The 72,089-nt window shown below is 45.0% G+C and overlaps 7 non-coding genes across 7 annotated transcripts; 5 read left to right on the top strand and 2 right to left on the bottom strand.

The window, feature by feature from the left end:
• The first annotated feature begins 19,414 nt into the window (after nucleotides 1-19,414).
• On the top strand, nucleotides 19,415-19,487 carry trnam-cau (transfer RNA methionine (anticodon CAU)). The gene has a single exon. It is a non-coding gene; the product is annotated as a tRNA-Met (tRNA).
• A 16,869-nt stretch (nucleotides 19,488-36,356) lies between these two features.
• On the top strand, nucleotides 36,357-36,429 carry trnak-cuu (transfer RNA lysine (anticodon CUU)). The gene has a single exon. It is a non-coding gene; the product is annotated as a tRNA-Lys (tRNA).
• Nucleotides 36,430-38,374: 1,945 nt separating this feature from the next.
• Nucleotides 38,375-38,448, top strand: trnan-guu (transfer RNA asparagine (anticodon GUU)). Its single transcript has one exon. It is a non-coding gene; the product is annotated as a tRNA-Asn (tRNA).
• Nucleotides 38,449-38,890: 442 nt separating this feature from the next.
• trnav-aac (transfer RNA valine (anticodon AAC)) lies at nucleotides 38,891-38,963 on the top strand. The gene has a single exon. It is a non-coding gene; the product is annotated as a tRNA-Val (tRNA).
• Nucleotides 38,964-46,666: 7,703 nt separating this feature from the next.
• On the top strand, nucleotides 46,667-46,738 carry trnaw-cca (transfer RNA tryptophan (anticodon CCA)). The gene has a single exon. It is a non-coding gene; the product is annotated as a tRNA-Trp (tRNA).
• A 672-nt stretch (nucleotides 46,739-47,410) lies between these two features.
• Nucleotides 47,411-47,483, bottom strand: trnag-ucc (transfer RNA glycine (anticodon UCC)). Its single transcript has one exon. It is a non-coding gene; the product is annotated as a tRNA-Gly (tRNA).
• Nucleotides 47,484-48,289: 806 nt separating this feature from the next.
• trnai-uau (transfer RNA isoleucine (anticodon UAU)) lies at nucleotides 48,290-48,362 on the bottom strand. Its single transcript has one exon. It is a non-coding gene; the product is annotated as a tRNA-Ile (tRNA).
• Between the last annotated feature and the right edge of the window lie 23,727 nt (nucleotides 48,363-72,089).

Here is a 72,089-nt window from a genome sequence, read left to right as displayed (position 1 = left end):
GAGTATTCCATCACACTCCTGACTTGTGCCTTGTAGATGGTGGAAAGGCTTTGGGGAGTCAGGAGGTGAGTCACTCGCCGCAGAATACCCAGCCTCTGACCTGCTCTCGTAGCCACAGTATTTATATGGCTGGTCCAGTTAAGTTTCTGGTCAATGGTGACCCCCAGGATGTTGATGGTGGGGGATTCGGCGATGGTAATGCCGTTGAATGTCAAGGGGAGGTGGTTAGACTCTCTCTTGTTGGAGATAGTCATTGCCTGGCACTTATCTGGCGCGAATGTTACTTGCCACTTATCAGCCCAAGCCTGGATGTTGTCCAGGTCTTGCTGCATGCAGGCTCGGACTGCTTCATTATCTGAGGGGTTGCGAATGGAACTGAACACTGTGCAGTCATCAGCGAACATCCCCATTTCTGACCTTATGATGGAGGGAAGGTCATTGATGAAGCAGCTGAAGAAGGTTGGGCCTAGGACACTGCCCTGAGGAACTCCTGCAGCAATGCCCTGGGGCTGAGATGATTGGCCTCCAACAACCACTACCATCTTCCTTTTGTGCTAGGTATGACTCCAGCCACTGGAGAGTTTTCCCCCTGATTCCCATTGACTTCAATTTTACAAGGGCTCCTTGGTGCCACACTCCGTCAAATGCTGCCTTGATGTCAAGGGCAGTCACTCTCACCTCACCTCTGGAATTCAGCTCTTTTGTCAATGTTTGGACCAAGGCTGCAATGAGGTCTGGAGCCGAGTGGTCCTGGCGGAACCCAAACTGAGCATCGGTGAGCAGGTTATTGGTGAATAAGTGCCGCTTGATAGCACTGTCGACGACACCTTGCATCACTTTGCTGATGATTGAGAGTAGACTGATGGGGCGGTAATTGGCCGGATTGGATTTGTCCTGCTTTTTGTGGACAGGACATACCTGGGCAATTTTCCACATTGTCGGGTGGATGCCAGTGTTGTAGCTGTACTGGAACAGCTTGGCTAGAGGCGCAGCTAGTTCTGGAGCACAAGTCTTCAGCACTACAGATGGGATGATGTCAGGGCCCATAGCCTTTGCTGTATCCAGTGCACTCAGCCGTTTCTTGATATCACGTGGAGTGGTATGTTTCAACAGCACACAGGGGACTGTCCCAGTGGGTAAAAGCCGGTGCACATGGTATGTAGATTTAGATGATTGCACCAAACCACTGCCTCAACCAGAGTGGGGAGGGGCAGAGGTTAATACATCTGTGTGTTTGGGTAATAGAACCAGACCGGGGTGCCCTACAAACCGGTCGTGGGGTTCGCGGAAACAAACTTGTCGGGAACAGCAAGGAAAAGGAGAAGGGGAAGGGCTGAAGGACGTCTTCGGGGGTACCACGTATAATGGTACGTATTTCATATGCGGCCATAAGGCATTCCCATGGTTGCCTCAAAACTGGATCGGGTCCTGTTGTTTAGGATATGTAGCGCCATATGTCCATCACTTGCCTTCCCCAGCGGATCATCACCATTATAGGCCTAAAAGGACAATTACAGAAACGGAGCGATATTTCGCTATTTTGTTCCCAGGGTATGTGGTAGCCAGAGCAATCAAGGAAATTCCGCAGATGGCTTCGGTATTAGAGGAGGTAGCCAATGAGACTGCAGTTGCACTAACGGAGGCCAGTGCAGAGATGATAGCCATTCGGATAGTGGCCTTGCAGAATCGCATGGCCCTAGATTACCTTTTGGCCGCAAAAGGCGGCACGTGTGCACTGATAGGGTCGGAGTGCTGCACCTACATACCGGATAGCTGAGAAAACATAACTAATCTGGCTGAGCATATACAGAAAGCCGTAACAAAATTACACCAAACCCCGGGAGCAGGTTGGTTAGACTGGCTCCTTGGTGGCTCATGGGGATCGTATTTGATGCACGGATTAATTATTCTAATTGTAGCAATACTTACCTTTGCCCTGATTATTGCCTGCATCAAAATTTGCTGTAAGGTAGCAATGGAACAAATCCGAGTATGAGGCTATGCCCATGCTGATTGGGCAAGGATTAGGTATCATGAAATGATAAAAGGGGGGAATGAGAATCTATACGCAGTGCCCCTTTAATGAAAATGCCTACATGGTCAGTTTCAGAAGAGGGTAGGATTGCTTATGTGGCAAAGTAGAAGAAGTAGTGATGTGATTAAGCAGGGGTTACTTCGAAGCCAGCCTACTGTGGGTTAGGACAATGGGCCCCTTCAAGGCTGATAGTTATATGCTGAGCTTGTTAGATATAGAGGTCTGTTTATGCTCATCATGGAAGAGACCTGACAGGATTAGGGAGTCTCTGGTGTGAGTGTCTTGGTACAGCCGGTTAATCAATAAAAGCAATAAGCTGATCAAGGCCAGAAACATTCCAAGCTAGTAGATAAGAGTGGAGGATGAACAAGAAGGCATTCCAAACTGGGAGATAAGAATACATCCATCTGTTTCTGTCACTGTTGCCTGATCAGGCCCCTGTACTAACTGTGATTGGCCGGTAATTATGTAACCTTATATGGCCTACCAATGCCCCGCTGATGATTGGTGTGGACCCTTGCTGTTCAGGTGCCCACCTCCGCTGATAAATGTATAAATGTGTGAACTCCTGTATGTAACTTCGTCTTGCTCTGTTAGGATCGACAAGGCTCTGTCCGGAGTCAAAATCGATGCAATAGACCAAGCCCCGCGGCAAATAAAATTGTGTTGATCTTTAAAGGCGTATTCGACTCAGTTTTTGCTGAACCAGACTGAGGGGAAAGAATCCAGTTCGTCAGACTCAGTCCATATCTTATATTACATTCTGTATAATACAAGGTGAGGTGGACTGAGTGCATACCTCATATTACATTGCGTACAATGCAAGGTGGGGTGGACTCACTCCATATCTTATATTACATTCTGTATAATACAAGGTGGTGTGGACTCAGTGCATATCTCATATTACATTCTGTACAATGCAAGGTGGGGTGGACTCAGTCCATATCTTATATTACATTCTGTATAATACAAGGTGGGGTGGACTCAGTGCATATCTCATATTACATTGCGTGCAATGCAAGATGGGGTGGACTCAGTCCATATCTTATATTACATTCTGTACAATACCAGGTGGGGTGGACTCAGAGAGACGGAATATGACACAGAGGGGAATATTACACAGAGGGGAATATTACATAGAGGGGAATATTGCATAGAGAGGGAATATTACAGAGATGGGATATTACACAGAGGGGAATATTACACAGAGAGAGAATATTACAGAGAGGGGGAATATTACACGGAGAGGGGGAGAGATTGAAAAGGGAGGGGGAAAGATTGAATAGGGAGGGGCGAGCTTCTAATTCAAACAAGAGAAAACAGTTGAGGGAAAAGCTGTTGACCTTTCGCTGAGAGCAACTGACAGAACAAAATTTGCAACAATGTCCAGAGCAGGTGTGTGCGGGGCCCAGGGACAGAAGAGAAAACAAACCCAGGGGAGGGTTGGATACTGCAGCAAACACTGAGCAGCTCAGACAGGCAGTGCGGCACCAGTTAGGAGCATTCAGAGGAAAGGCAGGGGAGAAACATGCTGCAGACTTGGATTAGGGAGAGATTCTGTGCAACTGGGGGAGTGTGGGAGAGAGGGGGGAGAGGGGGAGAGAGAGGGAGAGAGAGTGAGAGGGAGAGGGAGAGAGGGGGAGAGAGAGAGAGTGAGAGGGGGAGAGTGAGAGAGGGGGAGAGAAAGAGTGAGAGGGAGAGGGAGGGAGAGAGAGAGAGAGAGGGAGAGGGAGGGAGAGAGAGATAGATTGAGAGGTAGGGAGAGGGAGGGAGAGAGAGAGGAGGGAGAGGGAGGGAGTTCTGGGCTCTTGCTGTGCCTTTTTAATCCCTTGCGTTTGTATTTTAATCAATTCCCTCTCTCTCTCTCTCCTCAGGAATCTTTTTGATGAAATGCTGCAAGGAGATGATCCAGAAAGAGACATTTTGTGAGGAGGAGGAGGAGTGGGAGAAATCCTGGGCCAAGAATTGTTCTCTCCGCTGGGGACGGACTGACTGAGACCTTCACCGCAGCCTGGACCCGATGGGGGGCTCGTGAGTAATGTCTGGGTTACTCTGGGGTCACTGGGTGCACACTGGAATCACTGGGATATTCAGGGGATACTGGGGCGGGGGTCACTGGGACATTCAGGGGACACTGAGTGGGGGGGGGGTCACGGGGACATTGTTGTGGTAGTTCTTGTTGTTGTGGTGGTGGTCTGAACATCAAGACCGCCACTCTGGCATCACTCTGGGCTGACTGGGTGCACCCTGGCATCATTCTGGGTTCACTGCCGGATCACCGGCGACACTCTGTTGGCTACTTGCCGCCATCTGACCAAGATGGCGGCAGCGGCGCAGCCGCCATTTTTCCAAAAGGTTGGCCGCGCTGTGCTCCATTTTGTCCAAGGTGTCCGTCCCCTAATATCACCCACAGTCATTTCTAGGCTGCAATCCTCAACCTGCCCTTTAACTGTCCTCGTCTCAGAAACTCACAATTCATATTATAACTGGGAAACTGCAGGAACAGAGTGAAACGGGTCTGCTTGTGTCCCTGGATTCAGTGCACACTGCGGAGATATCTGTCCAAATTATAAATGAATCACCAGGAGTGAACATGGTCAATATAGTTATATAGAAGCTGTTAATGAAGCCGTTTATTATTGTTGGATCAGTCCTGTATGAGAACAGATTTAAACTTTATTCCTGAGAGAGGTCTGATTAAGTAATATCGTGGACTTTGAGATGTTTGTGTTTTATTCACCACATTATTTGCAGCGGAGTCAAAGCTGCAGATGCAATGTGTTTGTTAAACTGACTGTAACTAATAGCAATGGTCAGGGGTATAACCGTGTCATTGGAGACTTCTCCCCTGTATAAATCAGGGCTTGTTGGAATGGATCCTCTCAGAGTGCCTGCCGGAGCTGTGGTTTCCAGGCCAACAGAAGTCAGTGCTTCTCACAGGAATGGGATATCCAGTAATCTATCAGATTGAAGACATTTATTATCCTGTTCTTGCAGCAATTGGAGTTCCAGGTAAGCCATTATCCCAACTGTTAATGGTGTAAATCGGTGTTAACTCTGCTGCTGTAATGGCAAATTGTTTTTTGTCCCTGCATATTTTACACAGTCACTGTTCTGTTGTATTGGTTGAATGATGGAATGTGTTAAGTCTCTGCTCTTTCGGTATTGAGGCGCTGCATTATATCTGTCATGAATTTGTCTATCCAACACTGGCATTGTTACTGGATTATTCTCTGTACTGAATGTATTGGAATCAGGTGTCTGGGCTAAGAGTTGGTATCAGACTATCAGGAGCTGTTAAGGGTTTCTTGTTGTGGAACTAACCTGTCCTGGAATATGTTTTCATCAATGTGTTTTCAATGATTGATAATGAGACAGCTCACGGTCTCAGTGTTTACAAGGAGGCAGCGGAATGTCCTCCCTCCCCAATAACATGCTTCAATTCAACTGAGATTTCAATGTATTTATTGGTGATCACTGTTATGAAATATTATTTCATTATATGTGTATCTGACGCCGCTTCAGATGTCTGGTTACTGAACTGAGTTTTCTGCTGACTCTTTCACATCTCCTTCTCTGCTTCACTGTGGATGAATTCACTGACTGTCACTGGACTTTAATGTAAAATGAAATGTTTTGATGTTTTGTGGTCTCAATTTGCACCGTATCCGTTAGAATCAGGAGTCCTTCTATGTACCTGTAGGATATAAGTATGATGTTGGCGTTTTGTAAATTGATCAATCCCGCCATCTATCCCAATACCCTATAATTACTGGAGAAGGAATCTCAATTATTGTGAGATCTGCCTGGGAGAGGGATTCGATTCTGTTCATTCCATGATTTGTAGATGAAGTGAACAGTGTCGGTGAACAGGTGGAGACTTGGATGATCTGTAGAAATATTAAACTATCCCACAGAGGCTTCACTATTTAACAAACTAACATTGAGAATAGGATCGGTGAAACACGGGGCTGGTGAACAGAATGCAGGCACAGGATGATAGGATTTAATCGAATATAAAAATGTACTTGAGAAAGAGAGTAGAGTGAGTGATGGAGAGGGCGACTGAGAGGGAAAGCGAGAGGCTGTGGTGTGAATAATTCATCAGAATGAACTGTTGAAAATTCCAGTGCAATTAAACATTGAAAATGTGATTTGAAGGTGTTATTATGATGTGGTCAGATTGGGTGAGTTTTTATTGTGGGACTCGCTCCTCGTGTTTATATCCCTGTCAGGTCCTCAGTCTGTTTTTGTGACTGTTCCTTGTTTTCCAACTTAACACTAAATATAATTAAAATTTGCTGAAAAAAATATAATCAGAAATGTCTTGATCGTAATGAATTGTTCGGATACAGTACGTTAAAGTTAAGTGAATTCAATAAACAACGAAGTTGATTTAATTAATACTTTTAAATTTAATTTCAAGTGAATTACAAAGTAAATTTATTGTACACATTTTATAACTACACAGGTTCCCTGACATCAATAACCACAGAAATGAACTATTGAATGTATTAGTTGGATTGTTTTAGTGGGACCGATAGATTAGATTTCCTCTCACACTCTGCTGCAGTCTCTCCCTGTGAATCCCAGACTCTCCTCTCACTGCATTGAATCCTCTGTCTCCTCATCCGTTCCTTCAATTTGTCCACTTTCCCAATCCATCTGCTGCTGACACCTCTCCAGCTCCTACATGTCATTTACCTGTCTCCCTCCCAATCTCTCTCACTGGCTCGGTCTCCAGCTGACTTTCCGGTTTCGTGCCAGCCCCTGTCGGCTCACTTAACACAGAAAAATAAACCAGCTGAACCTCCCCCTGTCCCCTCACATTCCTCACCCTTCCCCCTCTTTCCCCGTCAGTCTGGAGCCCAAATCCGGCTTTAATCCGCTGGATTCCCGGTGTGTCAAACCCCTTCTCCCTTCCCCACCGGCACTGCGCCCTCACTCAGCCCTTCCAGTGGATCCGGTGCTCACTTTATTCACTTTCTGTATCCATCTCCCAATTCATTATTCATCCTTGTGTTTAAAAACATCTCTCTGCCCGAAAGCGCTGCCCAGGTGAATCAATCACTTTCCACCATTCGATGCAACAACGAAACTGGAAATTTCACCCCAGATCCTCTCAAACTGCTGCTTTGGCACCAGGTCTGATCAGTAATTTCTCTGATTCCTTTTCTCTCTCTTACAGTTAACTTGGTGGCGATTGTGATCCTGTCCCGAGGAAAGTGCGGTCTCTCCAAATGTATCAGTGCCTACATGGTGGGAATGGCAGTGTCCGATCTCATGGTCGTTATCGCTGATCCAATATTGACGGTGATTAATGAGATATATCTCCCACTGTCATTCCTGGACATTACTCCCGTGTGTAGTTTTATTATCTTTTTGAGTAATGCAGCCACGGTTGTTTCTGTTTGGTTCACAGTCGCTTTCACCTTTGATCGATTTGTGGCCATTTGTTGTGTGAAGCTGAAAACTAAATATTGCACCGAGAGAACGGCGGCTGTGGTTCTGGGAACAGTGAGTGTGCTGGGCTGTTTGGAGAGTCTCCCCTGGTATTTTATATATAAACCTGACGATATAATTGATAATGTTCCCAGGTTTTGTGTTGTTAAACAGAGCTTCCGTACTTCCCCCGCATGGGCCGCATTTGACATGTTGCACCTCATTTTAACCCCTTGTGTCCCGTTCTGTCTGATTTTGCTTCTCAATATTCTGACGGTCAGGCGTATTTTAGTGTCCAGTCGAGTCCGCAGGGGACTCCGGGGCCGCAGCAATGGAGAGAATCAGAGTGATCCAGAGATGGAGAACCGAAAGAAATCCATCATTTTACTCTTCAGTATATCGGGCAGTTTTATACTGTTGTGGCTGACATGGGTTGTCTTTTACATTTATGTGCGAATTGCAGACATTCCGTTTTATTACTCCGCCTCTGACCCTGTTTATCTCACAGAACGCACAGCAATAATGCTGCAGCTCCTCAGTTCCTGCACAAACACGTGTATTTATGTCCTGACCCAGACTAAATTCAGAGAGGAGCTGAAGAACGCGGTTAAATACCCACTCAATCTAATTGTTAAATTAGTGAAATCATAGAAAGAGCTGAAGTGTTTCAAGCACTGGAACTAAATCCCATTTCATACTCCATCCCCTACACTTCCCGGGGGATGGAAAGTAAATTTTATATTAACAGCACAGAATCCTGAAATGATCTTAAATCTGATTCTGATATATTTTATTGACAATCTTTCCTATTGAGGCAGGATTTACTGTGCAGACGACACGTGAATTGTTGCTCGATATGGCGGCTCGAAAGAGCTCAGCTGGTCTTCAACCAATCGGCTGCCGGGCAAGTTTTGAAAAGCTGGTAATAAAAGTATCTGCTGTGGGCCTGATCAGAATTGATGCAGTCGTCATAAATGGAAAAGGAGAGAGCGAGGGAGGGTGAGGGAGAGAGAAAGAGAGATGATGATAGAGAGTTAGAGAAAGAGGGAGAAAGAGACAGAGATAGGGGGAGAGGAAGAGAGGGTGAGGGAGAGCGAGACACGGGAGGGAGAGAGAGAGTGAGAGAGACAGCGGGATAAAGAAACAGAGATGAGTGGAAAAAGAGAGAGAGATTTAGACAGATGGGGAGAGTACACATGGACAAAAGAAATATAATGATTAAAAAAGCGCAGAAAATTTGAGACAGATTCACATGAAAGCGAGGGTGTGTATGTGTGTGTGTGTGTGTGTGTGAGAGAGAGAGAGACAGAGAGAGAGAGAAACAAAGAGGGAGAAAGACAGAGCTACTCGGAGAAGGAGAGAAATAAAGACAGTTTGTAAGAAAGGAGAGAAAAACAAAGAGAGAAAGAAAGAGTGAAAGAAAGCATCTATGTATATAATGAGAGAGAGCAAGCAGACATGGATGGAACGACAGAGAGACACTGACAAAAAGTTACAAAGCGATGGAAGTAAAAGTGGAAAGAACAAGATCGAAAAACACACAGAAAATAAATAGAGACAAACGACATAAACAGAGAACAGATACAATGAAAGACGGACAAACACATAAAGAGATAGGAGAGTCGAGACAGGAGTGAGAATAGAACACAGAAAGCATGAAATAACCAAACAAAATGTGTAATCAGCCTGGAGTGTGTGAAAGTGCTGACCAGCAGAACAGCAGCAGATGAAGCAGGTCAAACAGTTCATGTTTGTTCTGGGGTAACACTCTTGTGGATTTAATTTTGACATTTCTGAAGGTGATGCCTGGAGGCTGCACAATAAAGTCACTCAGCCTTGTGTACCTGACCCTGACCATTACTTACTGCAGGAGTTTCCCAGCTGTTCTGTGCAGTAAACATTCATCTGATAAGCGAAAGCCTGAGAATAAATCGGCTTCAGCATGTCTGAAGGAAAAGGACTGTTAAAAGGTGGAAGGGTTGTTAAAATAATTGTTATTGACACATTGTAAAAGATCACACAACAGAGGATAGATCACCATAGCAACAAGAACGATTCCAGGAGGGCGAGAGGTGGTTTGAAAATCTGCCCAATTAACTCGGTTACGTTGTGGACACTGAGAGAAAACAAGTGAAGTGTCAATCAATCGTGGGTTGTATTTGCAGAAACCTATTGTTGAGAAGCCACCGTCCCAGAGGTGTGATTGTTTTGTTAAAAATCTCTTCAAAAGCTGGGCAGAAGTTGAGTGGGGAGAGACACAGATCCACCACGACTGCTCCAACCTCACCTTTCGCTTCCTGGTAGCACCACCTCACCTGGAATTTTCCTGACTGCTCGGCAACTCCCATCTTGATGCCTCGATGCAGGTTTACAGATTGCCTGTGAAGCAGATGACCTGGATACAAGAGAAAGCCACGCTACACGACAACATTATCCATCACAATACCTGGAATCCGGCCCCAGGTTTGAGCCAACCACAAGGATATCAATTTCGTTATGGACTTAGTCTAAGATCGACATTGGATTTCCAAACGGTTACGTATTTTGGGAATTCAGAGTGTGTTGTTTTATTGTTGTTAAAGCAATTTTAAATCGGGCATAAACCCAAGGTGTTGTTTAAATTATAATCTCAATTTTTCTAGTTTATTAATATTAATAAATGATTGTTTTCTTCATAAAGCCATGGTTTGTGCCTGACGTTTCTTCAGGATAAAGAGCCCGTTATTTAAATATAAACCTTGTGGAGATAAAAGGCATTGCCCCAAATTAAAGTGTAAAATCACTTTGCACCTTTTTGCTCCTCCATCTGTACCATGTGTAACTTTCCCAGTAAGCTGCTGGATTCTGTAATAAATCACAATGTACTCTTACCCCTTCTGCTGTGTTTCTAAACCGGACAGGGTGCTGCAGCACTCACCTGCTCTTTTACTGTTACAAATATTGTTATTGTTTCAGATTAAAGAAAATTATGAATAATGGAGAAATTAACCAAATCCCAGATCAGAACTACATTTAGATTGAATCCAATTTTACTCTGATTTATTTAGTAGAAGCTACAATTGCAAACTCTATTCAAAATGGCTCATTTGACCTTTCCTCTGAATGTCTGGTCTCTCCTTCTCTGTAAGAATTAAGTCCAAATAACCAAATGTTAATCCTTTTTTTTGCAGAAGTTCACATTTTGGTCTTTATTTCCCTCACTGCGCCACTGTATTTGTGTTAAACAGCAGCTAGTGCCAGTCTCACACAATTTGTATCTTTAACTATTGTGCAACAATGATTTAACAGGAACACCAAATGAACCCTCTCCGTGTCTCTCACCGGAACAAGCTGCTCCTCAGTGAGATGGATGCCTTATTAACGGCCATTATGTTTCAAGATCAGGACGGCCATTTTGTTTAAGCTTCATTCCGGTCAATTTGTTCCTGATCACCATATTGCCCCCATTAAGTTCGCCACCTTGCGCCTCAGTTAAATGGCAGCCTTGCCCCTCAGTAAGATGTCCAGCTTGCCCCTCAGTACGATGGCTGCCTCACTGGTGTCCATTTTGTTCCAGTTTCATGGCATTGAAGTTGTTGTTCATAGATTCATGGTTTCATGGCGACTATGGCAGAAGAGGAGGCCATTCGGCCCACTGTGCGTGTGCCGACTCTTCAAAAGGGCTGTCGAATTTGTCCAATTTCCCCCTCTGCTCTTTCCCCACATGCTTTATGGAGGCTTTATCATAGTAGTTGTATAATCGAAATACATGTGTACGTATAGATGCAAATTGATGTTGTAATAGTTGCTGTAATATAGAAATAAAAGTTGTTGTTGTCGATAAAGATTGTCTCTCAATCTTTTACTCTTTAGATTCTTCTCCTTTATAAACTGGGCTTTGTTTCTGTGTCAATGAATGTTGCTGAGAGATTGTCCCTGTAACTGAGTGAGGGATCATGCTGTTTATTAGGTTTCTAAAAAAACTTTTTTGCTTTCGCTGTTTTAAACGTCATGAATTTGTTGGAACTCTTTGGCTAATTGGAAAAATCAACAAACTGTAAGTTGCCCACAAACTGCAGGCTTTTTGTCCACTGCTAATTAAAGTAAGAGAAAAGAGCAAAGGCAAAGTTCGTTCACCTTTGCAAACTACAACAAAACGGGTGAAGCAGCAAAAAATGCCCGGGCTTTTTTCGGCTGCTCCAGGAACAGAAGATCAAATGAGCACAGGGGTAATTTGGACCCTGCAGCAAACACTAACCAGGACAGACAGACAGACCAGCACCTTTCAGGGGACGGTTGGGGGATGGTGAGTGAGTGAGTGAGGGAATGAGTGGTAAAGCAGGAGAGAACACGCAGCAAACTTGTATTAGAGAGAGAGAGAAGCAACTTGTGCTCTTCACTCTGCCCTGAGTGTCTTTCTCTCTCTCTCTCTCTCTCTCCCAGCTTTTCTCTCTTTTCTTTAGATTCTCTGCTTTGTAACTGGGGATTTTGTTTGTCAGTGGTGTTTGCTGAGAGATTGCCTGCTTGTGTAATGGGATGAGTGAATGACTGAGTGTGAATATGTGTGAGTGAGTGAGTGTGGGGGAGCTCTGGGCTCTTGCTGTGCCTTTTTAATCACTTGCTTTGTTTACAATCAATAACTTTTCACAATCTCTCTCTCCAGAGGAATTTGTTTGTGGAAATGCTGTAACATAAAGATGTGGAATGAGAATGTTTTGGAGGAGGAGTATTCCTTGTACAAGAACCCTATCACCGTTATCGCTGATGTTTCTAAAGGTTCAATCCTTGGCTCCCTCCTCTTCCTCATCCACATGCTGCCCCTTGGTGACACAGTCCGCAGACATGGACCAGCTTTCAGATGGGCGCTGTCCAAACCACCGCCTCGCTTGACCCTTCCAATCTCTGTGTGTTGTCAGACCCACATTCTGTTTTAGATGAGCCACAATTCCCTCCAGTTAAAAATTGCGCAGTCATGACCTTTGCCCCCAAAATCTCCACATCCTGGCCACAGAATCCATCCCCACCGCTGTTTTTTTGATTGGTGAGTTGCTCACCAATCACCAAAGCCCTTTCTGACCTGCACTTGATCCCAGTATCCTTAGCCTGTAGTTTATTTTTATTCTTTCTTACACTTCAATCAATCAGGGCCTCACCCCTCCCTATCTCTGTAACCTCCTCCATTCTGACACCCCCTCCCAAACACTTTGCTCCTCCACCTGTGGTCGCTTGTGTATCCGTAGTCCATTTGCCCTACTTTTGACAGCCGTGCCTTCAGCCATATCCACGTTCCAGAAAGCACAACCTGAGCCCCTCCATCTCCCTCTCCCACTTTGAGGTTTCAGACGTGGCTCAATGATAGCAGTCTCGCCTCTGAGTGAGAAGGTTGTGAATTCAAGTCTAACTCCAGAGACTGAACACATAATCCGGGCAGATAACACAGTGCAATTCTGAGGGAGCTCTGTACTGTCGGAGGGTCAGTACTGAGGGAGTGCTGCACTGTCGGAGGGGCAGTACTGATGGAGTGCTGGACTGAGGGAACACAGTACCGATGGAGGATCAGTAATGAGGGAGCGCAGTACTGTCGGAGGCTCAGTACTGAGTGAGTGTTGCACTGTTGCAGGGTCAGTACAAAGGGAGGGCTGCATTGTCGGAGGGGCTGTATGGACGGAGTGCTGCACTGTCAGAGTGGCAGTACTGCAGGAGTGCGACACTGTCATAGGGTCAGTAGTGAGGGAGTGCTGCACTGCCGCAGGGGCAGTACTTAGGCAACGCTGCACTGTCAGAGGGTCAGTGCTGAGGGAGCACTGCACTGTCCGAGGATCAGTACGCAAGGATCGCTGAACTGTCGAAGGGGCAGGATTGAGGATGTGCTGCACTGTCGGACGGACAGTGCTGAGGGAGTGCTGCACTGTCGGTGGGGCAGTACTGAGGCAAAGCAGCACTGTCAGATGGTCAGTACTGAGGGAGCGCTGCACTGTCGAAGGGACAGTATCGAGGAAGTGCTTCACTGCCGGAGGGTCAGTAGTGAAGGAACGCTGTACTGTCGAAGGGGTAACATTGAGGAAGTGCTGCACTGTTGTGGATGCCGCCTTGCAGACGAGACGTTAAACCGAAGCCCCATCTGCCTTCCCAGGTAGATGTAAAAGATCCCACGGCATTATTCGAGAAAGTGCAAGCGAGTTCTCCCCGGTGTCATGGGCAATATTTATCCCTCAACGAACATCACTAAGACCGACTTTCTGGTCATTCATCTCATTGCAGTATGTGGGGCCTTGCTGTGTACAAATTGGCTGCAGCATTTACTACATTACCACAGTGACTACACTTCAAAATCAGAGAATCATAGAATGGTTACAGCCCAGGAGGAGGCCATTCGGCCTATCGAGCACGTGCTGGCTTTATGTAAGAGCAATCCAGTTAGTCCCAATCCCCCGCTCTACCCCGTAGCCCTGCAAAATTTTTCACTTCAAGTATTTCTCCAATTCCTTTTTGAAGGCCACGATTGAATCTGCTTCCACCAACCTTTCAGGCAGCGCATTCCAGATTATAAAAAATTGCTGCGTAAAAAAAGTTTTTCCTCATGTCGCCGTTTGTTATTTTGCCAATCACTGAAATGATTTTGAACGCTTTTATCAAATCACCTCTTAACCTTCTCTGCTCTAAGGAGAACAATCTCAGCTACTCCAGACTCTCCACGCAACTGAAGCCCCTCATCCCTGGTACCATTGTAGTAAATCTTTTCTACACCCTCTCTATCTACTTCACATCCTTCCTAAAGTGTGGTGCCCAGAATTGGACACAATACTCCAGTTGTGGTCGAACCAGTGTTTTATAAAGGTTCCACATAACTTCCTTGCTTTTGTACTCCATGTCTGTATTTGTAAAGCCCTTGACGCCACATGCTTTTTTAACCGATTTCTCAAACTATCCTGCCACCTTCAAAGATTGGTGCACATATACCCCCAGGTCTCAGTGTTCCTGCATCCCCTTTAGAATTGTACCATTTAGTTTGTATTGCTTTTCCTCTTTCTTCCTGCCACAATCGATCACTTCACACTTCTCTGCGTTAAATGTCATCTGCCACGTGTCCGCCCATTCCACCAGCCTGTCTATGTCTTCTTGAAATCTATCACTGTCCTCATCACTGATCACTACATTTCCTATTTTTGAGCCATCTGCAAATTTTGAAATTGTGCACTGTACACCAATTCTAATTCATTAATCTATACCAAGAAAAACAGTGGTCCCAGCACCGACCCCCGGGGAACACTTCCTCCAGTCAGAAAAACAGCCGCTCACTATTACTCTCTGTTTACTGTCACTTAGCCAATTTTAAATCGATGCTCCCACTGCACCTTTAATTCCATGGGCTTCAATTCTGCTGACTAGCCGATTATGTGGAACATGATAAAGCAACTTTTAAAAGTATATATACACATCAACTGCATTGCCCTCATCAACCCTCTGTTATCTCATCAAAAAACTCAATCAAGTTAGTTAAACACGATTTGCCTTTACAAATTCATGCTGGCTTTCCTTCATTAATCAACACTTGTCCAAGTGTCTGTTAATGTTTTCCCGGATTATCGTTTCTAAAAGCTTCCCCAACACCGAGGTTAAACTGACTGGCCAGTAGTTGCCGGGTTTATCCTTACAACCTTCTTTGAACAAGGGTATAACATTTGCAATTCTCCGGCCCTCGGGCACCACCCCCATATCTAAGGATGATTGGAAGATTATGGCCAGAACCTCTGAAATTTCCACCCTTACTTCCCTCAGCAATCTTGGATGCATCCCAGCCGGACCGGGTGACTTATTTATTTAAATACAGCCAGCCTTTCCAGTAGTTCCTCTATCAATTTTTAGCCTATCCAGTATCTCAACTACCTCTTTTTTTCTGTGACTTGGCAGCATCTTCTTCCTTGGTAGCGACAGATGCAAATAACTCATTTAATACCTCAGCTAGGATGCGGGGACATAGCCTAACAATGAGAGCCAGGGCTTGCAGGATTGAAGTTAGGAAATGCTTCTACGCACAAATGGTGGGTTAAGTTTGGAACGCTCTTCTGCAAATGGCAGTTGATGTTAGCTCAATCGAGAATTCTAAATCTGAGATTGATGGATTTCTGTCAACCAAGGGTACTAAGGGATGTGGGGCTAAGGCGGATATATGGAGTTAGGTCACAGGTCCACCCTGATCTGATCGAATGGTGGAAAAGGCTCGAGGGGCAAAATGCCACCGCCACTTGCTGCCTCCTGATATGTGCCAGCTTCTCCTGCAAGAAAGCGCCATGTTTGTCTGGGTGATGTTCCTATCATGTTTGAATAGCTGCCAGTGTGTGTGGCCTGTGAGTTGTGGGTGGGCGGCTTGCAACGGTGGTAGTGGGTAAGGGTGAGAAGGTTGAGTACTGATGGAAATAGTTTGTTGGTATGTGGGTGATGGGGTGTGTCGTGCGTGGAGCAATGGGTGCAGCTATATGTTTAGTTGGTAGGAGACGCCACTTGACAGTTGACCTCACTCATCTTGACCACTCATGTCAAAGCATTTAACTTCTTCCTGTACTGCATCCATGCTCATGATGCTGTGCGCCTGACATTGACCTCATCCTCTACTGCCTCCCACTACCTTTTGGATGTATGTCTGGAGGATATCTTGCCCTCCGCTGATATAGGATGTCCCTCCTTCAGTCCACCTCTTGCACCAAGGCCTCTGGTGAATCAGCAGAGAACCTTGGTGCACGGACTCTCAGACCGGCGGATTGGTGAGGTCTGGCCTGCAGATTTGGAGGATGTGGGATTTAGTGGTGCACAACCTTTATTCAACATTTTAAATTAACTCATCAGTATGTAAAAATAGGGATTGGACCTGCATCTGTGCTTTACATGTGCGATGTCTGATCTCTGTTCAGACTCTGTGCAGATATATTTGGCATAAGCTGCACAGAGAGACCTCTGGTGATCAGCAGCCTGAAGGAGGAAGAGGTCTCGGTGCTGTCTTCACAGACCGAAATACTGAGGATCAGCAAGTCCTTTCATGCTGGGCTGTATGACGCGAAGCCCAGAGACAACACGGCCTCCCAATCCTTCCTGTCCTCTCTCTCTTGGAGGAGAGCGAGCGGGAGAGCCTAGATTGGTCACTTACCTTGGACGAGCTGACAAAGGCCGTCTGGTCCTTCGAGAAGATTAGATCTCCCAGGAGCGATGGTTTACCGGTTGACTTGTACTCGGCTCTGTGGAACTGGATAGACTCACACCTACTGGAAGTGTACGGGGTATACTTCTGGCAGGCAGAATGTCAGAATCCACGAGGAAAGGCATCATCACCCTCATCTACAAGCGGAAGGGGGAGAGGAAATAAATCAGAAATTGGCGACCCATTTCCTTGCTAAATGCTGACTACAAGATTCTGTCGAAGGCCATCGCCAACAGACTCGAATCTGTTCTGGAGCGGGTGATCCACCCGGATCAGACCTGTAACTGTACCCGGCAGGAAGATCTCTGATAGCCTTGCGCTGCCCAGGATTACGATCGCCTACGTGCAGGACAGAGGGGTGAACACCTGCCTCTTCACCCTGGACCAGGAGAATGCCTTCGACAGAATATCCCACGCATACATGATTGACGTGCTATCCAAAATGTGGTTTGGTTCAGCGATTGGATCCGACTGCTCTACATGGACATCCATTGCGCAGTCCTAATCAATGGGCGGGAGTCGGAGAGTTTTCCGATCAGATCTGGAGTCAGACTGGGTTGTCCTCTCTCTGCGGTCTTGTTTATGTGTTGTGCCGAGCTATTTGCTGCGTCCATCAGAAAGGACACAGTAATTCGGTAGCGTGAAGATCCCGGGCAACGGAGGCTCTCAGGTTCAGGCCTCCCTGTAAATGGATGACGTCACTGTATTTTGCTCCGATCAGCAGTCGATCCACAGACTGATGGACATCTGCGATCGTTTCGAGCTGGCCTCGGGGTCCAGAGTGAACTGCAGTAAGAGTGAGGCCATGTTCTATGGCAGGTGGGAGACCCGATCCTTTGATCCCTTCACCGTCAGGTCCGACGACCTGATGGTGTTGGGGATCGGGTTCGGGGGCCCCAGGACTCCACCAATAAATGGGAAGAGCGCGTCGCCATGGCCAAACAGAAGCTTGGTATGGTGGGGGGACGATCCCTCTCCATAACCAACAGGAACCTGGTGATAAGGTGTGAGGTACTCGCGGTGTTGCTCTACGTGGCCCAGGTCTGGTCCATTCACCACAGCTCCGTCACCACAGACACCCGAGCTTTCTTCCACTTTTTCTGGATGTCCTAAGTCGAACGCGTCCACAGGGACACCATGTACAATACACTGAGAAAACTGGTTCTAGCCAACCGAGCAGACGCAGGAGGTCCCGTTCAGCTGGACTGTCCCCCCCACCCACCTGTCACAGGTGTAGAAGTTCCTGAGTTGGAACCACTTCGACCACAAGGCCGTCAGACAGTGGAACGTTCAGGGGGCTCTGCAGGAAAAGGAGAGGGTGGATCCGATCGACCAGTTCACCGACCAGATGGTTGATGCCATTTGGCAGAACGTCTCGTTGCCAGAACTGAGCAACGGGCACCAGGATGTGGCCTGGATGGTGGTGAGAAAGGCCCTCTCAGTGTGGTCCTTCCAACGCGCATGGAATCTCAGCATCACCTCGAGCTGCCTTCAAGGCTGCGGGAATGGGACCGTCGTCTGATTCCTGGTGGACTGGACCTTCATGCAGAATGTGTGGGGAGAGATGCGTTGGTATCTGTCCCAGTTCATCCCCAACACCTCAGTAACACAGGACGCTGTGCTCTATGGACTGTTCCCCAGGAGGCACACCGAGACAGATATCAACTGCTACTGGAAGACCATCAACTCGTTGAAGGAGGCCCTTTGGCCCGCCCGAAACCTGCTGGTCTTCCAGCTGAAGGAGCTGTCCACGACCGAGTGTTGCCGACTGGCACACTCCAAGGTCCAGGAGAACGTGCTGCGGGATACACTGAGGCGCGTTGCGGCCTACGCAAGGGCCCTATGGGGAAAGAGCACCGTGTAAAGCCATCCCACCTTTTATTATACGGAATGTATTATAAGATATGTCCTGTACTTTGTATACACTGTGTATTGTATTGAAATAACGGGATCATAGTGAGTGCGATCTGTTTTGTATTGTTTTGAATTGAAATTGCGATTCTTACCCTGAACTGCAGGTATCATTAAATATTATGAAATAAAGTATATTTTGAAAATAAAATTGCCGCTCAACCGCACTCCTTTGAGCAGCGAGAGACCTGTCCGAAAGTCTGACAGAATTCTTTTTTGCCTGAAAGTGAGTCCGGTTTGACGTGTTGTTGCACAAAGGCGCTCCCTGCTGGTGAGCAGAGGCAAATGCTCGAGCAAAACAGCCGTGTTCGGACAGACACAGAACGCGTTCAGGTTTGAGAAAGGACAAATGCCAACATTTGAAGCAGTAAGCAGTCTGTAAAGTTAAGAAAGCGGCCTTGAGCTCAATACCGCTTACTCCAAAAGCACGTTTATTATTTTGAGCCAGAATTAAACCAACGATTTAAGAGTGATTTTGCTTTCAAGTTTTAATCTCCACAAGTTATCCACACGACCAGCTGAGCTATCGAAGGGAAGCAGCAAATGTCCCTCTCTTTGGTGATTGTTCGCCGTGCGCCTTCTGACACTCCCGGACTCGTGGAGTCGCGTGGGCATGACCGAGACTGACTCGGTACCTGCTCATACCGCAGCGCTGTGAGCGTGTGAGCTCCGACTTACTCGACACACCTTTGGCCAGTCGAGCAATGGGGAAAGTGTCTGACCAAAATTCAGAAGATTGTTGGTTCGATTTCCACCTGGATGGAGAGTTTTTGCAAACTGCCGATTAGTTTATGATTTTACACCTTGCAAACTGTCCTACTTGATAGAGCTGCCTGGAGATTTATGCATCAAGTGCCTTCTTAGCGCAGCAGGCAGCGCGTCAGTCTCATAATCTGAAGGTCCTGAGTTCAATCCTCAGAGAAGGCATCGTTATGCTTTTTATTTCCATCTTTGCTCAAGACCAAAATCAATAATTTTTGCTTCCTGCAGCATATAAAAAGATTTGCTGCCCCTTGACCTCTCTGTACCGTAGCACGCAGTGAAGCTTAAGAAGTACATGGACCATGGGCTCGCTGAAAACTGACGCCACTTTTGTTTCTGGACAATTGACCCAAGTCAAAAGGTGAGTGGAGAATGCAACAATCGATCCTGCTATCTCTCACATGCTCAGCGAGCGCTCGACTTGAATCGTGGAAAGATTACAGCATGGAAGGAGGCCATTCGGCCCATCGAGACCACACCAGCTCTATGTAAGAGCAATCCATCGAGTCCCACTTTACCGCCTCATCGTTTTTCCTCTTGTCGTCTTTGGTGCTTTTGCCAATCACCTTAAATCTATGTCCTCTGGTCCTTCACCCTTCTGCAAATGGGAACGATTTCTCTCCATATACTCTGTCTAAACCCTTCATGGTTTTGAAAATCTCTATCAAATCTCCAGCTTCTCCAATCTATCCACGTAACTAAAGTCTCTCATCCCTGCAATCATTCTAGTTTACCTATTCTGCACCCTCTTTAACGCCTATCATATCCTTCCTAAAGTGCGACGCCCAGAAGTGGACATCATACTCCAGTTGTGGCTGAACCAGTGTTTTATAAAGGTTCATAATGACTTCCATACTTTTGTACTCTATGCCTCTATTTATGAAGCCCAGGAACCCGTATGCTTTTTTAACCACTTTCTCAACCTGCCCTGCCACTTTCAATGACATGTGCACATGTACCCCCAGATCTCTCTGTTCCTGTATCACTGTTAGAGTTGTGGCCTCTTGTTTATATTGCATCTCCTCGTTCTTCCTACCGAAATGCATCAATTCGCATTTTTCTTCGTTAAATTTCATTTTGCCATGTGTCCGCCCATGCAACCAGTCTGTATATATTCTCTTCAATTCTATCACTATCCTCTTCACTGTTCATAACCCTTCCAAGTTTGGTGTTCTCTGCAAATTTGGAAATTTTGCCCTGTACACCCAAGTTCAAGTCATTAATATATATCAAGGAAAGCAGTGTTCACAGCACCGAACCGTGGGGAACACCACTGTCCACCTCCCTCCAGTCCGAAAAACAACCGTTCACCACTACTCCGTTTCCTGTCCTTCAGCCGATTCTGTATCCATGTTGCTACTGCCCCCTTTATTCAATGCCCTTCACAGTGGTTGTTTGCACTCGCCTCCAAGCAGCTCCACGATCAGCAGAGAAATCTCGCCTTGGGTTGGCCCCCTCCCTGAATATATTCAATACTTTGCTCCAATTGGCGATATCGTGCATTAGCAAGTGAGCAACAGCTGAACGGGAAGCCACAGTAATCGTGAATGATGCTGAGAAGAGCCCGAGCCTGCGGAAGGCTGACGAAATCATAGGAAAGGAACAGCGGCCCCGAGCTTGAGGGAGCAGCGAGAGCCCTATCTGTCTGTCTGACTGACTGACAGAAGACTTTTTTGCCTGAAAGCGGTTTGACGTATTATTGCTCAAAGGCACTCCCTGCTGGTGAGCAGAGGCAAATGCTCGAACAAAACAGCCGTGTTCTGACAGACACAGAAAGCTTTCAGGCTTGACAAAGGAAAAGTGGTCTCCTGTGCCTCAGCGCCAACATGTTAAGCTGTCGGCTGCCTGTAAAGTTAAGAGAATGGCCTTGAGCTACTTACTCCAAAAGCACGTTTATTACTTCGAACCAGCAACCTTTGATCTGTTAATTGTACTAAAGTCCTCTGCTCTACAAGCTGAGCGATCGAAAGGAAGCAGTTTATGTCTCTCTCTTTGGTGATTGTTCAGCGTGCAAATTTTGACACGCCCGGACTCGTGGAATCGCGTGGGCATGACCGAGACTGACTCGGTAACTATTCATTCTCCAGCGCTGTGGGAGTGTGAGTTACTGCATGGTTTTTGAAAACGAGGCCAGTGGAGCAATGGATAACGTGTGGAGGTTTGATTCCCGTTTGATTCGAAAGTTTCTGCGAATTTTTGTATTATAAAACATACATTACTGCATAAAATTTAAGAATACACAGAGTTAAAACTAAATTTCACAATTTCGAAGCAATACAGTACAATACAGACCGTATCTCACGGTATGAACCGTCCAGTTAAAGGGGCCTCATGCTGTGATCTCACGGTGTGAACCGTCCAGTTCAGGGGGCCTCATCCTGTGATCTCATGCTGTGAACCGTCCAGTTCAAGGGGCCTCACCTTGTGATCTCACGGTGTGATCCATCCAGTTAAAGGGGCCTCAAAGATTATCTTTCACTCCAGAGTCCGCTCCGTGGAGCAGGACGAGAAGTGCTCGCGCTTCTTCTTCCAGAAGCTGCTCAGGGAGACTTCTGTGATCAGCAGCCTGAAGAAGGAAGAGGGCTCGGTGACGTCTTCACAGACCAACATACTGAGTCCACCCCACCTTGTAATTTGCTAATTTACCTCATGCTCATGCTTTAATATTGCATTTTTTTGATAAAGATTAGAAAGTTATTTGATAAACTTGAGTAATGAAGGAGGAGAGACAGAAAGCGATATAGAAACAACAACAGAGGAATAAACAGGTGGAGGGAGAAACAGATATAGAGACATAGGGAGATAAAGGTAAACAGATAGATAGCTATATAGATAGATAGATGGACAGATAGAGATCGATAGATAGGTAAGTAGATATATAGATAGATGGCTAGAGAGATGTATAGATAGAGAGAGTTGGATAGAGAGATATATAGATAGATGGATGGATAGATAGATGGAGAGAGAGATATATAGATAGATAGATGGATGGATAGATAGATGGATAGAGAGATATATAGATAGATAGATGGATGGATAGATAGATGGATAGAGAGATATATAGATAGATAGATAGATAGATAGATAGATAGATAGATAGATAGATAGATAGATAGATAGATAGATAGATAGATAGATAGTTAAATAGATGGATGGATAGACAGAGAGATATATAGATAGAAAGATAGATAGACAGTGAGATAGATGAATAGATTGATGGATGGATAGATAGATAGATGGATAGATAGATTGATAGAGAGATAGATAGGTAGATAGTTAAATAGATGGATGGATAGATAGATGGGTAGAGAGATATATAGATAGAGAGATAGATAGATAGGCAGATGGATAGAGAGATAGATGGATAGAGAGATATATAGATAGAAAGATAGATAGATAGGCAGATGGATAGAGAGATAGATGGATAGAGAGATATATAGATAGAGAGATAGATGAATGGAGAGGTAGATGGATAGAAAGATAGATAGACAGAAAAAATACATTTAAAGCAGTGGAGAGACAACGATACATTCGAATCGGTCGAAGGAGATTGATATTGATTTTTAATAAGTTCAAAATAACAATGGATAAAGTTGAAAGAGATAAAGAACATAAAATTAATAGAAAGAGAGCACGATGGACAGATTTATAATTAGAGACAGAGTTAGAGATTGGTAGAAGCAGCGATGGAGAAATGGAGTAAGTTGGAACATTGGTGGTGGCGGGGGGGGGGGAGTGGATGCAGGAATAGCCCGTCTTTTTGTGATAGTTTAATTGAAATGTATTGTGTCAATTGAAGATCAATTAGCAATGGACAGCTACAAATTGCCCGGTACAAACTCAAATACCCCTCGCCCCAATAAAGCTATGCTGGGAAAGAAACAACTCAATTCAAACCCAAACTGAACTGCAACAAATCAGCAAAGGTTACTTGAAAGGCATCTGGTGATGAGCTTCAGACGAAATGGACTGGGGATGTTGTACTGAATTAGGCCGACCATGGAAGGTCCTGCGGTGATATTACGCACCACGTGTTTCTCTGCTCTAATGTCGAGAAAAGACTCGAAATTAATTGAATACAACTGCAGTTCCTGAACGGGACTTTCTCCTGCAGCTTAATATCCTCTTAACAGATCTGCCGCCTGTCAAGGTCAACCTGCTTCTCCTGTTCGGACATTGACATTTCAGTTAATGGTTAGTTTTGGGGTACTGTATTAGTTTGAGGTGCTGGAATTGTTTGAGGAACACTATTAGTTTGAGGTGCTGTGTTTGTTTGAGGAACACTATTAGTTTGCTGTGCTGTATTTGTTTGAGGAACACGATTAGTTAGAGGTGCTGTATTGGTTTGAGGAACACAATTAGTTTGAAGTGCTGTATTTGTTTGAGAAAGATTATTAGTTTGAGGTGCTGTATTTGTTTGAGGAACACTATTAGTTTGAGGTGCTGTATTTGTTTGAGGAACACAATTAGTTTGAGGTGTTGCATTAGTTTGAGGAACACTATTAGTTTGAGGTGCTGTATTTGTTTGAGGAACACTATTAATTTGAGGTGCTGTATTTGTTTGAGGAACACTATTAGTTTGAGGTGCTGTATTTGTTTGAGGAACACAATTAGTTTGAGGTGTTGCATTAGTTTGAGGAACACTATTAGTTTGAGGTGCTGTATTTGTTTGAGGAACACTATTAATTTGAGGTGCTGTATTTGTTTTAGGAACACGATTAGTTTGAGGTGCTGTATTTGTTTGAGGAACACTATTAGTTTGAGGTGCTGTATTTTTTTGAGGAACACTATTAGTTTGAAGTGCTGTATTTGTTTGAGGAACACTATTAGTTTGAGGTGCTGTAATTGTTTGAGGAACACTATTAGTTTGAGGTGCTGTATTTGTTTGAGGTACAGTATTAGTTTGATGTGCTGTATTAGTTTGAGGAACACTATCAGTTTGAAGTGCTGTATTTGTTTGAGGAACACTATTAGTTTGAGGTGCTGTATTAGTTTGAGGAACACGATTAGTTTGAGGTGCTGTATTTGTTTGAGGTACACTATTATTTTGAGGTGATGTATTTGTTTGAGGAACACTATTAGTTTGAGGTGCTGTATTTGTTTGAGGAACACTATTAGTTTGAGGTGCTGTATTTGTTTGAGGAACACTATTAGTTTGAGGTGCTGTATTGTTTGAGGAACACTATTAGTTTGAGGTGCTGTATTAGTTTGAGGAACACAATTAGTTTGAGGTGCAGTATTTGTTTGAGGAACACTATTAGTTTGAGGTGCTGTATTTGTTTGAGAAACACTATTTGTTTGAGGTGCTGTATTTGTTTGAGGAACACTATTAGTTTGAGGTGCTGTATTTGTTTGAGGAACACTATTAGTTTGAGGTGCTGGATTAGTTTGAGGAACACTATTAGTTTGAGGTGCTGGATTTGTTTGAGGAACACTATTAGTTTGAGGTGCTGTATTTGTTTGAGGAACACTATTAGTTTGAGGTGCGGTATTTGTTTGAGGTACAGTATTAGTTTGAGGTACTTTATTTGTTTGAGGAACACTATTAGTTTGAGGTGCTGTATTTGTTTGAGGTGCTGTATTTGTTTGAGGAACACTATTAGTTTGAAGTACTTTATTAGTTTGAGGAACACGATTAGTTTGAGGTGCAGTATTTGTTTGAGGAACACTATTAGTTTGAGGTGCTGTATTTGTTTGAGGAACACTATTAGTTTGAGGTGCTGTATTTGTTTGAGGAACACTATTAGTTTGAGGTGATGTATTTGTTTGAGGAACACTATTCGTTTGAGGTGCTGTATTAGTTTGAGGAACACAATTAGTTTGAGGTGCTGTATTGTTTGAGGAACACTATTAGTTTGAGGTGATGTATTTGTTTGAGGAACACTATTTGTTTGAGGTGCTGTATTTGTTTGAGGAACACTATTAGTTTGAGGTGCTGTATTTGTTTGAGGAACACTATTAGTTTGAGGTGCTGGATTTGTTTGAGGAACATGATTAGTTTGAGGTGCTGTATTTGTTTGAGGTGCACTATTCGTTTGAGGTGCGGTATTTGTTTGAGGTACAGTATTAGTTTGAGATACTGTATTTGTTTGAGGAACACTATTAGTTTGAGGTGCTGTATTTGTTTGAGGAACACTGTTAGTTTGAGGTGCTGTATTGTTTGAGGAACACTATTAGTTTGAGGTGCTGTATTTGTTTGAAGAACACTATTAGTTTGAGGTGCTGTATTGTTTGAGGAACACTATTAGTTTGAGGTGCTGTATTTGTTTGAGGAACACTATTAGTTTGAGATGCTGTATTTGTTTGAGGAACACTATTAGTTTGAGGTGCTGAATTTGTTTGAGGAACACTATTAGTTTGAGGTGCTGGATTAGTTTGAGGAACACTATTAGTTTGAGGTGCTGTATTTGTTTGAGGAGCACTATTAGTTTGAGGTGCAGTATTGTTTGAGGAACACTATTAGTTTGAGGTGCTGGATTAGTTTGAGGAGCACTATTAGTTTGAGATGCTGGATTAGTTTGAGGAACACTATTAGTTTGAGGTGCTGTATTTGTTTGAGGAACACTATTAGTTTGAGGTGCTGTATTTGTTTGAGGAGCACTATTCGTTTGAGGTGCTGTATTTGTTTGAGGAACACAATTAGTTTGAGGTGTTGCATTAGTTTGAAGAACACTATTAGTTTGAGGTGCTGTATTGTTTGAGGAACACTATTAGTTTGAGGTGCTGTATTTGTTTGAGGAACACTATTAGTTTGAGATGCTGTATTTGTTTGAGGAACACTATTAGTTTGAGGTGCTGAATTTGTTTGAGGAACACTATTAGTTTGAGGTGCTGGATTAGTTTGAGGAACACTATTAGTTTGAGGTGCTGTATTTGTTTGAGGAGCACTATTAGTTTGAGGTGCAGTATTGTTTGAGGAACACTATTAGTTTGAGGTGCTGGATTAGTTTGAGGAGCACTATTAGTTTGAGATGCTGGATTAGTTTGAGGAACACTATTAGTTTGAGGTGCTGTATTTGTTTGAGGAACACTATTAGTTTGAGGTGCTGTATTTGTTTGAGGAGCACTATTCGTTTGAGGTGCTGTATTTGTTTGAGGAACACAATTAGTTTGAGGTGCTGTATTTGTTTGAGGAACACTATTAGTTTGAGGTGCTGAATTTGTTTGAGGAACACTATTAGTTTGAGGTGCTGGATTAGTTTGAGGAACACTCTTAGTTTGAGGTGCTGTATCAGTTTGAGGAAAACTATTAGTTTGAGGTGCTGAATTTGTTTGAGGAACACTATTAGTTTGAGGTGCTGTATTTGTTTGAGGAACACTATTAGTTTGAGGTGCTGTATTAGTTTGAGGTACTGTATTTGTTTGAGGGACACTATTAGTTTGAAATGCTGTCTTCGTTTGAGTTGCTGCCTTAGTTTGAGGTGCTGTATTAGTTTGAGGTGTTGTATTCGTTATAGGTGCTCTATTAGTTTGCGGTGCTGTATTAGTTTGAGATGCTCTGTTCGTTTGAGGTACTGTATTAGTTTGATGTGTTGTAGTAGTTTGAGGTGTTGCAGTAGTTTGTGGTGTTATATTATTTTCAGGTTCTGTTTCGGTTTGAGGTGCTATTTTAGATTAATTGTTGTCTTCGTTAGAGTTACTGTATTATTTTGAGATGCTGTATTAGTTTGAGGGACTGTATTAGTTAGAGATACTATATTATTTTGAGATGCTGTGTTAGTTTGAGGTATTCTATTAGTTTCAGGTGCTGTATCGGTTTGAGATACTGTATTAGTTGAATGTGTTGTATTTGTTTGAGGTACTGTGTTAGTTTGAGGTACTTTATTAGTTTGAGGTACTGTATTAGTTTGAGGTACTGTTTTAGTTTGAGAAGCTCTATCAGTTTGAGGTATTATATTAGTTTGGGGTACCTGTATTGTAAGGAAAGTGTTAGTCTTTATATTGAAGTAATATTAACCTTTTGCTTTTGCATCTTAATTAAGGAAGTATAAATCTCTGTTGGGAGAATGAAACTACAATCATAAGACAGATTTACTTCATTTTATATGCATGCATGTGTTTAATATAGAGACCGGTAGATTCTGAAATCCAGAAACTCTTGGATTGTAGCTGATATCATAATACTCATAAGTATAATTCTCATTTTGATATAAACAATTCTCTGACCATCATAACAAGACCTTTAAATCAGTCAGAGCTGTTGTGTATGTGTGTCAGACAGCATTGTGTGCGATTCATCTTACCAGCTTCACAGGGAAGCAGGAGAGGCGTGACATCTGTATGATTGCTACGTATCATTCCAAGCTGATGCAGCGGGAAAGGGCTGGACTGGTGAGAGATAAACACCATTCTGCTTTCTGGTAAATTGGCAAGGCCATATGTCTTAACTAACAAGTTCAAAAGTTATAGTTATAATTAATGCCTAAAGCAGAACACCTGGCTGTGCGGAAGGAGCCTGTTTGCACCACAAGGCGACATCCAGTGGAGGAGTGTAGTTAGGTGATGAGGGAAGTGATACTCTGATAACATGGAAAATGCTGGAAACCCTCAGCAGGTCAGGCAGAATCTGTGGAGAGAGAAACAGAGTTAATCTTTCAGGTCAATGACATTTCATCAGAACCAAGTTGGGCAGTTGTGTTAGGTAATAGTATGAAACATGGGAATTGTTTCACCCAGATGGGCTGAATGGCCTGTTTCTGTGCCGTACTGTATTCTATGTAAAATATATATAAAGATATGTGCGGGGTTAAATTCGATAACCCCCGAATCCGGGCGCGGGGGTCGATTAACTCCCATGTGATGAACCTGCACCCGGTCGTTGAGATGCAGACAGTCCGTGAGATTGGTGCTGCCTGGTGATTTCCCTGATTCCTGCGAGCAGTCAGGCCTGGCTGCGCTGTTGAGCGGCTTCTCACCAGCAGGGGGGCCCCGATATTGCGTGAGTGGTTAACACCTCTTGAAGGCAAACTGCACCTCACAAAGTCAAACATTTGATTCAGATACAAACCTCCGGGGTCATTTCTTCTTGTACAGTTTTGATTGGCAGCTTATTTGAAATTAAACAGACCATTGCTTAAAATGACTGGCTCACAGTCACTGTTTTGAAGCCATTTATCAGCCTGCCTTTTTCTAACTGATGAGTCTGTTTGGAATCTCTGAGAATGTTAATCAAGTCGACAGCTTCCATAGTTTGTGAGAAAAAGACAACAAAGAACCAGGATGTTCGAAGGTTAGGTCACAGTTTCGGATAGCATTTGTGAATTATTTATTATTTCTGTTCCAAGAAATAATAAATAATTCACCTAACAGAGGAGCTGCTTTTTCAAGCTTAGAAATACAGCTGATTTTAAATCAGCAAAATTTCACTTAATTAAAGTCGGCAAAAAGGGAACGATCTCTGAACTGTCTCCACGATCTGAAAAACACAGACATTTTAGTGAACGGGGAATAATGATCTTGTTTAAACTGTACAAATTAAAAATCATTTCGAATATTTTTTAAATAACAATCTGATATAAAGCATGCTCCAACCAAACAAATGCACCAAGCATTGCCAGGACATTCAGAGATTATGTGAATGGGTAAAACTGTGGCAAATGGAGTTCAATGTGGGGAAATGTGAGGTCATCCACTTCGGATCTAAGAAAGATAGATCAGAGAGTTTTCTAAATGGTGAGGAGCTCGGAACTGTGGAGGAGCAGAGAGATTTAGGGTCCAAGTACAGAAATCATTAAAAGCTAGTGGACAGTTACAGAAATAATTTAAAAGGCGAATAGAATGTCGGCCTTTATTTCAAGAGGGCTGGAATATAAAGGGGTGGAAGTTATGTTACAGCTGTACAGAGCTCAGGTTAGAGCCCATCTGGAGGACTGCATTCAGTTCTGGGCACTGCACCTCAGGAAGGATATATTGGCCTTGGAAGGGCTGCAGCTCAGATTCACCAGAATGATATCGGGGCTAAAAGGGTTCAATTATGAGGACAGGTTGAATAGACAAGGCTTGTATTCCCCCGAATATAGAAGATTAAGGCGTGATTGAATTGAGGTGTTTAAGATGATGAAAGGAGCTGATAGGGTAGATAGTGAGAAATTACTTCCTCTGTTGGGGGTGTCGAGAACAAAGGGGCATAACCTTAAAATTAGAGCTGGGCCGTCCAGGGGTGATGTCAGGAAACACTGCTTCACAAAAGGGTCGTGGAAATCTGGAACTCTCTCCCACAAAATTCTGTTGAGTCTGGGGGTCAATCCGAAATTTCAAAACGGAGATTGATAGACTTTTATTAGCAAGGGTATTGATGATTAAGGAACCAAGGCGGGTAGATGGAGTTAAGATACAGATCAGCCATGATCTAATTGAATGGCGGAACAGGTTGAGGAGCTGAATTGTCCACTCCTGTTCCTATGTAACAGGCTCGTGTGGCTGAATGGACTCTTCTTGTTCCTATATAAAATGCGCGAGGGGCTGAATGGCGTCCAGATCCTGTATAACAGTCTCGAAGGGCTGAATTGCCTCCTCCTGTTCCAGTGCAACAAGCTCGAGGGGCTTAATGGCTGCGTCCTATTCCAGTGTAATAGGCTCGAGTTGCTGAATGGCCTTCAGGTCTGGTGTAACGGGCTCGGGGGCTGAAAGGCCTCCTCCTGTTGCTATCTGACAGGCTTGAAGGGTTGATTGGCCTCAAGTTCCTGTATAACAGGCTCGAAGGGCTGAATGGCCTCCTCCTGATTCTATGTAACAGGCTTGAGGGGATGATCGGCCTCCAGTAACGATGAAACAGGCTTGAGGGGCTGAATGGCCTCCTTCTTTTCCTGTCGAACAGCCGTGAAGGACTTGCCGCCATTTTGTCCAAGATGGCCGCCGTACTTGCGACCATTTTGTCCAAGATGTCTGGCGAACTTGCCACCATTTTGTCTAAAAATTAGAGTCGGACCTTTCAGGAGTGAGATTAGAAAACATTTCTGCACACAAAGGGTGGTAGAAGTTTGGAACTCTCTTCCGCAAACGGCAATTGATACTAGTTCAATTGCTCAATTTAAACTGAGATAGATAGCTTTTTGGCAATCAAATGCATGAAGGGATATGGGCCAAAGGCGGGTGTATGGAGTTCGATCACAGATCAGCCATGATCTTATCAAATGGTGGAGCAGGCACGAGGGGCTGAATGGCCTACTCCTGTTCCTATGTTCATCTGGTTTTATTAATATGGAATTCCGACAGGCATTTGATAAGGTTCCACACAAGAGATTGTTGGTAAAAATGAAATCGCACGGAACTTGAGGCAATATATTGACATGGATAGAGAATTGGTTTGGAGATAGGAGACAGAGAGTAGGGATAATGGGTACATGCTCCAATTGGCAGGATGCGACTAGTGGTGTCCCCCCAGGGATCTGTAACTGGGGTCTCAGCTTGTCACCGTATTCGTCAATGACTCAGATGAAGGAACAGAGAGTCGTATATCCAAGTTTGCTGATGACACTAAGTTAGGTGTTACAGTAAGTAGTGTGGATGCGAGTGGAAAGTTGCAAAGGAACATTGAAAGATTAAGTGAGTGGGCAAAACTGTGGCAGATGGAGTTCAATGTGGGGTAATCCACTTTGGACCTATGGTCGGGGTATTTTCCAAATAGTCAGAAGCTCGGAACTGTGGAGAAGCAGAGAGAATTAACGGTTCATTTCCATAAATCAGTAAAAGCTAACGGACTGGTCCAAAAATATTTTAAAACGGAGTGTTAGCCTTTAGCTCAGGGGGCTGGAATATAAAGTGGAAGTTATGTTACAGTTATATAAAGCTCTGGTTAGACTGCGTCTGGAGTAACTGCGTTCAGTTTTGGACACTGCACCTCAGGAAGGATAGATTGGCCTTGGAGGGGGTGCAGAGCAGATTCACCAGAATGTTACCGGGGCTGAAAAGGTTAAGACAGGCTGCATAGACTGGGCTCGTATTCCCTCGAGTCAAGAAGATTGAGGGGCAGTCTGAGCGAGGTGTTTAACATGTTTAAATGATTCGATAGAATAGAGAGAGAGAGAATCAATTTCCTCTGGGGAATCAAGAACGAGGGAGACAAAACCTTAAAATTGGAACCATGCCATTCAGGTTCGAAATCAGGAAGCACTTTTTTACACAAAGGGCAATAGAAGTCTGGAACTCTCTCCCCTAAAAGGCTGTGGATGCTGGGGATCAACTGAAGCTTTCAAGACTGAGATCGATCGATTTTTGTTGGGTGAGGGTATCGAGGGATAGGGAACAAAGGCGGGGAAATGGATTTGAGGTACAGATCATCTATGGTCGAATTGAAGGGCGGAACAGGTGCAAGGGGCTGAATGGCCTCCTCCTGTTCGCAATGGAAATGTTGAGAATATGCTTTGTTGAAGCTGTGACGTCTGGGTCAACCCCTGTCCAAACAAGGCAGGTCAGATTTGGGAGTTTAATAACTTTGAAATGAACATTTTTCTTTTGTGACTTGTCCAATTTCGATCAATTGAATAATTATGAAAGAGAATCAATGCAGTCATTCCAATTTCTGGCTAATCAGTAAAGCAGAGGTTTCTGTAGTGTAGTGGTTATCACGTTCACTTCACACGCGAAAAGTCCCCAGTTCGATCCAGTGTGGGACAGATTTTTCTTTCCTCTGTGAAGGAGCCGGTTTTGTTAAATTTAACACAAATTCGTGGTCTCACGAGCACTGAACATTTTAAACCGAGCCCTGATAAATACAGTGTGTAAAATGAGAAGGAATTAAAAGTTCATCGCACAAAATAAATTATTAAAGTTTTCCAACTTCCCTCAGTCGCCTTTCATTCTGCAAACTAACGTAATCGGTTAATTAATGGTGATTAAAACAGACTTTGAGGAAGTTTATGCGATTAATATAACAAGTGTTCAAAAGGTACTTTCCTGATCGGGAATCGAACCCGGGCCGCGGCTGTAAAAGCACCGAATCCTAACCACGAGACCACCAGGAAACTCTGTCATCTGTTTTATCAGATGTAATATGGATTTCCCTTTCTTTGTGATTCAGATTTTAATTCTTTTTATCTCCTGATTGCGGATATTCCCGTGATTAAATAGGAATAAAGTACAGTAGACTCAGGAAAACCCGGGGAGGTGGCATCCCGCTCACCGAGCCTTTCCAGCAGCATTTATCTTACCAAGCACTGGAGTGAGTGAAACGTTCTCCGGGGGGGGGGGGGGTCTCAATGTGAAAGGTGTCGAATGACGGCATCATTTATCAGTCAGGATGGCCGAGCGGATTAAGGCGCTGCGTTCAGGTCGCATTGTCTTTTGGAGGGGTATGTTCGAATCCCACTTCTGACATCAGTTATTTGACTCCTATTTTATTTGTTGCTTGAGCTGCGGTTGATTTTTCGGCCCAGTTGATTTGCTCTTCCCGCAATAAGCAAACCGGTCTCGATCCACGGCACGTTTTGACGCCCACCGGCTCATCTCTAAACCGAGCGTTAAAAGAAAATATGCTGGAAACACAAGGCAACAACTATGGAGAGAGCAGACAGTTGGGGAAATGTACCACAGGAACAGGAGAAGGCCATTCAGCCCCTCGAGTCCGCTCCGCCATTTGATAAGATCATGGCTGATCTGTGATCTCACTCCATATACCTGCCTTTGGCCCATATCCCTTCATACCTTCGGTTGGCAAAAACCTATCGATCTCAGATTTAAAATTAGCAATTAAGCAAATATCAATTGCCGTTCGGGGAAGAGAGTTTCAAACTTCTTCCATCCTTTGTGTGTAGAAGTGTTTTCTAATCTTACTCCTGAAAGGTCTGGCTCTAATTTTTAGACTGTGCCCCCTTGTCCGAAAATCCCCAACCAGCGGAAATAGTTTCTGTCTATCCAGAAAATGTCAATGAAGTTCACGAAGGCAGCTCACCAGCACCTTCTCAAGAGCAATTAGGGATGGGCAATAAATGCTGACCTTGCCATTGGCACCCACATCCCATGAATGAAGATAAAAAAAGTCGCCTGCATGGCCGAGTAATTTCCTGCTGCTAAAGGACGGGAAGAATGAAACCATCGGCTTCAGTCCTTTGAACGAACTGTATACACTTGCCGTCGAGCTCAATCCCCACTTGGTCCTCTGCCCCGAATATCCACTGCATCAGAAAATCCTCCATAACATATAATCACAGCATGGAAACATCACAGAAGGAGGCCATTCGGCCCATCGTGTCTGTGCCAACTCTTTGAAAGTGCTATCCAATTAGACCCGCTCCCCTTCCCTTTCCCCATAGCCCTGCAAAATTCTCCCCTTCAAGTATTTATCCAGTTCCCCTTTGAATATTAATATTGAATCTGTTTCCACCACCCTTTCAGGCAGCGCATTCCAGATCATGTCAACTCGCTGCGTAAAAACATTCTCCTCATCTCACCTCTGTTGCCAATTATCTTAAATCTGTGTCCTCTGGTTACCATAATTTCTGGCACTGGAAATAGTTTCTCCTTATTTATTCTATCAAAATCGTTCATGATTTTGAACACCTCTGTGAATTCTCCCCTTAACCGTCTCTGCTCAAAGGAGAACAACCCCAGCTTCTCCAGTCTCTCCACCTCACTGAAGTCCCTCATCCTTGGCACCATTCTAGTAAATCATCTCTGCACCCTCTCCAAGGCCTTGACATCCTTCCTAAAGTGTGGTGGGCAGAATTGTGTGGTGGCCAGTTGGCGCCTAACCAGTGATTTATAAATGTTTAGCATAAGTTCATTTTTTTTGTACTCTATGCCTCTATTCATAAAGTCAACGATCCCGAATACTTGTTTTTTACAATCTATTCAACTTGTCCTGCCACCTTCAAAGATGTGTGTACGTATGCCCCCAGGTCTCTCTGTTCCTGCACCCCCTTTAAAATTGCACCATTTAGCTTAAAGAGCTGGCACAGGCATGATGGGCCGAATGGCCTCCTGTGATTCTATGATTTATTTGTTTTTGATTACACCTCTATGAAGCGCTTTGGGATATCCCCCAGAAGTGGGAGTCAGCAGTTCACTTTCTCCCTTAACACTTCCATCTGACCTGGGTTGGATTAAATAGATGTTTTCGTGGTGTAATGGTTATCATGTTGGCCTCACACGCGAAAAACTCCCGGTTTAATCCCGGGTCAGAAACAATTTGCTGGAACTTGCTCCTCACAAACTTCCAGGCGCGAGCTTTCTCTCGTGTAAATTGGGCTGCAATCCTTTCACATTCAACAACGGCTGCACCAGATTCCTGGTCTCATAAACACTGAGCACTTTTAAGTAGTGCGTAAAATGAGAAGGGATGAAAGTTAGAAAAGTTAGCATAGTTTAGACAGTCACTCGGCAAACTTGTTCGCATTTCATTCAGTGCGAAACAGAAAGTTGTGGGTTTATTAATGGTGATTAAAAGAATCATCTGAGAGACTTGAATTATTTTGTGCAATTAAGTGAACTGTTTTGTAAAAATAGATTCGCTGACCGGGAAGCCAAACCTGGCCACGACGGGGAAAGCGCCGAACAAAGTCCACACACCGAAACTCTCAGCGTTTTTTCAGATGCTGCCCGACCTGTTATGCATTTTGAGCAGTTATTTTCCTGTGATGTGATGATTCTGGGTGCCGGGTGTGTGTAATTGGATTTGCTGCAGTCACGCGGACAGGTGAAGGCTGCTTCTGAGGCTGCCAGACACCAGTGGGAGTGGGCGGGGATTTGGGAATCTGAAACAAATGAAACGGTGTATGAGAAACTTTCATCAAGGTGAACATCCAGATCATTGCCATCCCCACCATTGCCGAATCCCCCACCATGAACATCCTGGGGGTCAACATTGACCAGAAATTTAACTGGGCCAGCCATATAAATACTGTGGCTACAAGAGCAGGTCAGAGGCTGGGTATTCTGCGGCGAGTGACTCACCTCCTGACTCCCCAAAGCCTTTCCACCATCTACACGGCACAAGTCAGGAGTGTGATGGAATACTCTCCACTTGCCTGGATGAGTGCAGCCCCAACAACACTCAAGAAGCTCAACACCATCCAGGACAAAGCAGCCCACTTGATTGGCAATCCATCCACCAGCCTGAACATTCAGTCCCTTCACCACCAGCGCACAGTGGTTGCAGTTTGTACCATCCACAGGATGCACTGCAGCAACTCGCCAAGGCTTCTTCGACAGCACCTCCCAAACCAGCGACCTCTCCCATCTAGAAGGACAAGGGCAGCAGGCACATGGGAACAACACCATCTGCACGTTCCCCTCCAAGTCACACACCATCCCGACTTGGAAATATATCGCCGTTCCTTCATCATCGCTGGGTCAAAATCATGGAACTCCCGACGTAACAGCACTGTGGGAGAACCGTCACCACACGGAATGCAGCGTTTCAAGAAGGCGGCTCACCACCACCTTCTCGAGGGCAATTAGGGATGGGCAATAAATGCCGGCCTTGCCAGCGATGCCCACATCCCATGAATGAATAGAAGAAACCGACCTTGTGGCGCAAAGGTAGCACGTCAGACTCCAGATTAGATGACTTCGTGTTCAAATTGCGTCGGGGTCACACTTGTTCTTAGCGCTGGTAGGAGTCTGAATAATTCCGGAATTCACATGGCGTTCCCTTTTTCACAATAAACAGAACCCTGTTCTGAATTCTGCCTCACTAGTTCCCAGTGTCAGAGAGAGAAGCGTCTGATTCAGTCATTTATTTATTGCAAGAAACATACACAAACACACTTATTAATTCAAAATCAGCCTGCAGCTCCACACGCACAGAAATAAACACAGCCAGAGAGACAGGCAAACACCGGGAAATAGACAAACCGGTTTCTCGGAGAATTGCCTGTACCTCCACGGTCGAATGTAAGGTATTTTGTTGTTCGTTTTCGTTCCACACCTTGGAATTCACGAGAATCTGGTTCATGGTTTGTCGGACAAGGCACGGGCGCGTTGGCACGAATGGCCTGTTTCTGTGCTGTCACCTTCAACTTTTCTAAACTCAGCCCCTCGGGGGGAGCCAGCAGCCGCTTCGCTGCAATAATAGACCAACTGGAGTCGTGTCAGCAGGCCCGGCTAGTTCAGTCGGTAGAGCATGACATTCTTAATCTCAGGATCGTGGGTTGGAACCCCACGTCGGGCGAATTCCGTTTTAAACTTTTACGCTGCTTTCGCGAGTGAACCCTTCGCTTGCTTGACTGTCAGTGCAAGAGACGAGTCTGTCAGTGCCGCCTCGTGTAAATTGGTCAAAACTTTAAAAGGAGCAGAAGGTTATTAGGGGTTCAGATACACAAACCTCTCTGATGAGCCTGAGATTTTGTCACAGGTTGCTGCCTCCCCAACATCTCTTGCCCTCTGACAAGGCACTTGCTCCGGTTTCAATTTACAAACTGGGTGAGTTGGTGATCGGGTGTCGGAGAGCTGGTTTGTGATCTGAGTAGGAGACTCAGCGGCCCCGGGTGAGACAGAGAAATAAAATCAGTCCAGGCTCGGCCCCAATCTGCGCATGTGGAAGAAAACACGGGAGGAGGGTGAGGTGTGAGGTCCCTGTCAATTCAACTGCCCGAACAAAGCTGGCCACAGTCACAGAATCTGAATGGCTACTTCCTGAGGGGGGAGGCCGATTCATGTGGAAAAGGATCCGGAGCGAATGGTCTGATTCATAAGGTTAGGGGAGGGAAATTAGGGAGCTCCTTCGGAACGTTAAAAACTTGAAAAATGAAGACTTTTTCCTGTGTAACTTGTGTGGTTTTGATGAATGAAATGTTTGTAAAAAGTCATCCGTGGAGAAGGATTGAGAACTTTCAGGACTAGAGTGGAAATGTGGAGATTCTTTTCACATAGATGGTTGTTACGATCTGGTAGCCACTTCCTGAAAGGGTGGTGGAAGCAGCTTTCATAGGAACTTTCAAAAGGCAATTGGACAGGTACTTGAATAGGACTGATTTGCAAGGTTACGGGGAAAAGGCTGGTTTTTTGGACTAAATTGGACAGCTCTTTCATAGAGTAGGCAGGGCAACACGGCCGAATGGCCTCCTTCTGTGCTGTAATATTCTATGATTCTTTTCCATGTGTGGGACAGGAGAGATGTTGTTTAAAGAGAAGTAAAACTGTCCCAATCAGAGCAAAGAGATGTGACTGGTCAGTTCCCCTCTGTCCAGTATAAGTCACCTGCGGTTTTTTGTGGTGTAGCGGTTACCAGTTCGCTTTTCACACAAATGGCCCTGCTTTCGATCCTGGGCGGATAATTTATGTTGCAATTGCTGTTTACATTCTTAGAAGAGGGGACCAAGTACAATGTATCCAAGTTTGCTGATGATACAAAGGTAGGTGGGAAAGTAAGCCGTGAGGAGGACGCAAATGGAGATGGACAGGTTAAGTGATTGGGTAAGAAGGTGGCAGTTGGAGTATAAGGTGGGAAAATGTGAAATTGTCCACTTTGGTAGGAAGAATAGAAAAGCAGAGTATTTTTAAAAAGGTGAGAGTCCAATAAATGTTGGTATTCAGAGGGAGTTGGGTGTACTTGTAAACAAATCACAGAAAGTTAACATGCAGGTACAGCAAGCAATTGGGAAGAAAATGGTATATTGGCCTTTTTGGAAGGAGGTTGGAGTATAAGAGTAAGGAAGTCTTGCTGCAATTCAATAGGGCTTTGGTGAGAACACACCTGGAGTACTTTGATGCAGTCTACATGGATTTTAGCAAGGCTTTTGACAAGGTCCCAATGGGATGTGGGTGTCGCTGGCGAGGCCAGCATTTATTGCCCATCCCTTATTGCCCTTGAGAAGGTGGTGGTGAGCCGCCTTCTTGAACCGCTGCAGTCAGTGTGGCGAAGGCTCTCCCACAGTGCGACTTAGTAATAGACAAAGCACCGATTAGCGTGCCGGTTGCAGGAGAGCTGGTTGGCGGTGATATCGATGCTGTGAGCGAGACCAGACCGTTTCCATGTTTCCACAAATAATGACCCTTCCTTTATTTCTGGAAAAGTAATACTGAGAGTGAACAACTACATTTCTGTGGCTGCAACATGTAACTTTGGCTAGGTGACACGTTACTTTAGTGTATCTTGCAAAAAAGCGCACCGGTCAGTCTCTGTGGCGCAATCGGTTAGCGCATTCGTTTGTTAACCGAAAGGTTGGAGGTTCGAGCCCACCCAGAGACGAAAATTGCAACTTTTTCTTCCCACTTTAGGATTCAATTGCCTCATTCTGATAGCCCTGAAGCCGGTGCCAGGTTTTAATTCCTGATCTGCAGTAACTGGGAGCACTTGAAATGGATCCGATCTCTTAAACTCATTTCAAGTTCACGAATGTGTGATTTGGCTGCAAGAAAGCCCTCTGGGAACAATGTCATCTGAGCATGCCTGATTCGCCATAATTTACACTGCCGTCGGATATCAGGCACATGAAAAAAAAAACAGTGAAATGTCTGTGTGAGCGCGATGCTCTGGGATTCCCTGCCTGACCATCGCCACCTGTCCTTGTCTGCAGCCTTCCTAAATACAGCGCAGTAAATGTGTCCCTGTGAAATGATCTCCTGGACAGCAATACGGAAATTAGTTTGGCTAAGGGGTTCTATCCATAATACGGCGGTCGAGGTATCAGGTTTCCGTAGTGTAGTGGTTATCACATTCGCCTAACACGCGAAAAGTCCCCCGTTCGAAACCGGGTGGAAACATTTTGAAACCTTGTCCCCATTAAAATTAATAAATATTTAAAGATTCACATTGCTGAATAATGTGAACAAAGTCCATTTCTCCCAGCCCTGTTCATGCAGCCCGCTGAGAGCAGGCGATGAATGCCAGCGTGATATTGGGGGTGAAGGCTGCTTCCAATCCTGTCTCATTCCCGGTGGGATCTGGCGGAGATTTGATAAGCCCCATCCATTCAACCAATATATGAAACGGTGTTTGAGAAACATTCATATAAAAAATAACATCCAGGATCCTGTCTTCAGAGTGCGTGGCGCAAAGGTCTGACTCCAGTTCAAAAGGCTGCGTGTTCACATCACATCAGGGTCAGTGTTTCTTTCACCGCTCACATGAGACTGGATAATTCCCGAATGAAGGTTTTAATTGCTTTTTCACCAAAAAAAAACAGAAGTTTGGTCTAAACCCTGACTCAGTACCTACCCAGTGGCAGGGAGGCGAGCGACTGATACCCTCATTTATTTCATGCAACAAACTGACACGAATACTGGTATTGATTCAAAATCGACCTGCAGATGGACACACACAGAAAATAGACAACCACAGAAACAGACAGCAACTATTTGCACATATATATATACATATATATACATATACATATATATATATAGCGCCTTTAACGTGGTCAGACGATTTCAGCTCGGTGAACTTGCTTCAGCTTTCTGAAATGTATTTGTCCATCCTTCAGAGGTCACGGGAAATATATTTTTTGCCTTTCGAAAAAAGACGCGAAAGGTAAAGATATGTTTTGTTTTCAACACGGCTGGTGAAATGGCCGGACTATCATAAATTAGGGGTCGGCTTTGAAAAATTTAAAGGAGACTACCTCAAAATCACTTCGTGCAAATTTAAAATCACGGTCACTGTTTATATAACTGCGTTCAGTTTTGGACACTGCACCTCAGGAAGGATAGATTGGCCTTGGAGGGGGTGCAGAGCAGATTCACCAGAACGTTACCGGGGCTAAAAAGATTTAATTATGAGGACAGGCTGCATAGACTCGGCCCGTATTCCCTCGAGTATGGAAGATTGAGGGGCGGTCTGAGCGAGGTGTTTAATATGTTTAAATAATTCGATAGAATAGAGAGAGAGAATCAATTTCCTCTGGGGAATCAAGAACGAGGGGGACAGAACCTAAAAATTAGAACCATGCCACTCAGGTTCGAAATCAGGAAGCACTTTTTTACACAAAGGACAGTAGAAGTCTGGAACTCTGTCCCCCAAAAGGCTGTGGATGCTGGGCGTCAATTGAAGCTTTCAAGACTGAGATCGATAGATTTTTGTTGGGTCAGGGTATCGAGGGATCGGGAGCAAAGGCGGGTAAATGGATTTCAGGTGCAGATCATCCATGATCTAATTGAAGGGCGGAACAGGTTCAAGGGGCTGAATGGCCTCCTCCTATTCACAGTGGAAATGTTGAGAATATGTTTTGTTGAGGCTGTGACGTCAGGGTCAACCCCTGTCCAAACAAGGCAGGCCACATTTTGGAGCTTAATAACTTTGAAATGAACATTTTCTTTTTTGACTTGTGCAACTTCGATCAATTGAATAGTTATGAAAGAGAATCAATGCAGTTATTCTAACTTCTGGCTGGTAAAAAACACAGCGGTTTCCGTAGTGTAGTGGTTATCACGTTCGCCTCACATGCGAAAAGTTCCCGGGTGGGGACATTATGTTGGGGCAGATTTTTTTTCATCTGTGAAAAAGCCGGTTTTGTTCACTGAAACACAAATTCGTGTTCTCACGAGCACTGAACATTTTAAACCGAGCCCTTAAAATACAGTGTGTAAAATGAGAAGGGATGAAAAGTTCATCGCACAAAAGAAATTATTAAAGTTTTCCAACTCCCCTCAGTCGTCTTTCATTCTGCAAAATAAAGTTATCGGTTAATTAAAACAATGATTGTTTATTTTCCCCACAGACTTTGAATAAGTTCATGCGACAAAGAGAACAAGTGTGCAAATGTTATTTTCCTGACCGGGAATCAAACCCAGGCCGCGACGGTGAGAGCACCAAATCCTAACCAGTAGTCCACCCAGGATCCTCTGTTGGTCGGCTTATCAGATGTAATATGGATTTCCCTTTCTCTATGATTCAGCTTTTATTTCCTTTTAGCTCCTGATTGCGGATATTCCCGTGATTAAATTGGAATAAAGTACAATTGGCTCAGGAAAACCCGGGGAGGTGGCATCCCGCTCACCGAGCCTTTCCAGCAGCATTTATCTTACCAAGCACTGGAGTGAGTGAAACTTTCTCCGGAGGGGTCTCAATGTGGAAAGGGTGGCGAGTGAGCACGTCATTTATCAGTCAGGAAAGCCGAGCGGTCGAAGGCGCTGCGTTTAAGTCGCAGTTTTCATTAGAGGCGGAGGCTCGAATCCCGCTTCTAATATTAGTTATTTTGACTCCTATTTTATTTGTTGCTTGAGCTGCAGTTGATTTTTGGCCCAGTTGATTTGCTCTTCCCGCAAAAACCAACCTCGTCTCGATCCACGGCATGTTTTGACGCCCACCGGCTCATCCCTGAACCGAGCTTTAAACGAAAATATGCTTTAAACACAAGGCAACAACTATGGTGAGAACAGACACTTGGGGAAATGTACCATAGGAACAGGAGTCTGCTATTTCAGCCCCTCGAGCCCGCTCCTCCATTTGATAACATCATGGCTGATTTGTGATCTAACTCCATATACCTGCCTTTGACCCATATCCATTCATTCCTTCGGTTGGCAAAAAGCTATCGATCTCAGATTTAAAATTAGCAATTAAGCAAATATCAATTGCCGTTCGGGGAAGAGAGTTCAAACTTCTTCCATCCTTTGTGTGTGGAAGTGTTTTGTAATCTCACCCCTGAAAGGTCTGGCTCTAATTTTCAGACTGTGCCCCTAGTCCTAGAATCCCCAAACAGCGGAAATTGTTTCTCTCTATCCAGAAAATGTCAATGACACAGTCAATGAAAGGTGCAGTTCACGAAGGCGGCTCACCAGCACCTTCTCAAGAGCAATTCGGGATGGGCAATAAATGCTGACCTCGCCATTGACACCCATATCCCATGAAAGAAGACAAAAAAGTCGCCTGCAAGGCCGAGTAATTTCCTGCTGCTAAACGACGGGAAGAATGAAACCATCAGCTTCAGTCCTTTGAACGAACTGTATACACCTGCCGTCGAGCTCAATCGCCATTTGGTCCTCTGCCCCGAATATCCACTGCATCAGAAAATCCTCCATAGCATCGAATCACAGCATGGAAACATCATAGAAGGAGGACATTCGGCCCATCGTGCCTGTGCCAACTCTTTGAAAGTGCTATCCAATTAGACTCACTCCCCTTCCCTTTCCCCATAGCCCTGCAAAATTTTCCCCTTCAAGTATTTATCCAGTTCCCCTTTGAGTATTATTATTGAATCTGTTTCCACCACCCTTTCAGGCAGTGCATTCCAGATCATGACAACTCGCTGCGTAAAAACATTCTCCTCGTCTCACCCCTGTTGCCAATTACCATAAATCCGGTTCCTCTGGTCACCATCCTTTCTGGCACTGGAAATAATTTCTCCTTATTTATTCTTTCAAAACCGTTCATGATTTTGAACACCTCTGTTAAATCACCCCTTAGCCTTCTCTGCTCAAAGGAAAACAGTCCCAGCTTCTCCAGTCTCTCCAGCTCACTGAAGTCCCTCATCCCTGGCACCATTCTAGTAAATCACCTCTGCAACCTCTCCAAGGCCTTGACATCCTTCCTAAAATGTGGTGGGCAGAATTGTGTGGTGGCCAGCTGGGGCCTAACCAGTGATTTATAAAGGTTTAGCACAAGTTCCTTGCTTTTGTACTCTGAGCCTCTATTCATAAAGTCAACGATCCCGAATACTTTTTTTTTTACAATCTATTGAACTTGTCCTGCCACCTTTAAAGATTTGTGTACGTATGCCCCCAGGTCTCTCTGTTCCTGCAGCCTCTTTAAAATTGCACCATTTTGTTTAAAGAGCTGGCACAGGCACGATGGGCCGAATGGCCTCCTGTGTTTCTATGATTCTTTGTTTTTGATTACACCTCTATGAAGCGCTTTGGGATATCCCCCAGAAGGGGGAGTCAGCAGTTCACTTTCTCCCTTCACACTTCCATCTGACCTGGTCTGGACTAAATAGATGTTTTCGTGATGTAATGATTATCATGTTGGCCTCACACACGAAAAACTCCCGGTTTAATCCCGGGTCAGAAACAATTTGCTGGAACTTGCTCCTCACAAATTTCCAGGCGCGAGCTTTCTCTCGTGTAAATTGGGCTGCAATCCTTTCACATTCAACAACGGCTGCACCAGATTCCTGGTCTCGTCAACACTGAACACTTTCAAACAGGATCCAAAAATAAAGTGCATAAAATGAGAATGGATGAAAGTCAGAAAAGTTAGCGTAGTTTCGACAGTCACTCGGCAAACTTGTTAGCATGTCGTTCAGTGCGAATCAGAAAGTTGTGGGTTTATTAATGGTAATTAAAAGAATCATCTCAGAGACTTGAATTATTTTATGTAATTAAGTGAACTGTTTTGGAAAAACAAACTCTCTGATCCAGAATCGAACTCGGGCCGCGTCGGTGAGAAGGCAAAGTTCTAAGCGCTAAACCACCAGGGAGCTCTAAAATGCATGCTTGCCATAGTTATAAATATATTGGGCTGCAGCCGTGTAAGATTAAAAATATATTTCTGATTTGTTAGATGTAAATGCATTTCAGAACTGAAGCCCTGCAAATTTCCTATTCAAGTATTTATCCAATCAATTTTTGAAATTTACTGTTGAATCTGCTTCCACCGGCCTTTCAGGCAGTGCATTCCAGATCATAACAACTCGCTGCATAAATTATGTTCCCTCATGTCGCCTCTGGCTCTTTTGCCAATTAGCTTAAATCTGTGTCCTCTGGTTACCGACCCTTCTGCCACTGAAAACAGTTTCTCCTTATTTGCTCTGTAAAAACCTTTCATAATTTTGAACACCTCTATCAAATCTCCCCTTAATCTTCTGTGCTCAAAGGGGATAATCCCAGCTTCTCCATTCTCGCCACATTACATTCACACCCTGATTTCCCTCGTCCCTGTTGCCAGTCTAGTAAATCTCCTCTGCACCCTCTTCAAGGCCTTGGCATTTTTCCTCAAGTGTGGTGCTCAGAATTGAACACAATATTCCAACTGCAGCCGAACCAATGTTTTATAAACGTTTAGCATAACTTTATTGTTTTTGTATTCTATGTCTCTATTAATAAAGTCCATTTCACCAGGCTGTCTATGTCCTCCTGAAGTCTGATACGATCCACCACATTGTTTACTACATTCCCGAGTTTCGTTTCATCTGCAAACTTTTAAATTATGCCCTGTATACCCAAGTCCAGGTCATTAATGGATGTATCAAAAATGAAATTTTTTTGCAGTGTGACTTGTGTGATTTTAAGCCTAGTTTATATAACATCTTCTAATAATTTAACACATTACATCCTGGTAACAATCTGGTGAATCTGTGCTGCACTCCTTCCAAGGCCAATATATCCTTTCAGATTAAAAGGGTATAAACTTGAAATAAGCGTCACTGTGGATCAGTTTTCGCTCACTCAAAGTTATCTGTTGAGTGAAATAAAAGAAAGCGCTTTTAAAGAATAAGGAAGCAGCCACTATCGCCCCTTTTGACAAGAAAATTTTGTGGCACTTTATCAAACGCCTTTTGAAAGGCCACATACACAACATCAACCACATTGCCCTCATCAGCCCTCTCTGTTGACTCATCACAAAACTCAATCACGATTTGCCTTTAACAAATCCACAGTGGCTTTCTATTATCAATCCACACTTGTCCAAATGACTATTAATTTTGTCCCAGATTATCATTTCTAAAAGCTTCCCACCACCGTGGTTAAACTGACTGGCCTGTAGTTGCTGGGTTTATCCTGACACGCTTTTTTTAACAAGGGTTCAACATCTGCAATTCTCCAGTTGTCTGGCAACAAACCGTGTATCTAAGGAGCATTGAAAGATTATGGCCAGGACCTCTGCAATTTACACCGTGACTTCCCTCAGCAGCCGAGTATGCATCCCATTCGGACCAGGTGACATATCGACTTCAAGTACAGCCAGCCTTTCCAGTATCTCCTCTTTATCAATTTTCACCTCATCCAGTATCTCAGCTACCTCCCCCTTTACTCTGGATTCGGCAGCATTTTCTTCCTCGGTAAAGACAGATGCAAAATACTCATTTAGTATCTCAGTCATGCTCTATGCCTTCATGTGTAGATCACCTTTTTGGTCCCCAATCGGTCTTACCCCTCCGCTTACTACCCGTTTACTATTTATATTCCTATCGAAGACTTTTAATGACATGATGAAGGGATCGAGTGCAATGTATCCAATTTTGCTGATGATACAAAGCTCGTTGGGAAAGAAAGCTCTGCGGAGGGCGCAAAGAGTCTGCAAAGGGATACAGACAGGTTAAGTGTGTGGGCAAGAAGGTGGCAGATGGAGTATAATGTGGGGAAATGTGAGGTTATTCACTTTGGTAGGAAGAACAGAAAAACAGAATATTTTTGAAATGGTGAGAAACTATTAATTGTTGATATCCAGAGAAACTTAGGTGTCCTGGACACCTGAACTCCAGGTTGTGCTAACCTAGTAAAGGCATCCAAAACCTGATGACGGAGAAAGGCGAAATAAACACTAAGACATGAAACAATCTTTGGTGTGTTCTGAGAGTCAGCAAAGTGGGATGGTTTATGACCATGAGTAAAGATCAGTGGTGATTATGTACAGAACAATGCAGCAGAATCGTATACAGATAGAGCATGTTCCCTTCTCAAATGTTGGAGCTCTCAATAGGGGACAGTCAGAAGTCCATTGCCACAGGCAATCCGCAAAGGTCAGGTCTGATCTACCTGGATTCGCAGAGAGGACAGATTGTGTTGATTGCTTGTCATTAATGTGATCTGTAGACAGTTGTATTATCATAATAATATTGTTGAATGTAATGTTGAAGACAGCTGTAGTGCAACTCTGTTGTAAGTCAATCTATTAAACTTGCTATTTTGTAACCACTCGGGCTAAAATCAAGCGGAAGTTATTGTTGATGGATTAACAACCCATAGTTGCGACAGTAATGGGAGAAATCCGCGAACAAACATTCACTTTATATATAAACATCAAACCCATAGTTTTTATTTTAACACGTTCTTTTTTTGCAATTCTAACCAATGTCCAAACAACGAAAGCCCACGTGTTTTTTCAGAAGCTTCCCATCCTGTTATGTATTTTGAGCAGTTTCCTACATGTATAAACATCACACCCATAGTTTATATCTTCACACGTTCTTTTTTGCAGTTCTAATCGACGTCTCAACACCGAAAGTCTAAGTGTTTTTCAGAAGTTTCCCCTCCTGTTATGTATCTTGAGCAGTTTCCCACATCCTTTTCCTGTGATGTGATAATTCTGGGTGCAAGATGAATGTGATTGGATTTGCTGCAGTCCGCTGACAGCAGGCGATGGAAGCGAGCGCCATGCTGCCGCTGACAGGTGAAGGAAACTTCTGATGCTGCCTGACATCCGGTGGGGGTGGGCGGGGATTTGAAAGCCAACCCATTCCACCAATGTGGAAGCTATGAAGTGGTGCTTGAGAAACATTGATAGAAACAAACGCCCATTGGAGCAGCCAGGTCTCGTGGCGCAACGGTAGCGCGTCTGACTCCAGATTAGAAGGTTGCGTGTTCAAATCACGTCAGGGTCGCAGTTTTTTCCCCTTTGAGATGGTTTGTATAATTCTGCAATTAATGTTTTCTTTGCGTCTTCACAATTAACAGAACCCTGCTCTCAAGTCTGTCTCTGGTTCCCCAGTGTCAGGTAGGGAAGCACCTGATGCCCTCATTCATTTAATGTAAAGAACAGAAGACAAACACACGTCTTCGTTCAAAAACCACCCTGCAGGTGGACACATAGTGAGATAAACACAGGGCAGGGGTGCAGACAGTATCCGGAAACATCGGGAAATAGACAAGAGAAACAGATTGAGCTCTTTGTTATCAGAAAATTGTCGAAACCTCCATGGTCAATGAAAGGGCTTTTTTTGATCGGTTTCCCTTTGCAACTTGCAATTCAGGAGAACTTGGTAGATGGTTGGTTCGGTTCCCTTGTCCCCCAACAGCGGAAAAGTTTTGTCGATCCCACCCCACGAACTCCTTTCAAAAGCCACTCTGTCCAAAGCCCATATATCCTTCCAGATTAAAAGGGAATAAAACTTGAAATGAGCGTCACTGAGAATCAGTTTTCTCTCACTCAAATTTATCTGTTTAATGAAGTAAAAGATGCAGCTGACAAAGAATAAGGGAGCCGCCACTGTCTCCCTTTTTGACACGAGAAGAAATTCGATCTGGATGTTCATGGAGACCAAGTTTCAAAATAACGTTTCCGCCCGGGATCAAACCGGGGACTTTTTGCGTGGAAAGCAAACGTGATAACCGCTACACTACAGAAACCGATGATATTTTACTGAACACAATGGGCAACTGAATGGTGTCCTCTCTCTGCTCGTATTTGGAATGTGTTGTTTCAAGTCCAGCAAGAGATACAGACAGTGGCTGCTCCGTCTTTTCTTTAAAAACTCTCAGGGTAGTGGGTTTGAGCCCCACGTTGGGCGAGTACCGTTTTAAACTTTTATGCTGCTTCCACCATTGAGCACCAGCTCTGACACTTCCCCCCACCCCCCTCCGTCTCACCGCGCACGATGGGGCCGCGCCCGGGCTGAATCTCTCCAATTAGGTTTCCGCCCCTGTCGCAGCATGAAATGGTCCTTATCAAAGTCACAAATGATACTCCATGTGACGACCACCATGATAAACTATCCCTCCTCATCCTGCTCAAATACAATATCTCACCGTGCTGTTATGCTGTTAGACTAGTTTCCTCTCTCTGCTCTTATTTGGAATGTGTTGCTTTTCCGTCTGACGACACTGAGTATCATCGTATTATGTTTGTCCACAAGAGGAGATCATTCGGCCATCGTGCTGTAATCTTTCTATGATTCAAGTCGAGTGCTCGTTGAGCATGTGAAAGATAGCAGGATAGATTCTTGAATTCTCCACTCATCTTTTGACTTGGGTCAATTGTCCAGAAACAAAAGTGGCGTCAGTTTTCAACGAGTCCATGGTCCATGTGCTTCTTAAGCTTCACTGCGTGCTACTGTACAGAGAGGTCAAGGGGCAGCTAATCTTTTTGTGTGCTGCAGGAAGCAAAAATTCTTGATTTTGGTCTTGAGCAAAGATGGAAAAAAAAAGCATAATGATGCCTTCTCTGAGGATTGAACTCAGGACCTTCAGATTATAAGACTGACGCGCTGCCTGCTGCGCTAAGAAGGCACTTGCTCTATAAATATCCAGGCAGCTCTATCAAGTAGGAAAGTTTGCAAGGTGCAAAATCATAAACCAATCCGCAGTTTGCAAAATCTCTCCATCCAGTTGGAAATCGAACCTACAATCTTCTGAATTTTGGTCAGACACATTCCCCATTGCTCGACTGGCCAAAGGTGTGTCGAGTAAGTCGGAGCTCAAACGCTCACAGCGCTGCGGTATGAGCAGGTACCGAGTCAGTCTCGGTCATGCCCACACGACTTCACGAGTCCAGGAGTGTCAAAAGGCACACGGTGAACAATCACCAAAGAGAGGGACCTTTGCTGCTTCCCTTCGATAGCTCAGCTGGTAGTGTGGAAAACTTGTGGAGATTAAAACTTGAAAGCAAAATCACTCTTAAATCGTTGGTTAAATTCTGGCTCAAAATAGTGAACGTGCTTTCGGAGTGAGCGGTATTGAGCTCAAGGCCGCTCTCTTAACTTTACAGACTGCTTGCTGCTTAAAATGTTGGCACTTTTCCTTTCTCAAACCTGAAAGCTGTTTTACTCGAGCATTTGCCTCTGCTCACCAGCAGGGAGTGCCTTTGAGCAACAACACGTCAAACCGCACTCACTTTCAGGCAAAAAAGACTTCTGTCAGTCTTTTGGACAGGTCTCTCGCTGCTCAAAGGAGTGCCGTTGAGCAGCAATTTTAAAAAAAATATTCGAAATATACTTTATTTCATAAATTTAATGATACATACAGTTCAGGGTTAAAGTTCGCAATTTCAATTCAAAACAATACAAAACATATCGCACACACGATGATCCCATTATTTCAATACAATACACAGTACATGTCTTGGAATACATTCTGTATAAATAAAGGTGGGATGGCTTTACACGGTGCTCTTTCCCATAGGGCCCTTGCGTAGACCGCAACGCGCCTCAGTGCGTCCCGCAGCACGTTCTCCTGGACCTTGGAGTGTGCCAGTCGGCAACACTCAGTCGTGGACAGCTCCTTCAGCTGGAAGACCAGCAGGTTTCGGGCGGACTGAAGGGCCTCCTTCACCGAGTTGATGGTCTTCCAGCAGCAGCTGACATCTGTCTCGGTGTGCCTCCCGGGGAACAGTCGATAGAGCACAGCGTCCTGTGTTACCGAGGTGTTGGGGATCAGCCGGGACACACACCAACGCATCTCTCTCCAAACTTTCTGCGTAAAGGTCCAGTCCACCAGGAGACGGAGGACGGTCTCAGTCCCGTTGCAGCCTTGAATGCAGCTTGAGGTGGTGCTGAGGTACCGTACATGTTGGAAGGACTGCAGGGGAAGGGCCCTTCTCACCACCATCCAGCCCATATCCTGGTGCCTGTTGGTCAGATCTGGCGACGAGACGTTCTGCCAAATGGGAACTGACCGATCGGATCCACCCTCTCCTTTTCCTGCACGACCCCCAGAACGTTCCACTGTCTCACGGCCTTGTGGTCGAAGTGGTTCTTCCTCAGGAACTTCTCCACCTGGGACAGTGGTGGGGGACGATCCAGCTGGACGGGACGTCCTGCGTCTGTTCGGCCACCATGACCAGACCCAGTTTTCTCAGTGTATTGGACAGGTAGAAACTCAGCACGTAGAGACATTTGGTGTTTTTGTACCGGGTCTCTACACACATCCTGAGGCCGCCAAATGCAAAAGTGGCCATCAGGATCAGGGCAGCATTGGGGACGCTTCTGCCCCCTTTGCCTGGGGACTTGTGCATGGTATTCCTGTGGACACGTTCTACCTTGGACCTCCAGACGAAGTGGAAGATAGCTCGGGTGACTGTTGCGAAGGAACTGTGGGGAATGGGCCAGACCGGGGCCACGTAGAGCAACACCGCGAGTACTTCACACTTCTTCATCAGGTGCCTGTTGGTTATGGAGAGAGAGCGTCCCCCCAACATACCAAGCTTCTGTTTGGCTATGGCGACCCGCTCCTCCCATTTCTTGGTGGAGGCTTGGGGCCCCCCGAACCCGATCCCCAACATCATCAGGTAGCCGGACCTGACGGTTAAAGGGACAAAGGATCGGGTCTCCCACCTGCCATAGAATATGTCCTCACTCTTACTGCGGTTCACTGTGGCCCCCTCGAGGCCAGCTCGAAACGTTCGCAGATGCACATCAGTCTGTGGACCGACTGCTGATTGGAGCAAAAGACGGTGACGTCATCCATGTACAGGGTGGCCTCATCCCGAGAATCTGCACTGCATGGGATCGTCAACCCCTGATACCTGTGTACTTCCTGATGGACGGGGTAAATGAACAAGACCACGGAGAGTCGACAGCCCGGCCTGACCCAAGAGCTGATTGGAAAACTCTCTGACTCCCGCCCATTGATTGAGAATGCTCTATGGATGTCCGCGTAGAAGCAGTCGGATCCAATCGCGGATTCCCTCCCCAAGCCCTGTTTTGAAGACCACGTCCATCATGTACGTGTGGAATATCCTATCAAAGGCCTTCTCCGTGTACAGGCTGATGAGGCAGATGTTCACCGCCTTTCTTGCACGTAGGCGATCGTATACCTGGGCAGCTCAAGGCGATCTGAACTCTTCCTGCCGGGTACAGTGCTGGTCTGATCCGGGTGGATCACCCGCTCCAGAGCAGACTTGAGCCTGTTGGCGATGACCTTGGACAGAATCTTGCATTCGGCATTTAGCAAGGAAATGGGTCGCCAATTTCTTATTTCTTCCCTCTCCCCCTTCTGCTTGTAGATGAGGGTGATGATGCCTTTCGTCATGGACTCTGAAATGCTGCCTGCCAGAAGCAAACTCCCCTACACATCCAGTAGGCCTGGGCCTATCCAGTCCCACAGAGCCGAGTACAACTCAACCGGTAAAACATCATTCCCCGGATTTCTACTATTCTCGAAGGACCGGACGGCCTTTGTCAGCTTTACCAAGGTCAGTGGGCGATCCAGGCTCTGTCAATCGCTGTCCTCTTAGACCTCCGTAATAGAGGACAGGAAGGGTTGGGAGGCCGTGCTGTCTCTGGGCTTTGCGTCATACAGCCCGGCATAAAACGACTTGCTGATCCTCAGTATGTCGGTCTGTGAAGACGTCACCGAGCCCTCTTCCTCCTTCAGGCTGCTGATCACCAGAGGTCTCTCTGTGCAGCTTCTGGAAGAAGAACCGCGAACACTTCTCGTCCTGCCCCACGGAGCGGACTCTGGACCGAAAGGTGATCTTCGATGCCTCGGAGGCGAAGAGTGAGACTTTCTGGCCCTTCACCTCCCTGAGTTCCTCCCCGACATCCATCCCCATCGACTGCAGCTGGAGCAGATCCTGCACGCTTTAATGGAACTGGGACAATTTCCTCTGTCTCTCTTTTGCCCCTTGAACTGGACGGGTCAAACCGTGAGATCAGAGGCTGAGGCTCTTTAACTGGATGGGTCACAACGTGAGATCTCAGGGTGAGGCCGCTTTAACTGGACAGGTCACACCGTGAGAGCTCACGGTGAGATAACTTGAACTGGATGGGTCAAACCGTGAGATCTCAGGGTGAGACCCTTTTAACTGGACGGGTCACACCATAAGATCTCAGGGTGAGACACCTTTAACTGGACGGGTCAAACCGTGAGATCTCAGGGTGAGACCCCTTTAACTGGACGGGTCACACCGTGAGATCACACGGTGAGACTGCTTTAACTGGACGGGTCAAACCGTGAGACCTCAGGGTGAGGCCGCGTTAATTGAACGGGTCTCACCGTGAGATCACAGGGTGAAGTCCCTTTAACTGGACGGATCACACCGTGAAATCACAGGGTGAGGCCCCTTTAACTGGACGGGCCACACCGTGAGATCACAGGGTGAGGCCCCTTTAACTGGACGGGTGACACCGTGAGATCTCAGGGAAAGGCTCTGTGATTCCAGGTGGTATTTCCTGGCTCGGCTAATTTAAATATGTGAGGCGATGAGAGTGTTGGAGAAATGAAGGCTTGAGATGGCAGAAGCACAGGGTCTCAGCAGCAGTGGGACCAGGACTGTACTTTGTAACTGGTGCAGGGAAACAGCAGTGGGAACGGAAATCACAAAATCACAAGAGACTTAGAGGTCCATGTATACAGATCATTAAAATGTCATGGGCAGGTACAGAAAATAAGCATGAAAGTCTCATGAATGCTGGCCTTTATATCTAGAAGACCAGAATACAATGGGGTAGAAGTTATGCTACAACTAGACAAAGCCCTGGTTAGACCACACTGAGAGTACAGTGTTCAGTTGTGGGTACCACACCTTCGGAAGGACATATTGGTCTTGGGAGTGCAGCGCAGATTCACAAGAATGTTACCTGGACACTGAGGAGGAAATTTGGATATGGCCTGTTTTTGGGCGGGAGGAGCACGATCCGCTGTTACCCCGTGCCCAATGGTCCCTGCGCAGGCAGGACGAGATTTTCGTCAGGCCTGAGGACTCACCTGCAATCTGCGTTGGAGATCAGCGTTGAACGAGGATTGCATGAAATTCGCACTTTCCACCAGCAGGGGGAAGCTCCAATCACTTAAAGGCAGGCTGTCTGTTAGAAATCTATTAAAGGTAGCTGGTACCTGTTATTTGATGAATATAACAGCCTGCTGTCTGCAAGGAGTATGAACGGAGATGAGACATCGCACACATTTTCCACGGATGCAGGTCCCATCCCTATTTTGACATACTGATGAGTTAATTTAAAATATCGAATAAAGGTTGCACACCACTAAATCCCACATCCTCCAATCTGCATGCCAGAACTCACCAATCTGCCGGTCTGAGAACACCTGCACCAAGGTTCTCTGCTGAATCTCTTGGTGCAAGAGGTGGACTGAAGGGGGGACATCCTATATCCACGGTGGGCAAGAGGTCCTCCAGACATACACCCAAAAGGGAGTGGGAGGCAGTAGGGGATGAGGTCAATGCCAGGTGCACAGTATCATGAACATGGATGCAGTACAGGAAGAAGTTCAATGCTTTGACATGAGTGGTCAAGATGAGCGAGGTCAACTTTCAAGTTGGGCCTCCTACCAACTACACCACTAGCCGCACCCATTGCTCCACGCACGACACACCCCATCACCCATATACCAACACACTCTTTCCATCAGTACTCAACCCTCTCGCCCTAACACATTACCAACATTGCAAGCCGCTCAGCCACAACTCACAGGCCACACACACTGGCAGCTATTCACCATCATAGGAACATCACCAGACACACATCCCGCTTTCTTGCAGGAGAAGCTGGCACATATCAGGAGGCAGCAAGTGGCGGTGGCATTTTGCCCCTCGAGCCTTTTTCATCATTCGATCAGATCAGTGTGGACCTGTGACCTAACTCCATTTACCCGCCTTAGCCCCATATCCCTTCATACCATTGGTTCACAGAAATCTATCAATCTTTGATTTAGAATTCTTGATTGAGCTAACATCAACTGCCGTTTTACAGAAGACCGTTCCAAACTTTTCCCACACTTTGTGCGTCGAAGCATTTCCTAACTTCGCTCATGCACGTCCTGGCTCTGAATGTTAGGTCAAGTCCCCGCGTCCTAGCTGAGGTATTAAATGAGTACTTTGCATCTGTCGTTACCAAGGAAGAAGAAAACTCACAGAAAAAAAGGAGGTCGTTGAGATATTGGATAGACTAAAAATTGATAGAGGAAGTACTGGAAAGGCTGGCTGTACTTCAATAAATGAGTCACCCGGTCCGGCTGGGATGCATCCTCGATTGCTGAGGGAAGTAAGGGTGGAAATTGCAGAGGTTCTGGCCATAATCTTCCAATCATCCTTAGATATGGGGGTAGTGCCCGAGGGCCGGAGAATTGCAAATGTTACACCCTTGTTCAAAAAAGGGTGTAAGGATAAACCCGGCAACTGCAGGCCAGTCGTTTAACCTCGGTGGTGGGGAAGCTTTTAGAAACGATAATATGGGACAAAATTAATTGTCACTTGGACAAGTGTGGATTAATAAAGGAAAGCCAGCACGAATTTGTTTAAAGCAAATCGTGTTTAACTAACTTGACTGAGTTTTTTGATGAGGTAACAGAAGGTTGATGAGGGGATTGCATTTGATGTGTATATGGACTTTTAAAAGTTGTTTGATGAATTACCGCATAATAGGCTTGTCAGCAGAATTGAAGCCCATGGAATTAAAGGGGCAGTGGGAGCATGGATACGAAATTGGCTCAGTCACAGTAAACAGAGAGTAGTCGTGAACGAGTGTGTTTCTGACTGGAGGAAGTGTTCCCCAGGGGCCGGTGCTGGGACCACTGCTTTTCTTGATAAATATTAACGACTTGGAATTGGGTGTACAGGGCACAATTAAAAAATTTGCAGATGGCTCAAAAATTGGAAGTGCAGTGAACAGTGAGGAGGATAGTGATAGATTTCAAGAGGAGATAGGTAGGCTGGTAGAATGAGCGGACACATGACAGATGAAATTACCGCAGAGATGTGCGAAGTGACACATTTTGGCAGGAAGAGGAGAAGCAATATAAACTAAATGGTACAATTCTAAAGGGGATGCAGGAACACAGAGACCTCGGGCTATATGTGCACAATTATTTGAAGGCGGCAGGATAGTTTGAGAAATCGGTTAAAAAAACATGTGGCGTCTAGGGCTTTATAAATGCAGACATGGAGTACAAAAGCAAGGAAGTTATGTGGAACCTTTATAAAACACTGGTTCGACCAAAACTGGGGTATTGTGTCCAATTCTGGGCACCACACTTTAGGAAGGAAGTGAAGAAGATAGAGAGGGTGCCGACAAGATTTACTAGAATGTTCCCAGGGATGAGGGACTTCAGTTCAGTGGAGAGTCTGAAGAAGCTGAGATTGTTCTCCTTCGAGCAGAGAAGGTTAAGAGGTGATTTGATAGAAGCGTTCAAAATCATTTCAGGTGATTAGCAAAATAACAAAAGGCGACATGAGGAAAAATCATTTTAATGCAGCGAATTGTTATGATCTGGAATGCGCTGCCTGAAAGGGTGGTGGAAGCAGATTCAATCATGGCCTTCAAAAAGGAATTGGATAAATGCTTCAAGTGAAAAACGTTGCAGGGCTACAGGGTAGAGCGGGAGATTGGGTCTAACGGATTGCTCTAACAAAGAGCCGGCACGGGATCGATAGGCCAAATAGCCTCCTCCTGTGCTGTAACAAATGTATGATTCTCTGATTTTGAAGTGTAGTCATTGTGGTAATGTTGGAAATGCTGCAGCCAATTTGTACACAGCAAGATCCCAAATACTGCAATGAGATGAATGACCAGAAAATCGGTTTTAGTGATGTTGGTTGAGGGATAAATATTGACCAGGACACCGGGTAGAACTCGCCTGCACCTTTTAGAATCGTGCCGTGGGATCTTTTTCATCTACCTGGGAAGAAAGATGGGGCTTCAGTTTAACGTCTCGTCTGCAAGGCGGCATCCACAACAGTGCAGCACTTCCTCAATACTGCCCTTCGACAGTACAGCGCTCCTTCACTACTGACCCTCCGACAGTGCAGCACTTCCTCAATACTATCCCTTCGACAGTACAGCGCTCCTTCACGACTGACCCTCCGACAGTGCAGCTCTTCCTCAATACGACCCCTTCGACAGTACAGCGCTCCTTCACTAATGACCCTCCGACAGTGCAGCACTTCCTCAATACTACCCCTTCGACAGTACAGTGCTCCTTCACTACTGACGCTCCGACAGTGCAGAACTTCCTCAATACTACCCCTTCGACAGTACAGCGCTCCTTCACTACTGACCTTGCGACAGTGCAGAACTACCTCGATACTGTCCATTCGACAGTACAGCGCTCCCTCCGTACTGATCCTCCGACCGTACAGTGCTCCCTCACTACTGACCCTCTGACAGTGTTGCATTCCTGCAGTACTGACCCTCTGACAGTGCAGCAGTGCGTCCATACAGCCCCTCCGACAATGCATCCCTCCCTCAGTATTGACCCTGCGACACTGCAATACTCCCTCAGTACTGACCCTCCGACAGTTCAGCACTACCTCAGTATCGCCCCCCTGACAGTGCAGCGCTGCCTCAGAATGGCACTGTTGTGTCTGCCCGGATTGTGTGTTCATGTCTCAGGAGTTGGATTTGAATTCACAACCTTCTAACTCAGAGGCGAGACTGCTACCACTGATCCACGTCTGACACCTGAAAGGGGGAGAGAGAGATGGAGCGACTTAGGTTGGGCTTTCTGGAACGTTGAGATGGCTTAAGGCACGGCTGTCAAAAGTAGGGCAAATGGACTGCGGATGCACAAGCGGCCAGAGGTGGAGGAGCAGAGTGTTTGGGAGGGGGTATCGGAATGGAGGAGGTGACAGAGACAGGGAGTGGTGAGGCTCTGATGGATTTGAATGGAAGAAAGAATAAAAATAAGCGACAGGCTTTGGAGACTAGAATCCAACGCAGGTCAGTAAGGGCTTTGGTGATTGGTGAGCAACTCACCAATCAAAAAGCCAGCGGTGGGGATGGAATCTGTGGCAAGGATGTGAAGATTTTGGGGCCAAAGATCATGACTTCCCAATTTTTAACTGGAGGAATTGTGTCTCATCTCAATCAGGGTGTGGGTCTGACAACACAAAGACATTGGAAGGGTCAAGGGAGGCGGTGGTTTTGTCAGCGTCCATCTGAAAGCTGCTCCATGTCTGTGGACTGTGTCACCAAAGGGCAGCATGTAGATGAGGAAGAGGAGGGAGCCAAGGATTGGGAAGAGAAGCTTCTCCTAACTATGATCAGATAGGTGAGTGGAACCAATTGAGGGTAGTCCCAGCAAAAGAGGCCAGTGTCTGGAGAATGAGGAGGTAACTGGATGGGTTGTCTGTCGGTAAGGCGGGGTGGGCCATGGAGGGATCTAATCCCAGGAATAAGAATTTTAAATTTAAGGGATATGGAACTGGGAGTCGGTGAGGGTCAGGGAGGCCGAGCAGGACCTGGTGCTGGTTGGACACGGATTACACAGTTTTGGATGAGTTCACGTTTATGGAAGGTGGAGGTTGGGTGGCCGGCCAGGAGTGCCGGAGGAATGGAGTCTGTTGGTGGGGGGGTGCAGGGAACAGAGGCATTAATGAGGGTTTCAATGGCAATGGGCTGAGGAAGGAATTGAGGCGGGTGAGGAAATCACGGGGCCTATGTGAAGGAGGTCAAATCGGGTCATGAGCTGATCTCGGTGTTGCACAGGGACAATTTTACTGGAGCCGTTAACCAATGTGGAATAAACGAGTAAACATCTGCAGTAAAATAGCGGAGAGAGGCATGTCAATGGGACACGTTCAGTGTCCGTCCCCTAATATCACCCACAGTCATTTCTGTCAAAGACTCACAATTCATATTCTAACTGGGGAAACTGCAGGAACAGAGTGAAACGGGTCTGCTTTTGTCCCTGGATTCAGTCTACACAGCGGAGAAATCGGTCTAAATTATAACTGAATCTCCAGGAGTGAACATGGTCAATACAATTATATAAAAACTGTAAATGGAGCTGCTCATTATTGTTGGATCAGTCCTGTATGAGATCAGATTTAAACTTTATTTCTGAGAGAGATCTGATTAAGTTGATAACCTGGGCTTTGAGATGTTTGTGTTACATTCACCACATTATTTACATCGGAGTCAAAGCTGCTGATATAATGTGTTTGTTAAACTGACTGTAACTAATAACAATGATCAGGAGTATAACCGTGTCAGTGGAGACTTATCCCCTGTATAAATCAGGGCTTGTTGGAATGGATCAGCACAGAGTGCCTGCTGGAGCTGTGGTTTCCAGGCCAACAGAAGTCAGTGCTTCTCACAGAAATGGAATATCCAGTGATGGTTCAGATAGAACGTATTTATTATCCTGTTCTTGCAGCCATTGGAGTTCCGGGTAAGCCGTTCTTTCAGCTGTTAATGGTGTAAATCGGTGTTAACTCTGCTGCTGTACTTGGCAAATTGTTTTTCCCCCTGCATATTTCACAGTCACCTGTTCTGCACTATTGGTTGAATGGTGGAATGTAGGAGGTGCATTATATCTGTCATGAACTTTGTATATCCAACACTGGCATTCTTACTGGATCATTCTCTGTACTGAATATATTGGAATCTGGATTCTGGGCGAAGAGTTGGTATCAGACTATCAGGAGCTGTTAAGGTTTTCTTGTTGTGGAACTAACCTGCCCTGGAATATGTTTTCATCAATGTGTTTTCAATGATTGATAATGAGACAGCTCACGGTCTCAGTGTTACAAGGAGGCAGTGCAGTGTCCTCCCTCCCCAATAACATGCTTCAGTTCAACTGGGATTTCAATGTATTTATTGGTGATCACTGTTATGAAATATTATTTCATTATGTGTGTATCTGACGCCGTTTCAGATGTCTGGTTACTGAACTGAGTTTGCTGATGAATCTTTCACATCTCCTTCTCTGCTTCACTGTGGATGAATTCACTGAATGTCACTGGAGTTCATTGTAAAATGAAATGTTTTGATGTTTTGTTGTCTCAATTTGCACTGTCCCTGTTGGAATCAGGAGGCCTTCTGTGTATCTGTAGATTATAAGTGTGATGTTGGCGTTTTGTTAATTGAACAATCCCGCCATCTATCACTTTACTTTATAATTACAGGAGAAGGAATCTCAATTATTGTGAGATCAGCCTCGGAGAGGCATTCGATTCCGTTTATTCCATGATTTGTAGATGAAGTGAACAGTGTTGTTGAACAGGTGGAGAATTGAATGATCTGTAAAAACATTAAACTATTCCACAGAGGCTTCACTATTTAATAAACTGACACTGAGAATAGGATCGGTGGAACACGGGGCTGGTGAACAGAATGCAGGCACAGGATGATAGGATTTAATCGGATATGAAAATGGACTTGAGAAAGAGAATAGAATGAATGATAGAGAGGGCGACTGAGAGGGAAAGCGAGAGGTTGTGGTGTGAATAATTCATCCGAATGAACTGCTGAAACTTCCAGTAAAATTAAACAGAGAAAATGTGATTTGAAGGTGTTTTTATGATGTGGTCAGATTGGGTGAGTTTTTACTGTCGGACTCGCTCCTCATGTTCATATCATTGTCAGGTCCTCAGACTGTTTTTGTGAATGTTCCTTACTTTCCAACTTAACAGTAAACATAATTAAAAATTTACTTCAAAAATAGAATCAGAAATTTCTTGATTGTAATCAATTATTCGGAAACTGTTTTTTTCAAGCTCGGATAAGTTCAATAACAACGTGATTAATTGTATTAATACTTTTCATTTTAAGTTTCATTGAATTTGCAAATTAAATTTATTGAACACATTTTGTATCAAACACAGGTTCCCTGACACCAATAACTACAGAAATGTAATAGTTGGATTATGTACAGTCTCTCCCTGTGAATCCCAGCCTCTGCTCTCACTGCAATGAATCCTCTGTCTCGTCAGTTCCTTCAGTTTGTCCGTTTTCCCAAACCATCTAATCCTGACACGTCTCGAGCTCCTACACGTTCATGCACACTACTCTTTTCCTTGACTCCCTCCCAATCTCACTCACTGTCGGCTCTCTTAACCCAGAGTAACACACAAGCTGCACCTCCCGCGTCCTCTCACCTTCCGACACTTCCCTCTCTTTTCCATCCGTCTGGAGCCCAAATTTGGCTTTAATCCGCTGGATTCCCGGTGTGTAAAACCCCTTCTCCCTTCCCCACCGGCACTGAGCTCTCACTCAGCCCTTCCAGTGGATCCGCTGCTCACTTTATTCACTTTCTGTATCCATCTCCCAATTCATTATTGATCATTGTGTTTAAAAACATCTCTCTGCCCGAAAGCGCTGCTCAGGTCAATGAATCACTTTCCACACTTCGATGCAGCAACAAAGCTGGAAATTTCACTTCAGATCCTCCCCTCATGACTGCAGGTCTGATCAGTAATTTCTCTGTTCCCTTACAGTTAACTTGGTGGCGATTGTGATCCTGTCCCGAGGAAAGTGCGGTCTCTCCAGATGTATCAGTGCCTACCTGGTGGGAATGGCAGTGGCCGATCTCCTGGTCGTTATCATTGGTGTGATATTGAATTGGATTGGTCTGATTTATTTCAGAGATTCATTCCTGCTCATTACTCCCGCGTGTAGTTTTCTTGCCTCCTTGAGTGCTGCTGCCACAGATGTTTCTGTCTGGTTCACAGTCGCTTTCACCTTTGATCGATTTGTGGCCATTTGTTGTGAGAAGCTGAAAACTAAATATTGCACCGAGAGAACGGCGGCTGTGGTTCTGGGAACAGTGAGTGTGCTGGGCTGTTTGGTGAATGTCCCCACGTACTTTACATTTGAACCTTACGTTATAATTGATAATGTTCCCTGGTTTTGTGAGGTTAAACCGAGCTTCCGTACTTCCCCCGCATGGTCCGCATTTGAGATGTTTCACCTCATTTTAACCCCTTTTATCCCGTTCTGTCTGATTTTTCTGTTCAATGTTCTGACAGTCAGGCGTATTTTAGTGTCCAGTCGAGTCCGCAGGGGACTCCGTGGCCGCAGCAATGGAGAGAATCTGAGTGATCCAGAGATGGAGAACCGAAAGAAATCCATCATTTTACTCTTCAGTATATCGGGCAGTTTTATACTGTTGTGGCTGACAAAGGTTGTATTTTTCATTTATCTGCGAATTGCAGACATTCGGTATTTTTACTCCTTCATCGACCCTGGTTATCTCACAGATCACACATCAAAGATGCTGCAGCTTCTCAGTTCCTGCACAAACACGTGCATTTATGTCCTGACCCAGACTAAATTCAGAGAGGAGCTGAAGAACGCGGTGAAATACCCGCTCAATCTAATTGTTAAATTAATGAAATCAAAGAAAGAACTGAAGGGTTTCAAGCACGAGAACTAAATCCCATTTCATACTCCATCTCCTACACTTCCCGGGGGATGGAAAGTACATTTTATATTAGCAGCACAGAAATATGAAATGATCTTAAATCTAATTCTGAGATTATATTTTATTGATAATCTCACCCATTGAGGCGGGATTTGCTTTGCAGAAAACACGTGAATTGTTGCTCAAAATGGCGGCATTAAAGAGCTCAGCTGGACTTTAATTAACTGACTGCAAGACAAAATGGGCAAAGCTGGAAATCAAAGTCACTTCTGTGGACCTGATCAGGATGTGTGTACTTCACATAAATGGTGAGAGAGAGGGAGAGAGGAAGGGAGAGAGGAAGGGAGACAGATGCAGAGAGAGAGAGGGACAGAGAGAGAGAGGGAGGGGGAGAACGGGAGACAGAGAGAGAGTGAGAAAGAGCGAGTGAGGGAGCGAGAAAGAGGGAGAGAAAGGGCGAGGCAATTAGAGAGAGACAGAGACAGAGAGAGGGAGACAGAGAGAATGAGAAAGGGAGAGTCAGAGACAAAGAGAGTTGGAGAGTGACAGAGAAAGAGAGACAGAGAAAGAGAGACAAAGAGGAAGAGAGTGGGAAAGGGCAAGGGAGGGAGAGAGGGTGGGAGAGAGAGAGAGAGAGATAAAGAAGGAGAGGCAGAGAGACAGAGAGGGAGATATAGAGAGTGGGAAGCGAGGGAAAGAGGGACAGAGAGAGAGTGAGACAGAGAGAGTGGCACAGAGAGAGACAGAGATTGAGACCAGGAGAAAGACAAAGAGAGAGGCAGGGAGATAGAGACACAGAGAGAGTGAGAGACGAGAGCCAGAGAGAGGGACAGAGAGAGAGAGAACATAAGGACAAAATATATGTACCAATTAGAAAAGTGCAGAAATAAAGAAGGGCAGAGAGAGTTACTCAGAGACGGAGAGAAATAAAGAGTAAATTATTAAGACAAGAGGGAAAAATGAAGAGAGAAAGAAAGTATATATATATATATATATATCATATATATATATATATATATATATATAATGAGAGAGAGAGACACTGCCAAGTAATTACAAAGTGATTGGAGAAGATAGGTAAATAGACAGATGAAATCAATTCAAAATAACTAGAGACTGAGAGAGAGTCAGAGCAGGAGAGTGTCGGACATAAAACGAAAAAGAGAAAGAGAAAAAGAGGAACAGAAATCAGGGAGAAAATAGAAAACAGAAGAGAGGAGGAGAAATACAAATATTAAAACAGAGACTGAGAAAGATGGAATGAAATACAGTAACAGATGCAAAGAAGAGTTCGAAAAGTCAAATCGAAACAGAGAGAAAGAAGTAGACAGAATTAGAGCTGGAGAGATTGAGAAGCAAACAGAATGAAATAAAGACAGATGGAAAGGGAAGGAGGAAGAGACAGATCGAAAGAAGGAAAAGGGAAAAGTAGATCCACAGAGAGAAACAAAGAGAGAGGTGATGCCTGGAGGCAGCTCAATAAAGTCACTCAGTCTTGTGTACCTGACCCTGACCATTACTTACTGCAGGAGTTTCCCAGCTGCTCTGTGTCGTAAAAAAAGTCATCTGATAAGCGAAAGCCTGAGACTAAATTGGCTTCAGCATGTCTGAAGTAAAAGGACGATTAAAAGGAGGAAGGGCTGTTAGAAGGACTGTTAATGACACATTGTAAAAGACCACACAGCAGAGGATAGGTCACCATAGCAATAATAACGATTCCAGGAGGGCTGGAGATGGTTTGAACACCTGCCGGCTTGACTTGGTTACGTTGTGGACACTGAGAGAAAACAATCGTGGGTTGTATTTGTAGGAACCTATTTTTGATAAGCCACCGTCCCCAGAGGTGTGGTTCGATGTTACAAAGCAGCTGGGCAGAAGTTGAATGGGGAGAGACGCAGATCCACCACTGCCGCTCCAAACTCACCTTTCGCTTCCTCGCAGCACCACCTCACCTGGAATCTTCATGACTGCTCGCTACCTCCCAGCTTGATGCCTCGATGCTGGTTCACAGATTGCCTGTGAAGCAGATGAGCTGGATACAAGACAAAGACAGGGTACACTATAACGGTATCCATCAAAATACCTGGAATCTTCCAGGCAAGCTTGAGTCAACCATAAGGATATAACTTTCGTTATCAGCTTCGTCGAAGATAGACATTGGATTTCCAAACGGTTATGCATTTTGGGAATTCGGAATGTGTTGTTTTATTTGTGTTAAAGCAATTCTAAATCGGACAGAAATCCAACGTGTTGATTAAATTGAAATGTAATTTTTTCTAGTGTATTCAGAATAATAAATGATTGTTTTGTTCATAAAGCCATGGTTTGTGACTGATGTTTCTTTAGGATAAAGAGCCCATTATTTAAATGTAAAATTAAACCTTGTGAAGATAAAAAGGAATTGCCCCAAATTAAAGTGTAAAATCACTTTGCACCTTTTTGCTCCTCCATCTGTACCATGTGTCACTTTCCCAGTGAGCTGCTGGGATTCTGTAATAAATCACAATGTACTCTTACCCCTTCTGCTGTGTTACTAAACTGGACAGGGTCCTGCAGCACTCTCCTGTTCTGTTACTGTTACAAATACTGTTATTGTTTCAGATTAAAGAAAAATATGAATAATAGAGAATTAAACCAAATCCCAGATCAGAACTACATTCAGATTGAGTCCAATTTTACGTTGATTTATTTAATACAAGCAAGAATTGCATTCTCTACACCAAATGGCTCATTTGACCTTTCCTCCGAATGTCTGGTCTCTCCTTCTCTGTAAGAATTAAGTCCAAATAACCAAATATTAATCCATTTTTTTGCAGAAGTTCACATTTTGGTCTTTGATTCCCTCACTGCACCGCTGTCTTTGTGTTAAACACCAGCTAGTTCCAGTCTCACTCAGTTTGTATCTTTAACTGTAGTGCAACAGTGATTTAACAGGAACAGCAAATGAACCCTCTCCGTGTGTCTCACTGCAACAAGCTCCACCTTGTCCTCAGTAAGATGGCTACCTTATTGTCGGCCATTATGTTTCAGGATCAGGGCCGCCATTTTGTTTCAGCTTCATGGCGGACAATTTGTTCAATATGTCTATCTTGCCCCCCAGTAAGTTGGCCGTCTTTCCTCAAAGTTAAATGGCCAACTTGCCCCTCAGTTAATTGGCCGCCTTGCCCCTCAGTTAAATGGCCGCCTTGCCCCTCAGTAAGATGACTGCATTGCTGGTGTCAGTTTAGTTACAGGTTCATGACATTGAAGTTGTTCATAGATTCATTGTTTCATGGTCGGTACAGCACAAGAGGAGGCCATTCGGCCCACTGTGCATGTGCCAGCTCTTCGAAAGGGCTGTCGAATTAGTCCCATGTCCCCCTCTGCTCTTTCCCCACAGCCTTTATGGGGGCTTTGTAATAGTAGTTGTGTTATGGAAATACATATATATGTATAGATGCAAATTGATGTTGTCGTTGTTGCTCTAATATATAAATACAAGTTGTTGTTGCCGATAGATTGTCTCTCAATCTTTTACTCTTCAGATTCTTCTCCTTTATAAACTGGGCTTTGTTTCTGTGTAAGTGAATGTTGCTGAGAGATTGTTTCTGTAACTGAGTGAGGGATCTTGTTTTTTATTAGTTTTTAAAAAAAACATTTTTACTTTGGCTGTTTTGAATGTCATGAATTTGTTTGAACTCTTTGGTTAATTGGAAAAAGCCACAAACTGTAAGTTGACCACAAACTATAGGCTTTTTGTCCACTGCTAATTAAAACAAGAGAAAAGAGCAAAGGTAAAGTTCGTTCACCTTTGCAAACTGCAACATAAAGGGTGAAGTAGCAAAATATGGCCAGGCTTTTTGTCCCCTGCTCCAGGAACAGAAGAGAAAATGAGCACAGGGGCAATTTGGACACTGCAGCAAACACAGGCAGACAGACCAGCACCTTTTAGGGGAGGGTTGGTGAAGGCCGGGGGTGGGGGTGGTGAGTGAGGCAATGAGTGGCAAAACAGGAGAGAAAACCCTGCAAACTTGTATTAGAGAGAGAGAGAAGCAACTTGTGCTCTTCAGTCTGCCGTGAGTGTTTTTCTGTCTCTCTCTTTCTCCCAACTTTTCTCTCTTTTCTTTAGATTTTCTGCTTTGTAACTGGGGAGTTTGTTTGTCAGTGGTATTTGCTGTGGGATTGCTGCCTGTGTAATGGAAAGAGTGAGTGAGTTAGTGTGAAAGTGTGTGAGTGAGTGAGTGTGAGGGAGCTCTGTGCTCTAGCTGAGCAGTTTTAATCGCTTGTTTTGTTTCTAATCAGTCCCTTTTCACTATCTCTCTCTCCCTCCAGAGGACTTTTTTTGTGGAAATGCTGTAACATGAAGATGTGGAAAGAGAATTTTTGGGAGGAGGTGGAATCCTTGGACAAGGAGCTTTCTCTCCACATGGGACAGACTGAGGCCTTCACCACAAGCTGCACCCAATGGGGCTCACGTGAGTTGTATCTGGGTCACTGTGGGATCAACGGGCGTGCTGTGGGATCACTGGGACACTGCAGGTTCACTGGGACATTGTGGGATCAATGGGACACTGTGGGATCAATGGGATACTGTGGGATCACTGGGACACTGTGAGATCACTGGGACACTGCGGGATCACTGGGACACTGTGAGATCACTGGGACATTGTGGGATCAATGGGACACTGTGGGGTCAATGGGACACTGTGGGATCAATGGGACACTGTGAGATCACTGGGACACTGCGGGATCACTGGGACACTGTGAGATCACTGGGACATTGTGGGATCACTGGGGCACTGTGGGATCACTGGGACACTGTGGGATCACTGGGAGACTGTGGGATCACTGGGACACTGTGAGATCAATGGGACACTGTGGGATCACTGGGACACTGTGGGATCAATGGGACACTGTGAGATCAATGGGACACTGTGAGATCACTGGGACACTGTGGGATCAATGGGACACTGTGAGATCAATGGGACACTGTGGGATCACTGGGACACTGTGAGATCACTGGGACACTGTGGGATCAATGGGACACTGTGGGATCACTGGGACACTGTGAGATCAATGGGACACTGTGCGATCAATGGGACATTGTGAGATCAATGGGACACTGTGCGATCACTGGGACACTGTGGGATCAATGGGACACTGTGAGATCACTGGGACACTGTGAGATCACTGGGACACTGTGGGATCAATGGGACACTGTGGGATCAATGGGACACTGTGAGATCACTGGGACACTGTGGGATCAATGGGACACTGTGGGATCAATGGGACACTGTGAGATCAATGGGACACTGTGGGATCAATGGGACACTGTGAGATCACTGGGACACTGTGGGATCAATGGGACACTGTGGGATCAATGGGACACTGTGGGATCAATGGGACACTGTGGGATCAATGGGACACTGTGGGATCAATCGGACACTGTGCGATCAATGGGACACTGTGGGATCAATGGGACACTGTGCGATCAATGGAACACTGTGGGATCAATGGGACACTGTGAGATCACTGGGACACTGTGGATCAATTGGACACTGTGCGATCAATGGGACACTGTGCGATCAATGGGACACTGTGCGATCAATGGGACACTGTGGGATCAATGGGGCACTGTGCGATCAATGGGACACTGTGCGATCAATGGGACACTGTGGCATCAATGGGACACTGTGCGATCAATGGGACACTGTGCGATCAATGGGACACTGTGCGATCAGTGGGACACTGTGGGATCAATGGGACACTGTGGGATCAATGGGACACTGTGGGATCAATGGGACACTGTGGGATCAATGGGACACTGTGGGATCAATGGGACACTGTGGGATCACTGGGGCACTGTGGGATCACTGGGACACTGTGGGATCACTGGGACACTGTGGGTTCAATGGGACACTGTGGGATCACTGGAACACTGTGCGATCACTGGGGCACTGTGGGATCACTGGAACACTGTGAGATCACTGGGACACTGTGGATCAATTGGACACTGTGCGATCAATGGGACACTGTGCGATCAATGGGACACTGTGCGATCAATGGGACACTGTGGGATCAATGGGGCACTGTGCGATCAGTGGGACACTGTGGGATCAATGGGGCACTGTGCGATCAATGGGACACTGTGCGATCAATGGGACACTGTGCGATCAATGGGACACTGTGCGATCAATGGGACACTGTGGCATCAATGGGACACTGTGCGATCAATGGGACACTGTGCGATCAATGGGACACTGTGCGATCAGTGGGACACTGTGGGATCAATGGGACACTGTGGGATCAATGGGACACTGTGGGATCAATGGGACACTGTGGGATCACTGGGGCACTGTGGGATCACTGGGACACTGTGGGATCACTGGGACACTGTGGGTTCAATGGGACACTGTGGGATCACTGGAACACTGTGCGATCACTGGGGCACTGTGGGATCACTGGAACACTGTGAGATCACTGGGACATTGTGGGATCACTGGGACACTGTGGGATCACTGCGACAGTGGCGGCCATTTTATTTAAGATGGCCGCCTTACTGGCCGCCATTTTGTTTCAGCTTCATGGCGTTACAGGAGAAACTTCTATACCCATTCTATGTCATATATAAGTATTATAAACATGTATATATACATGAAATTTTATGCACACAAGTTGTTGTATAAAAGAAAGCCTGTCAAACATTTGCACAAATGCAGTTTGGATACTCGGACTTCTGGGTGCACTGTGGGAACACTGGGTGCACTGTGGGAACACTGGGTGCACTGTGGGAACACTGGGTGCACTGTAGGATCACTGGGATCACTTTGAGAACACTGGGACACTCTTGAATTACTGGGACACTTTTCATCACTGAGGCAATATCACTGGGTGCACTGTAGGATCACTGGGTCACTCTGCGGTGACTGTGGGATCATTGGGTGCAAGGTGGATCACAGGGACACTGTGCATGTCTGGGGCACTATCACTGATTGCACTGTGGGATCAGTGGGTCTCTCCGCGATCACTGTGGGATGACTGGGTGCACTGTGGGATCACTTGGTCACTGTGGGAACACTGTGGGATATTTATTACCCCAGTTGGGCCGAATATCCCCTGTTTCTCTGCTGTACATTCGATGTAATTCTATGTAGTATACAAATATATATAATGCTGTTGTTGTTGTCGTGAAGCAGGGACTCCCGGAGAGACTTCTTTACCCAGATGGGCAGAATGGCCTCTTTCTGTGGCGTGCTGTAGTCTATGCTATATATATAGATAGATAAATATATTATATGTACAAGAACATGTTGTAAAATAGAAATAGCAGTTTGGCCGAATGGACTCTGTGCTACACTGTGCTGTACTGTACATTCAATGTAAAATATATATAACTATATAATTATATTATATATTATTTTATACTGCATGTTCAAGAATTTGTTGTTGTTGTCAAATGAGGAATTCAGGGGAAAATCTTGACCCAGATGGGCCGAATGACCTGTTTCTGTGACGTGGTGCATTCTATGTAATATTTATGTGAAGACATATTATATTGTATAATACGTACAAGAAGTAGTTGTCATAAAATAGAAATAGCAGTCGGGTCGAATGACCTCTGTACTGCTCTGCACTGTACATTAGATGTTAAATATATATAAATATATTGTTAGATTATATATTTTATTATATTTTCTACTCGAGAAGTTGTTGTTGTCAAGTAAGAAATTCAGGGGAATTTCTTTACCCAGATGGCTGAATGGCCTGTTTCTGTGCCTTGCTGTATTCTATGTAATACATATATAAAGATATGTACGGGGTTAAATTCGATCACCCCCGAATCCGGGCGCGGGGGTCGATTAACCCCCACGTGATTAACCTGCACCCGGTCGTTGAGATGCAGACAGACCGTGAGATTGGTGCTGCCTGGTGATTTACCTGATTCCTGGGAGCAGTCAGGCCTGGCTGCGCTGCTGAGCGGCTTCTCACCTGCACGGGAGCCCCGATATTGCGTGAGTGGTTCGCACCTCTAAAAGGCAGGTTGCACCTGTTAAAGGCAGACTCCACCTCTTCAAGGCAGGCTCCACCTCTTAAAAGCAGGCTGCACCTCTTAAAGGCAGGCTTCACATCTGAAAGGCAGGCTGCACGTCTCAAAGGCAGGCTGCACCTCTTAAAGACAGACCGCACCTCACAAAGTCAAACATTTGATTCAGATACACACCTCCGGGGTCATTTCTTCTCGGACAGTTCTGATTGGCAGCTTCTTTTGAATTAAACAGACCATTGCTTAAAATGACTGGCTCCCAGTCACTGTTTTGAAGCCATTTATCAGCGTGCCTTTTTCAAACTGATGAGTCTGTTTGGAATCTCTCAGAATGTTAATCAAGTCGACAGCTTCCATAGTTTGTGAGAAAAAGACAACAAAGAACCAGGATGTTCGATAGTTCGGTCACAGTTTCGTATAGTATTTGTGAATTATTGATAATTTTCTTTTACAGTAAGGATCTGGTTGAGCTTTACAGTAAAATTGTTGTCTTACTGCTACTATTTGTTTGTTCTCTTACTGTTTCATCTATTTGTTTTGCAGTTAAAGTCTAAAACAAGGTCCAGTGTAGTGTGACTCTGTCACCCTCTGAAAATCAGGCACTATTCGGCACTGGATAGAACGAGTGGGCTGAGATAATCTGAAGGGGTTTCACTGTTCATTACCTGGAGCCCTTCAAATGTTACATTGATATCAGGACAAGCGGAAACACTGAGACATTGGCAGTGAAGCCTCACCTAACAGATGAGCTGCTTTTTCAAGCTTAGAAATACAGCTGATTTTAAATCATCAAAATTTCACTTAATTAAAGTAGACAAAAGGGAAACTATCTCTGAACTGTCTCCACTATCAGAAAAACACGGTCATTTTACTGATCGAGGAATAACGATCTTGTACAAAAAGTACAAAATAAAAATGAATTGTAATCTTTTTAAAATAACGACCTGATAGAAAGCATTCTCCAGCCAAACGAAAGCACCAAGCATTCCCAGGACATTGAGAGATTATGTGAGTGGGCAAAACTGTGGCAAATGGAGTTCAATGTGGGAAAATGCGAGGTCATCCACTTCGGATCTAAGAAAGATAGATCAGAGAGTTTTCTAAATGGTGAGGAGCTCGGAACTGTGGAGGAGCAGAGAGATTTAGGTGTCCAAGTACAGAAATCATTATGCAGCTAGTGGACAGTTACAAAAATAATTAAAAAGGCTAATAGAATGTCGGCCTTTATTTCAAGAGAGCTGGAATATAAAGGGGTGGAAGTTATGTTCCAGCTGTACAGAGCTCTGGTTAGAGCCCATCTGGAGGACTGCATTCAGTTCTGGGCACTGCACCTCAGGAAGGATATATTGCCCTTGGAGATGGTTCAGTGCAAATTCACCAGAATTATATCGGGGCTTAACGGGTAAAATTATGAGGACAGGTTCCATGGACAAGGCTAGTATTCCCCTGAATATAGAAGATTAAGGGGTGATCTAATTGAGGTGTTTAAGATGATGAAAGGAGTTGATAGGGTAGATAGAGAGAAACTACTTCCTCTGTTGGGGGAATCCAGAACAAAGGGGCATAACCTTAAAATTAGAGCTAGGCCGTTCCGAGGTAATGTCAGGAAGCACGTCTTCACAAAACGGTAGTGGAGATCTGGAACTCTCTCCCACAAAAGTCTGTTAAGGCTGGGAGTCAATACGAAATTACAAAACGGAAATTGAAGATTTTTGTTCGGCAAGGATATGAAGGATTTCGGAACCAAGGCGGGTAGATGGAGTTGTTATACAGATCCGCCATGATCTAATTGAATGGCGGAACAGGCTCGAGAAGCTCAATGGCCTACTCATGTTCCAGTGTCACAGGCTTGAGGTGCTGAATGGCCTAATCCTATTCCAGTGAAATATAGTCAAGGTGCTGAATGGCCTTCAGTTCCCGTATAACAGGTTCGAGGAGCTGAATGACCTCCTCATGTTCCTGTCAAACAGCTTTGAGGAAATTGCCACTATTTCGTCCAAGATGGCTGCCGTACTTGCCGCCATTTTGTCCAAGATGCCAGCCGGACTTACCGCCATTTTATCCAAGATGGCGGCCATACTTGCCGCCATTTTGTTCAAAGTGGCCGCCGTACTTGCTGCATTTTGTCCAATTTGGCTGCCGTACTTGCCGTCATGCTGTCCATGTGTATATGTTATAAATATAAGATATTGTTGTTGTAACAGTAGTTGTGGTTATCTAAATATAAAGATTGCCATTCTGGGATCACTCTGTTCTCACTGCGTACACTCTGGGCTGCCTGGGTGAACACTGGGATCACTCATGTGTGATTGGGCGCACTCTGGGTTCCCTGTGTGCAATCTGGGATTACTCTGGGGTGACTGGGTGCACTCTGGGGTCACCGGGGGCGGGGCGGAGTCACAGGGACGTTCAGAGGTCACTGTGGGATCACTTAGGACATTCTGCGCGGGACCTGCCGCCATTTCGTTCAAGATAGCTGCCGTACTTGCCGCCTTGCTGGCCGTTTGTAAATACACATATATCATAGTTACATATATATCAATTATAAATACAAGTCGTTGTTGTTATGGTAGTAGTTGTTGTGGTAGTTGTCTTAATATAAAGATTGCCACTCTGGGGTGCCTGGGTGCACCCTGGAATACCTATGTGCGCGCTGGGATCAATCTGGGTTGACCAGGTGCACGCTGGGATCTCTGGAGGGTCACTGGGATATTCTGGGGTCACCTTGGGATCACTGGGGACACTCTGCGCAGTACTTGCTGCCATTTTGACCAAGATGGCTGCCGGTCTTGCCTCCATTTTGTTGAAGATGGCCACCGGACTTGCAGTAATTTTGTCCAAGATGGCCGCCGTACATGCTGGCCGTATACAAATAGATATAATATGTATCATAT

The sequence above is a fragment of the Heptranchias perlo genome, unplaced genomic scaffold, assembly GCF_035084215.1.
Source record: "Heptranchias perlo isolate sHepPer1 unplaced genomic scaffold, sHepPer1.hap1 HAP1_SCAFFOLD_55, whole genome shotgun sequence".
Classification (NCBI taxonomy): domain Eukaryota; kingdom Metazoa; phylum Chordata; class Chondrichthyes; order Hexanchiformes; family Hexanchidae; genus Heptranchias; species Heptranchias perlo.
Note: the sequence above shows the minus strand (reverse complement) of the source record. Positions and strands in the feature narration are given on the sequence as shown.